At 38.7% G+C, this 62662-nt stretch overlaps 3 protein-coding genes and 1 long non-coding RNA gene across 4 annotated transcripts in view; all 4 read right to left on the bottom strand.

Annotated features, from left to right (window-relative positions):
• Nucleotides 1-6692: 6692 nt before the first annotated feature.
• LOC117301791 (adhesion G-protein coupled receptor D1-like) lies at nt 6693-14171 on the bottom strand. Its single transcript, XM_033785801.1, has 8 exons — nt 14081-14171; nt 12260-12326; nt 12054-12120; nt 10893-10978; nt 9437-9557; nt 8544-8585; nt 7537-7615; nt 6693-7078 (listed from the first exon to the last, which is right to left on the bottom strand). Exons 1-8 carry the CDS (start codon nt 14169-14171, stop codon nt 7056-7058), a joined length of 576 nt encoding a protein of 191 aa, XP_033641692.1. The 3' UTR covers nt 6693-7055.
• A 722-nt stretch (nt 14172-14893) lies between these two features.
• Nucleotides 14894-26744, bottom strand: LOC117301790. Its single transcript, XM_033785800.1, has 10 exons — nt 26735-26744; nt 22958-23710; nt 20845-21153; nt 19847-20026; nt 18958-19074; nt 18366-18541; nt 17064-17113; nt 16325-16436; nt 15400-15503; nt 14894-14999 (listed from the first exon to the last, which is right to left on the bottom strand). The coding sequence occupies exons 1-10, from the start codon at nt 26742-26744 to the stop codon at nt 14894-14896; spliced, it is 1917 nt and encodes a 638-aa protein (XP_033641691.1).
• A 4608-nt stretch (nt 26745-31352) lies between these two features.
• Nucleotides 31353-43005, bottom strand: LOC117301789 (putative adhesion G protein-coupled receptor E4P; the record flags this gene model as incomplete). The annotated part of the gene is made up of 13 exons (XM_033785799.1): nt 31353-31582; nt 32483-33068; nt 33663-33704; nt 34742-34859; nt 35709-35794; nt 36330-36399; nt 36524-36587; nt 37190-37340; nt 37939-38032; nt 38547-38656; nt 39832-39937; nt 42068-42120; nt 42910-43005. Coding segments are annotated over 13 exons (1698 nt in total), but the record flags the coding sequence as incomplete, so codon positions are not given.
• A 15092-nt stretch (nt 43006-58097) lies between these two features.
• LOC117301319 overlaps nt 58098-62662 on the bottom strand; it is an 11790-nt gene continuing 7225 nt past the window's right edge. Inside the window, exon 3 of the long non-coding RNA XR_004520289.1 lies at nt 58098-58179. This is a non-coding gene — a long non-coding RNA (uncharacterized LOC117301319). The remainder of the gene's footprint in view (nt 58180-62662) is intronic.

The following is a 62662-nucleotide window of genomic DNA, read 5'->3' as shown; positions in this document are numbered from 1 at the left end:
AGGCGGGGGGACACAACAGCAAATGCCTCACAAAAATGGGTGTATTACAGATGCAGAGAAACGGTTAGTGCAAGTTGAGACCAAATGCAAGACTCAATAATGTTTGAAGCAAAACAGTCCTCACATGACTGTGAGTAAACGGTCTGTGAAGTGCAGAAGTGAGCAGGGGAACACAGTAGCAAAAAAAATTCACACAAAATGAGTGCATATACAGATGCAGATGTCTAGTGCAAGTTGAGACCAAATGCAAGACCCGATAACGTTCGAAGCAAAATACACTAATGATTGAAGGACGGTCGTGTTGCTACTTTTATCGGCATCATAATTTTCCTAGTTGGCCTAACGGTTACCATGGGAACTAATTCCAAACAAACAAGGGATTAATCGATCGTGGATCATCACTCCTTTCTTCTTCTGCGAATTTGCCGACTGATGTACTTGTCATATACAGCTGGCATGGAAACTGGAAAGCAATAATTGACTGCCATAAATAACGGTGGATTGACATCAGCAAAACTCTGTCATGCGCACTGCTGACAAATTTATTACCTTGGCCCACTTTTATGATGCTGTTAATGCTACTCTCACACTAGGGAAATTATGCTAGCGAATGGGCTTACGAATGGAATTATTTGACAATCGCTCAAACTTCGCAACATTCGCCGTGTTTCGTAAGCGTTGGTGACAATTTCGGAACGTTCACTAGTCATTCTCCACCTCTTTTCGAAGATCACTCAATCAAAATGTGGCGAATATTCTTGCGATTATGATTAAATTCTTACGAATAAAAATGTTAACATTCACGGTGAATTCGCCAAACAATTGCGATTGGATGGTGAATATCACAGAAAAATGCAAATGCTTGGATGTTATATGAATATTCATTTTCATCTTGGTCACCCCGCGGTCGTCCCTCGACCTCTCCTTAACACTATATGACGAATGCTTACCAGCGCTTGACCATGCTAGCCAATGCCTTAGGAATGTTACGAATGTCTTACCATCGTTGCCAATGTCTTGCCATATATTTAAATAAAATGGGGATGTTTTAATGGTTTATGGTAAAAGGAGAAATACGCTATTTACGAGAAGTTCGTATGTGGTTGTTCCGTCCTTAAAGGCAGTGGACACTATTGGTAATTACTCAAAATAATTATTAGCTTAAAACCTTACTTGGTAATGAGTAATGGGGAGAGCTTTGACGGTATAAAACATTGTGAGAAACGGCTCCCTCTGAAGTGACTTAGTTTTCGAGAAAGAAGTAATTTTCTGCAAATTTGATTTCGAGACCTCAGATTTAGAATTTGGGGTCTTTATTATCTCGCAACTTCGACGACCAATATTGAGCTCAAATTTTCACAGGTTTGTTATTTTATGCATATGTTGAGATACACAAAGTGAGAAGACTGGTATTTGACAGTATTACTAATAGTGTCCAGTGTCTTTAGAGGTAGCCAGTCTGAAAAAAATTCTATCGACCTAATAAAAACACTTTTTTTTTTTTTTTTATCCTCACCTTTTCAACTATTGTTTTATTAATATTTACCAATTAACCTCATATGAGCTATACTGGATGTAGCGTAGTTCCCAAGTATTTCCATTCTTGTTTATACCGCGTCCTAATACCCGACCAAGAAAAACAAATCATTGATTCTGTCTGATTGAAATTGGACAGGGGGAATGATGGAGTGACAACTGACAAGGCCACTGCTAGAAAACAAAGGGAAATATTTGCATCCGCATGTCTGTTGGTGTGGACTGGTGTTATCTGCACCAGTCAAGTTATTAAAGGCAGTGGACACTATTGGTAATTACTCAAAACAATTATTAGCATAAAACCTTACTTGGTAATGAGTAATGGGGAGAGGTTGATAGATTAAAACATTGTGAGAAACGGCCGCCTCTGAAGTGACGTAGTTTTCGAGAAAGAAGTAATTTTCCACGAATTTGATTTCGAGACCTCAAGTTTAAAATTTGAGGCCTCGAAATCAAGCATCTGAAAGCACACAACTTTGTGTGATCAGGGTGATTTTTCTTTCATTATTATCTCACAACTTCGATGACCGATCGCGCTCAATTTTTCACAGGTTTGTGATTTTATGCATATGTTGAGATACACCAAGTGAGAAGACTGGTCTTCGACAATTACCAATAGTGTCTTCTGTCTATAAAGGCGCTGGACACCTTTGGATAGTAATTGTCATAGAGCTGCTTAAAGCCATTACACACTTTCGGTACAGAATTTATAGGGGTTTACAGAAGGTAATGGTGAAAGACTTCTCTTAAAATATTATTCCATGAAATGCTTTACTTTTTGAGAAAACATTAAAGTCACATGGAAATATAATTTTTTTTTTCTTTCAAACATAAGAGTATATGCTTACGAACAATAAAACAATTTTTTTAGTAATTGTTTGTCACGATTTACATGTTTAACAAATATATAAAGTTGTTTGGGGGGCTGACTCCGCCTACCCCTTTTCTGACGTCAATCGAGGCAGACTTTACCTGCAATGCGTATAGTAAACACACGTGCAAAGTACATGTACGGCCAAGTCGTGAGTTGGTACATTTCAAAAAGTGTTTTTTCTGCATTCAGCAGCAATACATCTGGTCGGCATTGCCGGGAAAAAAAAAACCTCACGATTTGGTCCGTACATGTACTTTGCAATTGTGTTTACTCTACGCATTACAGGCAAAGTCCTGCCTCGATTGACGTCACGAACAGCGCCCTCTCGGGTCGGGGTCTACTCTTAAATTTGTAAATAACATAAGAACTGATTTTGTAAAACCTTAGTTAACTGTTTATTCACATTCCACTCTTCAAAACACATATATTAGTGACAAAAGCTTTATTTTGAAAGATACCACTTCCAGGTGAATTTAAAGCAAAATCAATTCTCGATAGCGAGAATTACGGATTTATTTTAAACACATGTCATGACACGGCGAAACGTGCGGAAACAAGAGTGGGTTTTGCCATTATTTTCTCCCGACTCCGATGACCGGTTGAGCCTAAATTTTTACAGGTTTGTTATTTTATATATAAGTAGTGATACACGAAGTGTTGGACTTGGACAATACTGTTTACCGAAAATGTATAATGGCTTTAAGCACAAAAAATAGTTAAACGCGCTTAATGTATGCTTACCAGAGAGGACGAGGTTGCCAATCAAATCACCATGCCACGTGTTTTATTGTAACTGGTATTTTGCTTATTTTTGCTTAGCAGATAATTGTTTAAGCAATATGTTCTGCTTAAGCAGCTCTATGAAATTGGGCCCTTTGTTCTCACTTGGTGTATCCTAACATAATGTGCCTAAAAACAAAATCTGTGAAGATTTAGACTCAATTGGTCATCGAAGAGGATAGTAAAGGAAAGGAAAAAAAAACACTCGTTGCACAAAGTGTGCTTTCAGATGCATAAAAAGGCTTCAGTGCTGAAGTATTTTCAAATTTTGATGATAAATTATACTTTCTCAAAAATACGTTACTTCATAGGAAGCCGTTTCTCACAATGTTGTATAATATCAACAGCTCTCCATTGCTCGTTACCAAGTATGCTGACAATTACTCTCAGTAATTACCAATAGTGTCCAGTGCCTTTAATATTCTGTACTTGTTTTGGCCCCTCGAATATTAGAAGGACAAATATTGATTGCTTCGGGTCCTTTGATTAAAATGTCCACATCAGAGAGATAATCCTTGGAGTGTTCTATTTTCTCAAGGCGAAGCAGAGGGATCAGAGGTTCAACCACAGGACGAATACAATCTGGACCAACCATTGTTTTAAAGGCACTAGACACTATTGGTAATTACCCCCAAAATAGTTGTTAAAGGCAGTGGACACTATTGGTAATTACTCAAAATAATTATTGGCATAAAACCTTAATTTGTAACTAGTAGTAGGAAGAGGTTGATAATATAAAACCTTGTGATAAACAGCTCCCTCTGAAGTGACGTAGTTTTTGAGAAAGAAGTAATTTTCCACGAATTTGATTTCGAGACCTCAGAATTAGATTTTGAGGTCTCGAAATCAAGCATCTGAAAGCACACAACTTTGTGTGACAAGCGTGTTTTTCTTTCAAAGTTATCTCGCAACTTCAACGACCAATTGAGCTCAAATTTTCACAGGTTTGTTATTTTATCCATAATATGTTGAGATACACCAAGTGAGAAGACTGGTCTTTGACAATTACCAATAGTGTCCAGTGTCTTTAAAGGAACACGCACAATATCTTTATACGTCTATTGTCACAAAAATCTGCCGTTGTTGCTACATGTTTAAATATCCCTGGTCAGAAGTGATTCGAATTGATGATTCCAGGATGCTTGACCCACTTCTGGGTCAGGCTGACTAGGAACTATTCAAAAGATTGGGTTTTAGTTAACACTGTGAACAAATCCTGTAAAATGTACGGTCCTTTACCTGACAGCTAGGGTGCCTGTTAAATCACCGTAAACTTCACAGTGTTTGTAAATATTTGTGCTTTGAAGGGATAGTTTGCAAAACTTCCACGGTGAAATTTACTGCACTTTACCTGGCGCCCTAGCTACACACTTTTTTTTACATTGTAAATTATGCCTCAATTTCCCCCTTTTATGTGTTACTTTGTTAGAAATGCATGGTCAGTCGGTTAAACTTGACAAATTATATATTTTGCCTTTTATTGATAGGCATATAGTAGTACAATGGTTGATACGGGTATTGAAGACGAGCAGAGTATACTGTTCGAAACGTCGAGACCACACCGGCTCTTTTCAGAGACAACACTCCCACAAAAGAGATTAACTCATGGTTGTACCCGCAAGTTTACCATTTCATTTTAAAACCAACCTGACTGTTTGATCATGACGAAACAGTTCCTTTAACGATATAACTAAGTATTATACTTTTTATTTTGTGTACACCAAAATTAAGCAGCTTTTATATACAGCCTTTTTTTAATTGAGAAAAACGATTAGTTATTAAAAAAAAATATACAATCCGTACGCTTGTTATACTAAATCGCACGTGTCCTGCTTTAATATTTTTGTTTTATTATTTTTTTGCGTTTTAGTGCAAGAGTTTGAGAATTTTCAATAAAAAAACACTATAACGCTCACACCCACACATTCCAAGATATAATTGTAATAAAATATTCTGTGCATTTTCCAACATTTTTTACTTCTAAGTGGCTCTTCAACTTCAAAGACTCTTGGACCTGATCTCCCCTGTTAGATACGTGGAATGGTCCATTCTAGGATATAGGACACCAAATTATAACAATGCTGGTAAAAAGTAAAATTAGTACAGTCCATTGGACGATAATGAACCTTATTGTTATCGCGGCCTAATTATCACCACACATTCAAGAACTCATAACCATGAAATCCTTCTCTCAGTCTCAATCGACCTACCGTCTCAGGAGTTCTCAAGATCCCACATTGTTATCTCACCCATCTATAGGAAATCTATTATTATTATTATTATTATTATTATTATTATTATTATTATTATTACTCAAGTCTGACGTCATTACCACAATACGTAAACAACACATTTTTTTATATTTTTTTTTACTAAACTAGGGTATCAACCAACAAGGTATCCTTCAAACATGAATCGTTTTTTCACATGAATTTTTATTTTAATTTTACTGACTGTAAATGTAGATTCTAATGTTCTTAAAAGTGAACACTTCATTTCATTTAACATGACTTGTTATTTTAACTTATTATGACTGACAATAGTACGTTTCGTCACCATGATGGTAGCATCAGTCAGATATGGCGAGTAGTGAGTAAGTCACTCGGCAGACATTTGGGTTATTTAGTCAACGAGTCGGTCAGTGGCAGTAAGTCAGTCAGTCAGTCATGGTAGTGAGTCAATCAATCGTTTGGGCATTGAGTCAGTCAGTCAGTGAGTCGGTGAGTTAGTCAGCGACTGAGTTAGTCAATCCTCAAGGCAGTGAGTTAGTCAGTCAATGAGTGAGTCAGTCGAGGAGTTAGTCAGGCAGGGAGTAAGTCACGTCACTCAGAAAGTGAGTCATTCAATCATTAGGAAAATGAGTCAGTGAGTCAGTGAATTAGTCAGGCAGTGAGTTAGTGAGCGAGGCACTCAGTAAGTCGGTCAATTATTAAGGCAATGGGTGAGGGTGAGTAAACTACTCAATTATCAAGTCAGACAGTGAGTCAATCAAGGAAATGAGTCAACCAGTCATTCATAAGTCAGTCAGTGCATCAGTGGGTCACCAAGTTAGTAAGTCCATTATTTCGGCAGTGAGTAGTTCAGTCAGACATTGAGTCAATCAATCAATAAAATAACCTGTTGACTCCCCGTACTACAAGACCGGGTCTTAGATTCACCAGCAACATGCTCCTTGTTCCCCGGTCTCGTCTAGTCAGCTACGGGGACAGGGTTTTTCCATTACATCACCCAGGCTCTAGAATTCACTCCCTGAAAACCTCAGGGAAATACATTAAAGATGCTATGTCAGATTTATTGCCGATTTGACCCTAAAATTTAGGTATTTTGATGGGGGTCGAGAAAGTTACAAGCTTTCATTTGAGCCATTGCTCGAAAAAGTCCGCCAATTATTAGTAGCAGTGAAATAAAGTGCTCAAAATTGTGCATTGTGCTCACAATATATCACGTGACCAATTCTTTTGTGTTTTATAAGAAACGTTTTAAATTTTTGTCATGGTTCCTGACCATTAAAAGTAAAAGTTAAACTTCTTTTCGTTAGAGCGGGTGATACTCTTTCAAATACCATTCAATCAAACAAATCTATGTTTTAATGTTTGGGGCCAAACATCTGACATAGCATCTTTCAGCAGCAACTTAAGACACGCCTGTTCACTCTTGCTTTCCCTAACACTTGAGAATTTCCTCTTTTCCTTCTTGACTGGCGCCTTTGAATGGTTTTACACCAGATTTAGTGCGACTTTATAAATGCTGTGTAATTATTATTATTATGTTATCAACCAGATAGTCAATAAACTTAGACTCATCAATCTGTGTGAAGTTGATTGTGCTGATCAATACGTCCTAAGTGTGGTATCCACTGACTCGATCAAATCCCTGACACCTTGGCCACTAAACATGAAAAATAAAAGTGAATAAAGAGTAAATTTTTGAGACATTTCCTTGAGGTAGAATAATCTACTCCACTGTAGTAGATAAGACAAGTTCTCAAGTTTTAACCTACTCTTAATGCTTGCAATGTGTAATAATGTTTTGTATTTAGAGTTTAGACCTATTAACTGCTTTTTTAATACTTCTGGATTTCTATTTATTAAGTTTGTTTACTAACAGGTTGTATGTTTTAAAGAATTTTTACCCGTTGTTATAATTCCGTACTTCTTATATTTTAGTTTGTCTATTTTTCTATGTTAAGCGCCCAAGAACATGTTTACATGACTAGGGCGCCATATAAGTTTTGGTATTATTATTATTATTATTATTACAAAATATAATCTATCCAACAAGTAGATCATGCAATGCCTAAAATCCCGTTGAATACTTTTACAAAGACAATTCTAAAGTGAACTTACCTTCCGTGGCTTTAGTGGAGTCCTGGGTAAATGATATGTTTTGGACTTTGGATGATTTCTGATTAAACTTCTGTCTGACCTAAGTAAAGAAAGTCAAGAGCAGTTTGATTTTCGGCAATGTCTCAAAACGCTACCTTCTTTTGTTTTGAAATTGTCACAGGTTAGTTATTTTATTATAACAGGCGCGGTTCAACGGAGAGATTAATAAATAAATAAACAAATAAACAAATAAAACTAAATAAATTTATATAATTATAAATAAATAAAAAATACATACTTAAAAACAAACAATTCAATAATTAAATAAAGAAAATAATGATTTAAAAAATAAAAAATCTCGAAATCAACCATCTAAACGCACACAACTTCGTGTGACAAGGGTGGTTTTTTCTTTCATTATTATCTCGCAACTTCGACGACAAATTGAGCTCAAATTTTCACAGGTTTGTTATTTTATGCATATGTTGAGATACACCAACTGTGAAGGCTGGTCTTTGACAATTACCAATAGTGTCCACTTTACTAGAAGTAGATAGAGTGATTGATTCCATAGGGAAATTGTTCCAATTAATCATTGGCCCAGCCACACTGGAGCCTTTTGACTAGAACTTTGTCTGCTCCGGGACCATTATAAACGAGCTTTGGTTATTATTGGTTCTTCTGTATACATTAGTGTTAACGCGTTGTATTGTTGTACTGAAGTATGGAAATAAATGTGAGTTTAATTAAATTTAATAGTACTGCCAGTTATAGTCAGAAATGTAACACTTCTGCAGTTAATTAAGCAGCGATTTTTTCCTTCTACTTAATGATTTTATCTAATTCTGGCAAAGTTTGTATACACTTTGGAAGTTGCTGTCTTTACATCTTTGTCAGTCAAACTTTTGTATGCATGGAAAAAAAAATAAAAAAATGCCCATACTTGATCGATGTTTAAAGGTAGCAGTTCCTTTTTGTATGTAATTGTTTGCAGGCACTTTGTTTCTAATTATTAAAACAATACTCACCTCTTTATCAAACACACATTGTGAGAGGAACACAAAAAGTCCCTGTTGAAAAAGGGAGAGAGAAGTTTCATGAAATTAAAAACTTCCCATTTTGGAGTATTATTTGTGCAACATAATGCCAATTGTATTCATGTAAAGACAATGGAGCTTCAGGAAAGGCAAACTTATATCTTGCAAATCATCACACTGGAAACCTTTATGTCAAGTTGATCCTGATCATTTTTTTGTCCCTAGTCGTCTTATTGAAAACTACTATCAACTTGACTTGGTCATGTATCTTGCCAAGTCGTCTTACTGGAAACTATTATGTCGACTTGATCATGTATCTTGCCGAGTCGTCTTACTGAAAACTATCATGTCGACTTCACCTTATCAAACAGAAAATGGGAGACTTTTTGAAAGCTCTGCCACTAGAGGGAAGCAGACCTACCAGGTAAGGGTGCACAACTCCTATAGCAAACAATGGTAAATGCTAAAAATTCATTGTCATACAACTAAACTTCAGATTTCTTCTCAATTTTTGGTAGGTCAGCATTTTGGAATTTTTGCTAATTACCCTAGAAGAAACACTCCCAAAAACTCATGCACACCGGGGAACTCGTGTCAAGTACGTCCTGTTCCAGAACAGTTTGGTTTATGCTGGCAATGTGTTATGAAAAACAAAATACAGTTTGGCTATTAAATCTAAAATACAAAATCAAAAAACACGCAAAACACAAGGTATTTGCTGTCAGTGACCGTCACTCATGCTTCTCCTAAGTTGTTGACATTACCTGGTGAAGAGCGCCCTCTCTTGGTGATTGGCAGATAGTCTAAAGTTTCCCATTGTCTGGTCGTTGGGTCAGCTCAGGTATTCAAGTCAACTATTATCTTTGAAAATTTTAGTGTATTACCTGCAAGGAGTTGAATATCACAAAGAAGTAGGTGAAGACTATATTTCCGGCAAAAACGAAGCCAAAAATCCACGGCAGGCCGAGCAGGGGTTCCAGTATGATAATTAGTCGCAGTCCAGCTCTGTTGAGCAAAGTCATAACAGAGGTAAATTAGTCAAAACAACTGAGAAAAGGAATAGAGGAACACAAGTTTCTTGAGTAAATGCCGTTGTCAGTGCTCATGTGCAGTCCACTTAAAGACACTGAACACTATTGGTAATTGTCAAAGACCAGTCTTCTCACTTGGTGTATCTCAACATATGCATACAATAATAAACCTGTTAACATTTTGAGCTCGATTGGTCGTCGGAGTTGCGAGATAACTATGAAATTTAAAACACCCTTGTCACACGAAGTTGTGTGCTTTCAGATGCTTGATTTCGAGACCTCAAATTCTAAACTTGAGGTCTCGAAATCAAATTCGTGGCAAATTACTTCTTTCTCGAAAACTGGGTCACTTCAGAGGGAGCCGTTTCTCACAATGTTTTATACTATCAACCTCTCCCCATTACTCGTTACCAAGTCAGGTTTTATGCTAATAATTATTTTGAGTAATTATCAATAGTGTCCACTGCCTTTAACCCTAATCTGCTTCTCTTCATCTAGTTTTATAAGCCTGTGATATTTCAGTGGGACTGGGCTTGGATGAAGTTGCTATTAATTGAGCACAAAAACACATTCATTTTGCAAGCGTCCTTAAAACGCGCATGGTGTCTGGACCATAGCAGTGTATTATAGAAGTGTGGGAGTTCATTTTTCGGTCAAAACGCATGTGTGCATAAGGCACAAAAATAGACTAAATTTTGAGTAATTTTGACAGAAAAATAATGACTAATCTAATCTGGTCCCTCCGTCTCGCAACTCTCTTTACAAAAGTCTTTGATCTGAACAGTTATATGGCGCCCTCCTAGAATGACTACAAGACAGTTAAAGGAACACGTTGCCTTGGATCGGTCGAGTTGGTCTAAGAAAAGCGTTTGAAACCGTTTGTTATGAAATGCATATGGTTAGAAAGATGTTTTAAAAGTAGAATATAATGATCCACACAAGTATCACTCAAAATTGCACGGTTTTCATTTTACGTCCCGAACTAACACGGTCGGCCCTTTATGGGAGTAAAATTTTTGACTCGCATAAATGGCCGACCGTGTTTGTCGACGAGGCAAAACGAAAATCACGCAATTTCGAGGCACGTTTGTGTGTATCATTGTATTCCACTTTTACAACATCTTTCTAACCATACCGATTTTATAAAAAAAAAACGGTTACAGAACGCTTTTCAAAGACCAACTCGACCGACCCAAGGCAACGTTTCCTTTAAGGCAGAAAGACGGCTCTATACTCTTTATAATTTGGGAAGTTTGTCAAAATGTATACGCTCAAAAATAAAATCTACTTTTCGCCAACGTAAACTTACTTCATTTTCATCCTTTCTGTTTTATCCTGGTTAGTCTTGAGTGACATGAATACAACTAGGAGGCGTATCAACACAAGAGTATTCCCCTGTAAATTATAATAACACATGTTAACCAACAAACACATTTTTATCAACATCAATAAAAACATTTAAAAGTTTAAACCTTTTTATGCGTTGCGCTGCCAGTTAGCGACTGGCTAGTAAACGCTTTTAAAAATGGCTGTGCGTACGAAAATACGCTTGAAAAACATAACCTAAAGTTTGAGTGGCCAGGGCATGGTTGCCTATCCGCTGTTTTCTTTTACAACATAGACTGGTCCGCTGTCTCAAGGGAACTCTCGTTAAAGACAGTGGACACTATTGGTAATTGTCAAAGACCAGTCGTCTCACTTGGTGTATCTCAACTAATGCATAAAATAACAAACCTGTGAAAATTTGAGCTCAATTGGGCGTCGAAGTTGCGAGATATGAATGAAATAAAAAACACCCTTGTCACACGAAGTTGTGTGCTTTTAGATGATTGATTTCGAGACCTCAAACTCTAAACTTGAGGTCTCGAAATCAAATTCGTGGAAAATTACTTCTTTCTCGAAAACTACGTCACTTCAGAGGGAGCCGTTTCTCACAAGGTTTTTATACTATCAACCTCTCCCCATTACTCGTTACCAAGTGTGGTTTTTATGCTGATAATTATTTTGAGTAATTACCAATAGTGCCCACTGCCTTTAACTCGTACACACAAAGCCTTAATCCAAAATACCCGTGCATAATATAATTCATGAATCCGCCCCTGGAATTGTGATTTACAATCTGTAGATCACGTAGGAGACGGCGGGGTTGCAACATGACAATTGTAGTATATTTACCACTTTTAAAATTAGGTTGAATCTGATAGGCGGATACTAGGCCTACTGTTGGGAGTCACAAATTTCACTACAACTCTGAAAAAGATTTTTTTTTTTGCCAAGAGCATTCCCACGTTATTATATTTTTATCGTTGGCAGGGGTCTGGTTTTACACATCTTTTGATGACAGTTTGTATACTTTTGTTTTAGCCTTGACAGCCCCTGCACAACTTGTAACTATTGTGTATGTCTAAAGATTTAAAATAAGATTTAAAATAAAATAAAATCAAATTAATAAACGTTAACAGAACCTCACCGTGATTATTAAAAGAACTGGAGCTAGGAACGACCAAATGAAACCATCTTCAAAAGACAACCAGCAACTGCAGTATAAGGAGTCAAGGACAAATAAAACAAAATTAGTGAGCAGAGAAAGTAGCTATAAGAACATCATAAGTATGCTTACCATTACAAGCTTACCAGCCGACAAAATAGCGTTCCACGTGTGAATGATTGCTTTACCTGGTGTGTCTGGTGTAGTTATGCATACGAGCTGCTACTGACATTCCCACTATAACCAACGGGCAGCCTGTCGAAATCAAAACAAAGATAAGACGTTTTATTTATTAGCCATTTTATAAATACCCCCAGACAGTTTCGCTACTCCTATTGGTGGAGAGCGCGTCACGTGGGTGTGCATACACCTCGTTAATGACCGGTAAAAAGTGTTAATTCATAAGCGTGACACGCGACCTTGCACATGTTCTTATAAGACAGTTTCTTCATTCCTATTGGTCGAGAGCAACGGCTGAAACAGTTGTGTCACAACACGCGATACGCGCGACGCGCACAGCATTCCCTTATAAGGGGTTGTTTACCCGAGGGCGGCGGAGGGCTTTACCATTTCATGGCTGAAGGGGTGTTGTGTTGAAAGAAATCATTTAACAATAATTTTTGCATTTATTTAACTTTTTGACCAAAAAGTGATGATGTTTTTGACCGAAAAGGTATTTATGAATGGGAATCAAAGTGTGTTTAATCAGTTTTCAACTAGTGGTTTAAACCCGCCGAGGCCTGGTTCTTTATAATTTACCTCGACTGCGCCTCGGGATTAAACCACTAGTTGAAAACCTCTTCACCACACATTGATTCCCTTATTTATTACTAAGTAAGAAGTACAAAATTAATGGCTCATGACAAGGGGATACTTTACTCGCACATGGCATTGTTTCAGACGTTTAATTGTATAATTTACTATCAGAAAATCTGGATATAAAAATCTTCAGCCGAAAGAGAGTTATTCACAAGAAAAAATATTTGCGTTTTATTGTTGGATATGACAAAATTTTATTTCCGTTTCAGAGTGGCCCAACTTGTCCACACTTATGTCTCATTATAAACATGTTAATGGGAAATCGCCTAACATCACACAAGACCGGACGGCCACTTCGAATTGGGTTGTAAATCAACTGTCACCAAAGGTATTAACTGTCACCTTTGCAGTATGCTTGAGGTAGGCATGGATTGGTCTTCTAAGAACCGGGCTAGATGAGTAGAACGCAATATCTTCCAATGAAGCAAATTGTGTTTAAAGACAGTGGACACTATTGGGAATGGTCAAAGACCAGTCTTCTCACTTGGTGTATCTCAACATATGCGTAAAATAACAAACCTGTGAAAATTTGAGCTCAATCGGCCATCGAACCTGCGAGATAATAATGAAAGAAAAAACCACCCTTGTCACACAAAGTTGTGTTCGTTGAGATGGTTGATTTCGAGACCTCAAGTTCTAAATCTGAGGTCTCGAAATCAAGTTCGTGGAAAATTACTTCTTTCTCGAAAACTATGGCACTTCAGAGGGAGCCGTTTTCACAATGTTTTATACCATCAACCTCTCCCCATTACTCGTCACCAAGAAAGGTTTTATGCTAATAATTATTTTGAGTAATTACCAATAGTGTCCACTGCCTTTAAGTGCCTTAAAGTGTCATGAACGGGATTCAAAACCCACACTCTGCTGCTGACAACAAAAGGGCCCAACTTTATAGAGCTGCTCAAGTACAACAAGTAGGCATAAAGCTTATCACAACAACATGATACCATATTAACAGGGTTACCAGACAAAATACCATTCCACATGTACTTTCGTGACTGGCATCCTGCTCATTTCTGCTAAGCAGAGCAGAGCATTGTTAAGCAACTTCTTTCTGTTTCTGCAGCTCTATGCAATTTGGCCCAGAGCATAGGTTCGGTGAACTTAGACACTCATCTACGACACACCATGCTCTGTTTTGCCCTTTTTTCTGTTCTTGTAATGTTATTAATAATATCTTTACACGTTACCCCAGCCAATGAGGAGCCAAACAGGTAGTCGTATCTTCCACCGGAATGTCGGTGATGCTTTGATGTACAGGAAAGCGCCCTCAAGAGCCATCCAAGTGAAAGCCGCCAACAAGAAGAAGTGAAGCAAGATGGCGACTGCCGTACATCCATTCTGGAATTATTATGCATTGAAACCTTTATTACTTCCCATAAAAGTGATGCTATAAAAAATGTCAAAAACCCTGCTTGGTATTTTCTGGAAGGACAGATCTGTCCTTCCAGTAGACCGCAAGGCACTGGACAAGTTTGGTAATATTGTCAAAGACCAGTATTATCACTTTGTGTCTCCCATGCATAAAGTAACAAATCGGTGAAAATTTTAGCTCAATATATTGGTCGTCGAATTTACACGAAAAAACACCCTCGTTACATTACTTTATGGGCTTTCAGATGCATGATAAAAAGCTTTTATAGCTGCAGTTTTTTATAGACCTTATGCACATGACGTCATTTCAGTAGGGCGCCCTCACCTACAGGTCAAAAGGAGGTTGTTCATTGGCCAATACAGTGCACCGCGCGTACAAATTTCGTGGTCTCGATTGTTTCGTCACCGTTTTTCCTCTAAGATGGCGGCTGGATGACGTCAATGCATAAGGTCTATTATTAACTTGAATGAGAAACCCCTTTCCCAACTACCACGTTGCTGCAGTCGTTTCTCACAATGTTTTATTCCACCAACAGCTCTCCAATGCTCGTTACCAAGTAATTTGTTATGGTAACATATATTTTGAGTAAGTACCAATAGTGTCCAGTGCCTTTAAAGGATTCTGTAGACTAAGGTCTCACCTTTTCTTTTGTGTCGATGAAGAAGAAGATGATGTGTGACGTCATCAAAGAAAAGGCCAGGTTTGCGTGTGTAATAAAGCGCGTGTTGTTCATTCTGGAATAACAAGCATGAAGTAAGATATCAAACGATTTTAAATTGTGTTATTTGACAAAAGAATAAGACAAAATCGTAAAGAAGTACCCTGGTGTGATAGGGGATGCTCCACCCCCCCGGAGATTATGTGCCACTCCCCCGATCTATGTACAAACTACTTCGGAATTGTTGCCCAGGTTGTATCGTAATTTGGTTGTGATTCCTGGCTACACGGGACAGCAGTTAAATGGCTTCTGACTCGCACCCCGAATTAGATAGCTCAGTTGGTAGAGCGCCGGCACGTTAATCCGGAGATCGTTAGTTCGAGTCCCACGCTAGTCAATTCTTTGTTCAACCCCAAAATCATTTACAAATTTACCTAGTCAGTTTCCCTTGTAAAAAGTTATGGATTACAAATTACCTATAAAATGCGTAGACGAACAAAGTAATGGCCAAACAAACAATCGAGATGGACAGTCCAACTTTCGTGAGCAAATCAAGTAAGACATCACTGCTACTCCCATCCTGGCTCAAGAAAAGAAGATCATCACACAAAATTACAAAAGGGTAGTGCAGTCCTTAAAACAAAAGAGAGAAACCGCAATGTCAGACGACCACTCCAAGGTGAGAGCCACACTTAATTGTTTGGGACTGCCGATCCAAATCAACTGCCACTATGAGCACTTTGCCACCTATACGTTGGCCTGATGGAATATGATTATCCCCGTCACATGAGTATCTAGGAGCATGTATGGTTGAGCATAACGCACTAGCAGAGGGCTACTGCCAGGGGACATGTTGCCACCTATACCCCCGGTGCTGAAACAGGGTTGACCCCCTTCAAAGTTCGTATGGATGTAGGCATGGGTTTCACAAAGCCTGGCTGGTAGAGCAGAGTGCACTACCTTCCCAACATTGTATAAAGCAGTTATGGTTAAGTGTCTTGCTCAAGGGCACTAGTGTCTTGCTCAAGGGCACTAGTGTCTTGCTCAAGGGCACTAGTGTCATGGACTGGGTTTCGAACCCTCACTCTGCTGTCAATAACACCCGAGTTTGGTTCCGTTGAAAGACACGTCTTCTTGCAATAAGAGTTTGTATCAACTATAAGATGTATTATTTTGCGGTATTAATAATTCGCTCAGCCCCACCGGTCTCATCCAAGATGGCGGGACGGACTGATTTGTACAAACTCTTGTACCGGATATAGTGGTGCATGACGGGAACCAATGTCGGAAATGCGCACAATTATAGTTTATTTGAAACCAATTTTACAGCAATTTGTGTGAACTCTATTTTTTTTCTTTTCTTTTTTCTTTGCTTCATGGTGATGTTGTCTACCAAATTACCTCGTGCAGCTGCATAAGGACTGCAAAACTGGTCAGGTGATCACAAACACATATGACGTCACTTCCGGATGATTCTGGGGTATTGACCATACATCCGTCCGTATACCAAGATCTAGATATTGGTTAAAAAAAAAAAAATGGTCATGGTCAGTCCTGTCTGCTTGCTCTTCCATTAACAAATAAAGCAAATTTGTGTATATCAATGCAATAATAATATGTGGACAGGAATGGCAAAACTATTAATATTATTTAAAAAAATAAGTTGAATTTAAAAAGATACTCTGTGTGCGTCTGGGTACGTGTGCATTGCCATCAAATGCACCCCGTTACAAAGTCGTAGTTCCCAAAATGCGTTACAATCGTTTTCATGATGATAACCTCAAGTTAAAAACGCCTTGCATGACGTCACTTTACCAACAGCGCCCTCACTGCGGTCAAAATCAAAACCTGTTATTGGCTGAGACACTAGCTTAACGTCGTACTTCGAGGCTCACGGATTAGGCCAGAGTTCTGCCGTTGAACCCACGCCCGTAATCACCTTTAACCTCGCATCATTTCACATGGCTTTCATGGTTCTAGAGTTTCGCAGTTAAATCTGACGTACATGTCTAAACAACGCCAACACGTGTCCTTTTCATTGCGAATGAGGACAGAACGGTGACCTGTCTACGCCAGTTGATTGGGTCAACAGGTCGTGTTTGAAAGTTGAGTTTTGAGAAGCGGTTTTTGAAAGACTTACGGGCCATCTGATGACTGGTAGGAACACACGTGGAATTCTCTTTCCCGGACCTACGGAGAAGGAAATAAATACCACACCCAGTGAACTTTTGCTCTTAAACGCATAGTTAAACTCTAAAAACTTCCCGTGTTTTATTACCCGGACTTCATTTCCCCTGGGGCCTGACCAATTCTAAGCCCCAGTATAACCTGGAACCTCTGTCAGAATGGAACAGAAATGGGACAAACTAAACGCAGAATCCGAAATAAAAACCATTTAAAGGGAAGGTAAACGTTTGAACGAGCATTGGAGAGCTGTTGATAGTATAAAACATTATGAGCAACGGCTCCCTCTGAAGTAACATAGATTTTGAGAAAGAGGTAATTTCTCACTAAAATAATAAAATGCTTCTAGCCAGAAGTCTTTTATTTTTATCTGAAAGCATACATAGTGGTCCAACAAGGGTGTTTTTTCTCTCATCATTTTCTCGCAACTTCGATTACCTATTTAGCTCAAATTTTCACAGGCTTGTTATTTTATGCATATGTTGAGATACAAAAGTGAGAAGACTGGTCTTTGACAATTACCAAACGTGTACCTTCCCTTTAACAACCGGTTCCGGGATCAACATGGCCCATAATGGGTATGCCGTCGTTTTCACCAAACTCTCCCTAACTTAGGATTAATCTTAGGACGAGTTGAATTCCGTATCCGAAGACGCTAGGATGCATTTAAAAACCCATCCTTTAGTTAGGATGGGTTACTCGTCTTAACTCGATTAATCCTAGCGTTTCGTAAAATCGGCTGCAGGCCCCCTGTGACCTTAGAGTTTACAATTAGATCATTACACAATAGTTACATACATGGGAAATTCTTTGGCTTTGTATACACTTTTTGATAGTGTAGGTTCCCTCGTTTCCGCCCACTTAATCTCATCCGTCCTTTTAAACAGTGTTTCATAGAGGCAGTGTGAGAGTGCGTCACCAGGGACCAATTTCATGGCTCTGCTTACCATAAACAAATAATCGGGGCTTACCGAAGCAGGAAATTTGCACTTACGTCGAGCGTATTTCACGGGTAAGCAGAGAATTTCGGCTTTTATGCATACATGCGTACTCCACTTTACTGGGCATTTTACGCTTACACAGCTAGCGCAGAAATTCGCCGCTTGCTAAGTAGGCGGATAAAGGTGATCGTAAGCACATAATTCAGCGGTGAGCAGAGCCATGAAATTTGGCTCAGTCCGAGAAGTTTTGAATTTCAAACAGACACCCAATCAAGAAATAAATAATGAAAAGAAACAACAGCAAACAACAATCATACCTCCGGAGGGGGAAAGGCAAGTTTAATCGGAGAAGAAGAGAAGTTTGTCAGCTTTTCTCCATCTTCAGTTACCACCTCGATGTCGAGTATTGGACTGCCAAACCGAACTTGTTTGCCGTTGGACTTTGGTGTCGGTGAGTTAGCGTCTGGCGTGTACACACTCACTACGGCAATGACTGTAACATACAAGTGTTTTAGGCATGTTTGCTAAGCATCTACAATAAATAATCAACTGAGACAATATTAAGGGACTTTAAAACGCTAGGTGGCAGCAGACTTACCAGGTAAATTTCCATTGTTTACGTAGCTCAGAACATGCGCACATTACCTAACACAATGAATTTACCTGGTAGTCAGCCATGAATAGTCTTGGACTTTTGTCAATGTCGACTAGGGTTCAGGGCTCCGGCTCTGGCTCCGGGACTTTGGCTCTGAGCTCCGGGTTTCTGGTTCCAGGTCCTCACTCCGTTCACTATTATTGTCGTTCTAAATATACAACAGACTCATTATACGAATGTTTGTCAAAGTCCCTTGCCCCATAAATATGTAAAACATGATTAATTATGAAATGGTTTTGGAAAATAAAACTTACCAGACATATTTGATGACCCAAAGCCAGGGATCTGAACTGAGAACGCCATACCGTCTAGCTCCGTGCCAACCTTATTGTATTCACCTTCAGCCGCAGTTAACTTCGCGACTTTTATCACTGAAACCAAAAATAATTAATACAATAGTTAACAATAACATACATCTCTAATCTTGTTTCTGCTATAATTATTATTTTGCGTTCAAGCTAAATGGCCATGTTTGAAAGTAAAATAACATTTATAGCCGAAACCAGATTTAATTCAAAATGTATTATAAACACAAAAATCAAGAATGCCTCAATGGATTTTTATAATTCGTTAAGTATGGCCTTTTAACACTCAACTAACAATACACAGAATGTGACCCCATTTGACCCCGACTTCCGGTTCAAACCGGATGTTATATATCTTAATGTCATTTACTTCAGACTATCGTTTAATGTTTTTTACAGTTCAATTTTTCGATCATAATAAAATATTCAAGTAAACTTGGCTTTTTTTTGTTTTTAATCGATGTCTTTTCAGAATTTACAAGTTTCAAGAACTTGTTTACACGACGAAATGTATCATTGGAGAGCCAAAGAAACAATTATCTTGACGACGACATTCTACTTTCAAGCTGTCGTCAATTTGCTGCAATGTCATCTTCAGAATGATGGTATTGTACATTGATGACGTCATCATCTAGCAGTAAATTATCTCAAGACCTTAACAAATAAAGCATTCAAAACAATAATAACAGTATTTATAAAGCGCCAAATTGCCAAAGGATATACAAGGCGCTGAGAAAGAAGGGGGGGAGACAGAACAAAGATAAAGACGAATAGCTATACGAAGAGGGAAAAAGTTGGGTTTTTAGAGAACGTTTGAAGGCTTGGACACGAAACATACCTTTATTGTCTTTTTCAATTACTCGTTTTCCACCGCACATTATATCATTATCATCATCAATAGAAATACTATCGAAAAACGAGAAGGGCGAGTCATCCTCCTCTCCTAGGTCGAGATGTCCTTCGTCAGGAAAGGTTCTTGACATTGGAGTCGTAGTTTCCGCAGATGTCTTTTTTTTACCTGCAAACAATGGATGGACAAAATAAGCTCGTTAAAAATACCAATATAGACGGTGGATTAAAGACACTGGACACGTACCTTTGGTAATATTGTCAAAGATAAGTCTTCTCACTTTTTGTATCTCAACATAAAAACAAACCTGTGAAAGTTTGAGCTCAATTGGTTATCAAAATTGCGAGAGAATAATGGCAGAAAAAAACGCCATTGACGCAAAAGTTGTGTGCATTCTGATGCTTGATTTCGAGACCTCAAGATATAATAATGAGAAATAACTTCTTTCTCAAAAACTACCTTACTTCAGAAGGAGCCGTTTCTCATAATGATTTATATTATCGACAGCTCTCCGTTAACAAGTAAGTTTTTATGCCAACCAATATTTTTGAGTGATCGACAAAGGGAATAGACGTGGATTAAGCTGAGTACGTAATGGTTCTGTTAAAAGCAACAAAACGCAATTATAATAATTATATTTTGGGAGCCTAATCATTCTTAAACGCAGCTAAAGACTTTTTTAAAGACTTACTGCTACTGTGTGCCAAATTTCATATACATTTTGCAACCTGTTTGCCGTGTCCAGGAATAATTGGGTTGTGTGATGGGGAGCATTAAGGGCGCACAAGAACGGCTTGACTCAAGTCTAGTGAAAATTGACAACAAAGGGACTAAAAAAACGCATTGGTAAACAAGACCATTAATTGTGCCCTCTTGAATGTATGGAATGTGCACATGTACCACAGCTTGCAATAAGGTGTGGCTATAATGTGGTTCTGTTAATCAACTGTGCTACTTTTTAATAGCTTAAGTATCCATTGACTTACCTTTAATTGTTACGTTTGCTGATGAATTTGAAGCTGCACAAACGATGACGGCTCCTTCAAACCCGAGCCCCTCAAAGTCAGAAATCACCACAGTAGACGTCAGGACACAAGACGATATATTCGTCTGATTAACACGTACACCAGACCCCGTTCCATCCTTCAAATCTTTCCACGCCCTGCATTTTGATTGGTACACGCGCCACGTGACTGACGGCCCGTTGACGTCACTGGCCGTGCATCTCAGCTCGATATCTGATTGGTTAACTCCCGTAGTTTTGTGAACCAAGCTGCGGACCCTCGGATTCCAATCTAAAGTTCGGAAACGAGAGGGTAATCCTAAAATAACGTAAAGGCACTGATTCAACACCTGTTGTTAATATTGTCAAAGACCAGTATACTCACTTGGTGTATCCCAGCATAAAAATAAATAATCGGTGGAAGTTTAGGCTCAATAGGATACTTTTGGGACGCTTGGTGGCAGCAGACTTACCAGGTAAATTCCATTGTTCTCGGTAATGAGCGCATGCTCAAAGCTACGTAAACAATGGACCTTTACCTGGTAAGTCTGCTGCCACCTATCGTTCCAAAGTCTCCCATTGGTCATCGAAGTTGCAAAAGAAAAAACCCTCTTGTTGCACAAAGTGTGTGCTCTCAGACAGCTAAAAAAAGCTTCTAAATTAATTGCGAAAATACCTCTTTCTCAAAAACTACGTTACTTCAGAGAGAGTTGTTTAAACTATCAACAGCTCTCCATTGCTTGCTACCAAGTGAGTTGTTATGCTATTTATCATTTTCAATAATTACCAAACGTGTTCAGTGCCTTTAAACCATAAAAAGACGAACATTCACGAACAACTTTATTGGGTCATGAGCTGATGAGATTGGAAACTTGTCCCGTAAATATGCCATTGTGAGGGCAGCTATAGACGATAAGACCTGTGATATCACATGTTTACAAAAGAGCCACCAAGCCTGGACTTCCTGCAGGCACGATTTGTACACAGTCGAATGGGAGTAAAACATAAAATCGTATATTTTATGGAGATTGCACTGTCTAATTCTTGTCAACTTTTGATATGATGAAGGGGGCACATCTCAAAACTTGTCCAGCTTTTACTTTCATAACTCTTGGATTTATGTGGAAATTATGACAACTTTCCCAATTGACCAGTGCAGTATCTTGCCTGCCAGACTAGTTAAAGAATGTACAAGGTCACACTTATTGTAAATAAAGTTCCAAATACATGCAGTGTAGCAGTATTTTGTTAACCATTTAGCCACTGTACCGCCCAGCCGCATATAGCGATACACTGTATGCGGTACGAGGAAACCTCGCTAGCTTGTGTTTGTAGAAAAAAAGGAACATCTTAAGAAAACTCGATAGTCATTAGTAGGTCTACGCATTTGTTAATATACCTTATTAATTCTCCCTTCACAGTTGACTTGTCGAAGCTAATGATGATGAAATAATTTAGCTCTTACGAAAAATAAAACGCTCATTAGTAAACAGGAAACTGTTCATCATTTATGATGATATGGTCGAAAATTAACGCCTTCGCATTTAATCAGTATGAGCATTGAGCCAGACAAAAGCCTTGAAAAGCTACTGTGTTCATTTTATCCGTGCACAAAAATATTCGCCATAAAAATTACCGTAGCCGTTTAACGATTGGCATTTATTGTTCCCATGCGAACTTGTACTTTTAGACAAATATTACCGAAAGGGTAAAAAATTGTGCATACACATTAAGCCATGGCTATCTTTTAAAATTTGAACTACGATTCCAGTAATTTACTGCAAGAATCTTGAGAAATTGGATTTCAGCAAACTCGGGCGGTGCAGGGACTAAAGGGTTAAAGGAGGAAGGGGAACGCGGGCCGGACAGGGGCTTTTTATTGTTTCGTGGAGGCACCCGCCGGGTACCTGTGGCATCCGATCTAATGACGTGTGTTCCTACGCTGTCACGGGCCTACACTGTATAATATTAATAAGTTCCTCTTGGATATGAGTGAGTCAAACTTCCTATATGAAATTCCGGTTTAAAAATTACTAGTTTTTAAACTCAATAACAAGTATTAATTTCATTTTGTGTTCAAAATAAGCGGGACTTACCTATAGATCCACAAGCGTACAGATTGAAGATTTCCCCATCGCTTAAGATGCCATCTACTGCTAGCAGATTACTGAATCCGAAGGCGTATTTTATATAATATGTATAATCATTATCTTGACCGAGAGTAACGTTAATATTGTTAGCAAGGTATGGAACACCAAGATCAACTCTACCGAGGTGTTCTTCCTGCACCCTTACTCCATCGATGAAGGCGTCGGCAACCACACCCTCCCCAGAAATCTCAAAAGTGCAAGTGATTTGAAACCAACGACGGGAGTACACGAGCCCTTCTTGCTTTATACTAAGTGAAACCAATGTGTTGTTGTAGAAAGCAGAGCACACCAAATTATCCGCATAGATCCACAGCAAGAAACCTGACATGTGTTCGTTGTTGTTCCCTGCGTTGATGAGCACGCGCCTGTGAAAATGTAGTGGGTAAAAACTCATTGGGTATAAACTGAGCCACAGTGACCAAGTAAAGCCACCTGCCTTGCAGACTTCGAGATCCGAAACGCATGTGCCTGTGTAATTACCAAGATCGATTGCGCAATAGCCTTTGAGTGAGATTGAACAGGCGTCATCTACATTGTCCGGAGCGGTTGACATGAAGCTGCACTCCTCCCGGGCGGTTGACATGGAGCTGCACTCTCCACAGTTTCGCAGAATTTTCCCGTCAATAAGCACACCATCAGGACAGTTGTCGTAGTTGTTACCTGCTCCAGACCAACCGAGAGACCAGTGGTAAAAATTACCTGCGACAAAGCAAAAAGAATGAACAATTAAAATAATGGTGCTTGAGCTCACAATTGAATTAATTTCAACTTGAATTAATTTCAACTCGACTCGACTCGACTCGACTCGACTCGACTCGACTCGACTCGACTCGACTCGACTCGACTCGACTCGACTCGACTCGACTCGACTCGACTCGACTCGACTCGACTCGACTCGACTCGACTCGACTCGACTCGACTCGACTCGACTCGACTCGACTCGATAAATATTTACTTTGGTATTGCCCTCACATGATCTTCAATCTTCAATCTTCAATGGTAAGATCCTTATTTAGCTTTATATATCTATACTTGGATGGTGCAGATGAAGATGACAAAATACATCAATAAGCAACTATATAGTTTTTCTTTTAATTGTATGCGTTTTAAAGGCAGTGGACACTATTGGTAATTACTCAAAGTAATTATTGGCATAAAACCTTACTTGGTAACAAGTAATGGGGAGAGGTTGATGGTATAAAACATTGTGAGAAACAGCTCCCTCTGAAGTGACCTGGTTTTGGAGAAAGAAGTAATTTTCCACGAATTTGATTTCAAGACCTCAAGTTTAGAACTTGAGGTCTCGAAATCAAGCATCTGAAAGCACACAAATTCGTGTGACAAGGGTATTTTGTTCTTTCATGGTTATCTCGCAACTCCGACGACCGATCGATCTCAAATTTTAACAGGTTTGTTATTTTATGCATATGTTGAGATACACCAAATGAGAAAACTGGTCTTTGACAATTACCAATAGTGTACACTGTCTTTAAAGGAACACGTTGCTTTGGATCGGACGAGTTGGTCTATAAAAACATTTGTAACCGTTTGTTATAAAATGCATATGGTTAGAAATTATGCTTTAAAAGTAGAATACAATGATCCACACAAATTTGCCTCGAAATTGCGTGGTTTTCCTTTTACTTTGCGAACTAACACGGTCGGCATTTAATGGGAGTCAAAATGTTGACTCCCATAATTAATGGCCGACCGTGTTAGTTAACGAGAAAAGGACAACCGTGCAATATCAAGGCAAATTTGTGTGGATCATTGTATTCTACTACTCATAATGCATTTTATAACAAACGGTTACAAACGCTTTTCAAAAAACAACTCGACTGATCCAAGGCAACGTGTTCCTTTAACTAGTTTTATTCACTTTTGCTTCATGACTTCTAAGACAAAACGCTTGAAAACATTGTTATACGTTTGAGTGGTCAGAGTAAGGTCGTTTATCCGCTGGATTTTTTTACGACATAGACCTGTCTGCTGTCTCAAGGGAATTCCTCATTGACACGTACGCAAGCTATAGCTTTAGTCTGCCGGTGTCAGATGCAATTGTGTCCGCCATGCAATACTGTCCGCTCCGGACACTTTTGCATGTGCAATCGTGTCCGGGCTATGCAAAAACCGTCCGGCGGACATGTACATCACTATACATGTATGTACGCACGTATAAAGCGAGCGTGCATGCACTGAACCTACATGTACATGCAGCATGAACACACATAATATTTTATGATTGCAGCGAATACCCAACGGCCGAACATTTCTCATGTCATTCATGACATGCACCATAGCTTGTAAAAATTGGCGAACGTGTTTCGTCGACCAAGGGCGTTTAATTTACTGCAAGGACGGTTTTGCACGGGCGGACACAAATGCATATGCAAATGTGTCCGGGCGGGCACAATTGCATTATGCAGCAGCGTCCGGGCGGACACGATTGCATATGCAAAACCGTCCGGCGGACATTTTTGCATATGCAATAATGTCCTCCGGATAGTATTGCATAGATGACATAGTTGCATGCGACACCGGCGTGTTGGAACTACTTTTTTTGACACACCTGACCCCATCCCTGCGAATATACTTGGAATGGTGACATACAATCGATAGACCCTCTGGAAGACTGTGGGAGTGCTACCAGTTAGCTAATCTCTCAGTACATGACTATTGAGTGTAAATAAACATTTCCAATTGTCAAAATGGCAGGGTTTTATTATAACGTTCCAAATAAACTTTAACGCATCAGGTTAAGGGAAGGTATAAGTTTGGTAATCACTATTAAAATGTTAAAAATGTTAACTAATTAGCTAATTAATATTAGCTTTCGATAGTATGAAAGTTGGATTAACTTTCACTATATTTGTGAAGACAACATTTTAATACAAATTGATTGGTATACTTATTGGTAAGTTGTTGACCAGTTTTAGTCAAGAGATTTGGTAGGGAAAGTCAATTAATTTTGTTGGGTATCATAATGGGTGCGTTCGATTAGCTTCCCTGAGTCTACCCCGCGGTGTTCACTCGGGTGAGCCCCTGACAAGAGCTAAACGAACGACCACTCACCGCTCTCGTAGCGACGTCATTCACCTTGGAATGACGTCAAAGCTATTCGAACGCACCGGGGAAAGACCGGGGTCGACCCAGGGAAGCTAAACGAATGCACCCAACGATATGAAAGTGATGTGAACTTTGGGGGAAAACGCTTTTATTTGTGTACAAAGGTACTAAAACGTTCGATAGATTCATATTTTCAAACTGTATCAAAATGTTTACGAAAACATGTTATTTTCAAAGTGGTTTATTGGCTAGTACAGTGGTTAAGTTCGCTTTTTGGGAGTCTTTGACTTCCATGAACATAATTAGTGAAACATCACTTAAGTTCGCATAGAGTCTACTGTGTGGTTTCCTATCACTATACTTGTTAATGTCCATGAAAGTCCAGTCTCTTTTGTTTGCCTGGGCATGCCTTTCAAAAGCTTTGGCTTTTCTGGTATGCCCCCACTTCAAACTCCTCAATGCTGTCCATTGTTACTGTTATTTTGATTATCTGTTGGAATGGAAATAAATGTCTTGCAAATGAAATTAAATGAAAATGAAACGATAAATATTTACCTCTTTCCATTGCGGTACTTGGCCGAGCCTCTTTGAAAAGAGCCATTGTAAACAAATTCGCAACAACAACAACCACTGCAAGGGCCACGCCATGAAACATACCTTCAAACATCGTTGAAATACTTTATCAAAAACCACCGACAGTCGATAAAAATAGTAACAACAGATAACCAAGGTTCCTCGACACTCTTAAAAAAGGTGAACCCAGAATTTGAGTTTCTTACAATAAAACCAGTTACCGAACCCGTTGTCAACGATGCCACCATAGAGACTGAGCTGTAATGAACTCCATAAAAGAACCTCGTTGAGCAGAGACAAAATAAAGCAATCAAATTGATGAGGTTATTTTCATCATTGGTGTTCAGTGGAGCGGAAAGAAGAAGAATTGTGTATTGTCTGCTCTCGTGTGCACTGAGGCAGAACACATAATTATTTCCTGAGCGACCTTTGTAAATATTTTAAAAATAAAACGCAGACAATGGTGGTTCTAAATTGAAGCTTTTGGCGCTTAAACTAGCTGTCGGGAATTCGCATGAATTATAGCCCATTATAGTTCATTATGCGTAAAATCGTTGGCAGCGCATGCAATTATCGTTAATGGGAAATATCGTTAATGGGAAATATTATATATATATTTTTTTTTCGGCAATGCCGACCAGGTGTATTGCTGCTGAATGCAGAAAAACACTTTTTGAAATGTACCAACTCACGACTTGGACGTACATTTACTTTGCACGTGTGTTTACTATACGCATTGCAGGCAAAGTCTGCCTCGATTGACGTCACAAAAGGGGTAGGCGGAGTCAGCCCCCCAAACAACTTTATATATTTTTTAAACATATTAATCGTGACAAACAATTATTATAAAAATGTTTGAAAGAAAAACAATTCTATTTCCAGGTGACTTTAAGCATGGTTTTGCCGAGTCTTGGAACGGGGAATTTCGATGAACAAAGGCTAGAAAACTTGTCGGTTAAACATTATTCATTTAAATAAAAGACATGCGAAACACTCCACGACACAAATTGGCGTAACGCAGCAACGTATTCAACATAATATTTGAATTTATGTTTCAAGTGTTAAGCAACAAAATGTTAATAATTAAAAACAACATGTCCCACTTCTTAGTCTTTGGGAAAGTTACATTGAAAAAACGGGGGTGTTAAAATTTACACCCTGTGTGTTGTTGTGTACCAAAATGGGTCAACATTTACACGAAATGGTGTCAAAATAACATTAAGTTCTGCCAAACAATTACCGTTGTGTGTTTTAACAACTTAAAATGTTAATTGCGTCAACACTCATGGAGTCAATTTTAACAGTTTTTTTACAGAGGGCGTTAAAGACCACAATATGTCCACAGGTTTGTTAGTTTATGCAGAAGTTGGGATACACCAAGTGAGAATAATGGTCTTTGACAATTACCAAACATATCCAGTGGTTTTAATAATTGCATACTATGAAATTAGGGAACTTTTGGTAGTAAGCAGTTTGCACCAAACAGCTCATGCTATTTTCTTACCAAACAGCCCATAATAAACTGGTTTGACCTTACCTCTTATTTTAATAAGAGGTAAGGTCAAACCAGTTTATAAAAGTACTAATTGTTATGCCAATGAGTTTACAAATTAAAGGCAGTGGACACTATTGGTAATTGTCAAAGACTAGCCTTCACAGTTGGTGTATCTCAACATATGCATATAAAATAACAAACCTGTGAAAATTTGAGCTCAATCAGTCATCGAACTTGCGAGATAATAATGAAAGAAAAAACACCCTTGTCACACAACGTTGTGTGCGTTTAGATGGTTGATTTCGAGACCTCAAGTTCTAAATCTGAGGTCTCGAAATCAAATTCGTAGAAAATTACTTCTTTCTCGAAAACTATGGCTTTTCAGAGGGAGCCGTTACTCAAAATGTTTTATACTACCAACCTTTTTCCCATTACTCATTACCAAGTGAGGTTTTATGCCAATAATTATTTTGAGTAATTACCAATAGTGTCCACTGCCTGTAACACCTTAAATGTTAATTGTGATTCTCACTTCGGTATCTAAATGCGTCAACACTCATGGAGTCAATTTTAACACCCCAGTTTTTGCAGTTTTTACAGAGGTCATTAAAGACCACAATAAATGTCCACAGGTTTGTTTTATGCACAAGTTGGGATACACCAAGTGAGAATAATGGTCTTTGACAATTACCAAACATATCCAGTGCTTTTAATAATTGCATACTATGCAATTAGGGAACTTTTGGTAAGCAGTTTGCAACAAACAGCTATTTTCTTACCAAACAGCCCGTAAGACTACCAACTGGTTTGACCTCTTATTAAGTACTAGTTGTTATGCAAATGAGTTTAAAAATTACGTCGCCATGAACAAAAATGAGTTTAAATTATTTCCTACCACAATATGCTCTACAAATATTTTGCATAACTTGTCAGTTCTATTGTGAAGCCTGAAATTAGAAATATGAAAAACAAGAACACATGAAAAAAGAATAAACATTGAGAATATTAATTGCTCTTTCGGGGAGCATAGAGAACTTTTTTCTTATCATGGTCAAACATCAGAAATGATTGTAAAAAAAAAACTTTCCATAAAACTTTACTTGCTTAGGTGCTGTAGTTATTGAGAAAGGAGTGAACCAATGTTACGAAAATTACTTAAGAACTGGTAAAAACTAAACTAATGCCGTTTTACGCGACTCTCCTGACAACATCGCTATGTGGTTTTCACATTTTTAACAAAAACTTGACGACTAATAAAGCTGAAACTTCAACAGGTAAATTATATTACAAACATCTTCATTCACAGTGTATAGATTAAAGATGCTATGTCAGTTTTTTGGCCGATTTGACCCATAAATTTTGATTTAAAATTCAATAGTTATTTTGATGGGGGTCGAAAAAGTTACAAGCTTTCATTTGAGCCATTGCTCAAAAAAGTCCGCCAATTATTAGTAGCAGTGAAATAAAGTGCTCAATTTTTTTTTTCGGTATCCCGACAATATATCACGTGACCAATATTATATGTTTTATAAGAAACGTTTCAAATTGTTGTCATGGTTCCTGACCATTAAAAGTAAAAGTTAAACTTTTTTCGTTAGAGCGGGTAACATACTCTTTGAAATACCATTCACGCAAAAACTCTATTTTTTAATGTTTGGGGCAAAAAATCTGACATAGCATCTTTAACGCATGTCAAAAACAAAAGGTAGCAAAACCCTTTTTAAAGGGCCTATGTGCTTATTGTAGGAGAAAAATATAATGTCCACAGATTTACACAAAACTTACACTGTTTGAAGATAATTATAGTAAAAAGGTTCCCGGAAAATTTAACTTGCTGAGGTGCTGTGGTTTTTGAAATATGAGTCCGTTGACATTGTGTTTTGTGTTACAAAAAGTACCCTAATCCTTTAACGCATGAGCACTATGCCGTACTCCAGCATTGAGGCACAGTCTTTAATTCCCTAACTATAATCTACTTCAATGCACAACATCAATCGTTTTTAAATAACGTGTTGAATATACCACTAATTATGAAAAAAAAAGAGTTGTTGAAATTCTGAGTACAATAAAAAAAAAACTAAGTATGGGTTCATTGGACCCAACTCACCTGACTTCATCATCACAAAAATCTTCGTTGGGCCCTTGTGAGTCAATGCCGATCTTAAAGGTGAAGTATACTTGGTTTTTAGAACCGTTCGATTACTTAAAGGAACGTTGCAGAATTCGTAAGAACCAAAAATCGTGAAGATCACATATTTACATAAAACTTACACTTTCTAATGATAATGATAATAGAAAACATCCCTTGAAATATTTCTGTCTAAAATTTCATATTTGATGAGAAATAAATAATATAATTTCGCGTTTGGAGTGTATCGCTCAGTGAGCGTTTTATTCGTATTTTGTTTTGGCATCGATGCAGCGCAAAATTTGTAATCGGTTTTTCACTATTCTCTCGTGACCCAGAAGGCCGATCGATCTCAAACTTCTTCAGGTTTGTCAGTGTGGATTACATAAAATTGCTTACACTGCCAGAAACTTTTTTGCTAGCAAAACCAATTTTATAATGTTCCTTAAAGCGAAAAGTGCTTTTATGCAACAATGCGTTTCGATGCTAAACATAACCTTCAGCTTGACTCAAAAAAATCACGAACAAGGCAGCAGAGAGAAACAGCACGTGACGTCACTGACGCGTCAGTGTTAGGGTTCAATAGCCTAAAATGCCGACTTAATTACGTTAATTGAAGTCTCATGAACAAATTTTTAGTCCACATCACACAGTAACGCAATTTTGAGGAAATCAACTGCACTGCATGCACAAGGAAAGCTTAAGCATACAAAATGCATTCTCCGAGTGTCTGTGATAATTTTCACAGGACTCGGGGAAAGTACCGTGTAGGCCTACACACTGCTTATATAAACATCGGTGGATGGGTAAAAACAAAATAATATTATTTGTTATTCCCGATGCAAATTTGACAATATTCTTCTAGCTATAACTTACTATCACAAAAAATATCAACTGAAATGTGAATTATTGTTTTTCATGGAGCTGCAGTTAGACCTTTATCACGGTGTGGCCATCTTGATTTGACTCCATTCCAACTCATTGTAACCAAACTGAGGCTGGATGAAATAATAGTCTGGTGCCATGTTTGCGCAATGAATGAATAGCATTCATTACTGTTATTGGAAACAGGGAACATGACCAAGATGGTGACAGCGTGGTAAAGGTCTATTTTCTCATGTGACATGACCTTTATGCAAAAGCATTTTTCTACGTGATCATCCTGCTGGCTCATGTTTTTCTCATTTTTAAGGGCGCCAGATTTTCACCAATGCAGATCTGTCTTTCGACCATGCTGTTTTGCGCCGGTTTTTCGACTCACTGGCAGAGGAACTCGTGCCCTCTTTGAAAACTTTCCAGTCGGTTCGATCTGCAAAGAAACAAAATAATAACCAGTCTTCTTACTTGGTGTATCTCAAAATATGCATAAAATAACAAACCTGTGAAAGTTTGAGCTCAGTTGGTTGTCGGTTGCTAGATAATAATGAAAGAAAAAAACACCCTTGTCACACGAAGTTGTGTGCTTTCAAATGCTTGATTTCGAGACCTAAAAATCTAATTCTGAGGTCTCGTAATCAAATTCGTGGACAATTATTTCTTTCTCTACGTTACTTCAGAGGGAGAGCCGTTTCTGACAATGTTTTATACTATCAACAGCTCCCCACTACTCGTTACCAAGTGAGGTTTTATGCCAATAATTATTTTGAGTAATTACCAATTATGCTAATGCCTTTGTCAGTGCAGAGTGATTACCAATTGATGACATCTTAGTTAATTGCTTGGTGTATATAAATACTCCACAAGCATGGCACTGGGGGCTGACCCGGGTGAGCCCCTGGAATGACGTCAAAAGCTATTCGAACGAACCGGGGCATACCGGGGTCGACACAGGGAAGCTGTTTAAAACGAACGCACCCAAAAACGACTCCCCAAAATGGCGCTTACAAGAATGTTAGTGGTGTTGACTTGCTTTCGGCAATTGGGTTTTACTGTAAAACATCGATTGTTCGTCGCTGTAGTATTCCAACCACCCTCCTTTTGCATGCAACATAAGAATCGACAATACGTAGAAGTAATAGTCAAGTGGTGGCACATTATATTGCCCTATGAGATAATACACGAGTTAACCAACTTGGGGGACAATTGATATAGTGGGCCCCACCCTGAAAACAAGTGGAAAGGGCTTGCCCCCCCCCTCCCCAAGATTAACGCCCATGTAAACAAAGTGTGGTCCTGCTTTGCTTAGTTTTCTATAGTTTATCATAACTACCTTGATTTTTATTCAAGATGGCTGCTGTATCACTTCCCGGAAACTCTGGTTCTTCCTCCGTTCCTTCCAACGTTGAGACTCTGCTCGGGGAACTAGAACTAGATGAGTTCTCTGGATCTGGTTCCTCATCATCGGTTCCAGGAGTGCTGTCAACGCTCAATGAGATTGGTTGAACGGGTTCCTGTTCCGGTTCGTCACTCGTTCCTTCGTCTCCATACGTTCCGGATGACATGCTGAGTGACATGAAACTAGTCGACCTCTCTGGTTGTACTTTCAAATCGTCATCGATGTCTTCCATCTTCCCCTGGCTGGAGGCTGAGGTCACTGAACCCTCTTGCTTCTCTGTTTCCAGTTGCTCCTGATCCGGCGCTACAAGCTCCGGGTCCGGCTTTTCATCCGGAACTTCCTCCTCTTTTTGTATTTTGTTGGTGATGACGAAAAGTCGCGAGGGGGCTCCCGATTGTGACGTCATTATGGAGCTAGTCACTCCTGTGTTCTTGCCCGCTTGCCCACTTGTTGATGACGTCAGAGACATGACTTTCGTTGCTGTCTTGTCGGGATTAAATTTCATGATTTTACGACGCACCTAAAACAAGAATATTTGATAACTTTGTAAAGACAAAGCAGTAGCTTACGTTGACTTCTGGGTACTTTTTTAGACGCAGTTTGTGACTTCTCTCTAGCCCATAACTGCTAAAAAGGGATTTCAAGCAGCATTTTCTGCGAGCCAGTCAAGATGATTATATCACGCCGTAAGAGGGCGCACTGTAATGATTTATAATCGAGCGAAGTATATTATCCACTCTAGATCACCGCTGCGTGGGCCAAGACTACCCCAACATTAAAGATAAAGCAGCACCGGCTCACAACGTGATTCAAAAGAGGACGCTATAAGACTAAATGACTGCAGATTTTGCTTTTTGGGCGGAAGACAGACCGGAGTTAGGATGGGAAGGGGGGGGGCATAATCGTCTGCAGCATCAGGTTAATTTGAATTTGAACCTTTTTAATATTCTGAATAATGTTCCCTTTTCTTTTCTACGGGAGTCTGTATAATTGTTTTCAATAATTATTGTAACTGGTTTGTGAGTTCTTATAAGACAAAGTTCTTGAAATGAATTAAGACAAGTAACCCCCCCCCCCCCCACTTCAATGCCCCAAACCGCATGTTAATAGTTACCTCATGGTCCAGGAGACATTGAGCAACGAAAAGGAACACGCCCTGTAAGAATCGTGAAGAAAAAAAGCGAATCTAAGTACAGTGAAACAGAATAAAAATCAGATTTTGTTTCATCATGATATTTTGATGCAATGAGGGTTTGTACAAAAGAGTCACAGAGAATGGACTTCCTGCAGGCACAGCGTGTACAAAAACTCACCAGAGAACAATTATGACATCTGACAAAGTATTACAAATTTTATGTCCTATATTTCTATCATTTGTGCGATGGATGCCATATTATATCAAGCTATTCCTTTGGCAATCTCGTATCCATGGTAATAAAGTAACATTCCTCAAATGGCCAGTGTCTTCTCTTGCCTGCCTTGAAATGCTCTTGAATATACACCTGCGATATGGTAAAGCACTGTGACATGCTATGGGAAAGCTCCATAGAAAGAGGCCAGAATAATAAAACATCATTTCGTCTTTACCAACTCACACCTGATATCTCCATGTGATTCCCCTGTCTAAACAATGGACTTTAAAGGGAAGGTACACGTTTGGTAATTACTAAAAACCAGTATTAACTTAAAAACTGACTTTGGTAACGAGCATTTGAGAGCTGTTGATAGTGTAAAACATTGTGGGAAACGATTCCCTCTGAAGTAGCATATATTTTGAGAAAGAGTTCTCACTTAAATAATGAATGATTTAAACATAAGTACTTTAGTCCTATCTGAAAGCACACAAATTCGTCCAACAAGGGTGTTTTTCTTCCATCATTTTTTCGCATTTTCGATGACCAATTGAGCTCAAATTTTCACACAGGCTTGTTATTTTACGCTTATGTTGTGATACACCAAGTCAGAAGACTAGTATTTGACGATTACTAAACGTGTTCTGTTCCTATAAGCTTGTAATTGCTGCTGACTGCCCTGACAGTTACTACTCACCATCGATCCATTTTAGTTTAATGACCCAAGTATTGACAATGTAAACACTCTCACTTAAAATTATGTTTATAGTTTAACAGTTTTGTTGACCAAACTCAAACTTTAATGTAGCGTTCCCGGAGCAGTGTAACTTGCTTTACTCACCTGTAGTGTATTCAAGATGACGAAGATGTAGCTGAATACGGCAGATTGGTAAAACAAGCCGAAGAGCCAGGGGATACCAAGCATGGGCTCCAGGATAAGAACCAGCCGAAGACCAGCCCTGAGAGGGAAGAGTAAAAGTTCATTAATTACATTTGAATACACATTCATTAAAATGGCCTTGCAAAACTTTTGTAATTGTCAACTCGGTGTATCCCAAAATAATAACAAACCTGTGAAAATTTTAACTCAATTGGTCGTCGAAATTGCGAGAGAAAAATGGAGGAAAATAAACACAAGTTGTGTGCTTTCAGACGCTTGAATTTGATACATCAGCTTAGGTCTCAAAATCAGTTCAAATATTTTAGTGAGAATTTTTTTATTTCTCAAAAACTACGTTACTTCAGAGGAAGCCGTTTATCACAACTATCAACATCTCTTCATTGCTCGTTACCAAGTAAGATTTATGCAAACAGTTTTGAGTAACTGCTAATAGTGTCCAGTGCATTTAAGGTGAGTGATTTCTTTTGAACAGTTAAAGGAACACGTTGCCTTGGATCGGACGAGTTGGTCTATAAAAAGGCGTTTGCAACCGGTTGTCATAAAATGCATATTGTTGGAAAGATACTTTAACAGTAGAATACAATGATCCACACAAGTTTGCCTCGAAGTTGCGTGGTTTTCCTTTTACTGTGCGAACTAACACGGTCGGTCATTTATGGGAGTCAAAAATTTGACTCCCATAAATGGCCGACCGGGTTAGTCGACGAGGTAGAAAGAAAACCGTGCAATTTCGAGGCATGTTTGTGTGGATCATTGTATTCTACTTTTACAGCATCTTTCTACCCATATGCATATTATAACATACGCTTTTCAAAGACCAACTCGACCGATCCAAGGCAACGTGTTCCTTTAACTCAAAACAGACAGGAAAACTCGTCCACCCAGAAGTCTCTTTTAAGGAACTCACTTCATTTTCTGAGCTTCATCTTTCTTTTTGTTGGTCTGAAGGGACATAAATATGAAAATCAGCTTCACCAGTAACGCTGTATTCGCCTGAAAAGTAAGCAAGAAGAAATAAGCGTAAGGACAACAGGAGGAAAACCAAATACTTATAGGGCACCACCAAAAGTCGAATTAACTATGCGGGCTAAAAACGTTCCCTTTGCACTAAGGCATAGGCCCTTTTCGAAACCACGGCTTCGGCGTTGGATACGGCTACAGGCTTCGTTCTCTCGTCTGAAGCCCTGAGCACGTACGCAAAGCATGCGCAAATTGTCAAAACAACCGCGGGGCCAAGCTAGCCTGAGCCAAATCCAAAGTCGTAGTCGCGGTTTCGAAAGGGGCCAAAAGACTATGTGGAAAATTATCCCTATATAGGACTCTTCCTCTGTGCTGTAGGCTATAATACAAAAGTGTATCAGGCGGGGTTATGTGGAAAGCCATCTTCACGCATAAAGTATGCCTTGATTACTAACTCTGAGCAATGACCACGGGAATGACCCGTGAAGTCTGCTGCCACCTAGGGTCCGGAAACCTCCAAGAACCGTAAAAATGCGCTTTTGTGAATAATATTTGAGTGTTAACTAACCATGATAATCACCACGACAGGTGCTAGAAACGCCCAGCGGAAATTAAAATCAGTTGACAGCCAGCAAGCCCTGCAAAAAGAAATATAAAAAATATTTGAAAAATGTGTCAATGAGTTGCCTTAAGACAAGAAAACTATACGTGCCCTACGTGAGTCCAATATTTATTATTGTAGTACGATTCTACAAGACTTACTGATCATTTTTGTATCCGTCAAAGTTGAATCCCATTGAGATAAGAACGATAACTGCTGGGCAACCTGAGACAATCAAAACGAAAAATAAAAAATAAGGTGACTTTGTATTTCGAAGGCCCTTCTCGAAACCATGGATTTGACTTCGGCTTCGTAGCTAAGGCTAAGTCTGCCTGTTTGAAGCATTGTATCCAAAGTGCATCTTTTCAAAATAACCGACGGAGCCTGTATGAACAGAAGACGTGGTTTCGAAAAGGCCTATGCTCTTGTCTTTTAAAATAAGTCTGCTGCCACCTAGCGTTCGCAAATGCTTCTTTTCAGAAGAAGTTTAATGACATTTTGAACTAAATTTATTTTCAATTTCAACTATATCTCTATATCTCTGTTGTCCCTATCCAGGGCACTGTAAGTTTTCTGACACCTAGCGTCCGAAAATGTTTTTTTGAACTCTCATTGATTTTTAATTGAAGTCTTTGATGTACTTTCAGGGCCACCTTACATACGCAAATACTTGATGCGCATGTTAGGCATGGAATGAGTTGCATGCTGGTCTAGCTAGCGATCAATTTTGATCGCTAGCTAGACCAGCGCGAAACTCATTAAACAGTTGGCGCTTGCGCAAAGGGTATTTTGTGAAAAGGTCTATACAAAGCTATGATCTCACTTACCCCATCCAACAGAAAGCCAAACTGGCATCTTTACTTTCCATCGGAAAGTGGGCGTGGCCTTGATCAGCAGGAAAGCGCCCTCTAGGAACATCCAAACAAAGGCAGCCAATAAGAAGAAATGCAGACTGATGGCGATACATCTGCACGCAACCTGCACAAAGAAAGACAATTGGCCCTTCCCATGTAAATCATTATGGCAATATAAACAACTTATCTAATCTTATTGGGGTTTTTTGTGTGAAATCGTGCACAGTAGTTCATTTGTGACGTTCAAGCCCTGCCATTTTGACGACTGGCAATGTTTATCTCAATAAACAACAGAGTAGTTATACACCGCGGGATTTAAACTAATTAATAGCAACCCCACAGTCTTACCTACATATAGTCTAGATATTTCATTACATCATTCCATTGGAGGGACCAGATATATTATTTGCGCGGGCTTGTTTGTTTACGAGTCAATGGAGAACTCCCTTGAGACAGCGGACCAGCCCATGTTATAAAAAGCCTAGCACGTGAACAACCTTGCCCTGGTCACAGTTGTTAACTGGCAGTGTAAGACCCTTTAGGCAGTATGACTCATTGACTCCGAATCTCCAGTTAGAAAACACTTCTTATAATAAATTATAACGACCTGTTTGTAAACAAGTCAACGGAGATTCCCTTGTGACAGCGGACCAATCCATGTTGTAAAAAGCCCAGCGGGTAAACAACCTTGCCCTGGCCACAGTGCAACGCACTAGACTTACCTCATCTTTTGTATCCAGGAATAAGAACAAGATGTGAGCAGCTAGAAGTGCGAATGCGAGATCAGCATGAATCACAATCCTTAAACTTCTCATTCTGTAAAAAGTTGTTTTGGAATTAAAACCGAAAAAGGAAAGTCTAGTAAGCTTTTTGAAAAGAATGAACCACAAGAAACTGTTTAACTTCGTTAAATTATGTTTAATGTCTAACGGAGTGGGGTGCCTGTTGGATTGTTTCTGCGCTAAACATTATTTTGAATAATTACCATTGTAACAAACCTCTGCTTTTTCTGTATTATGGTTGGCTGAAACACAGTCACGTGGGGTGACCTAATATAGTCTAGTGTTTTGAGGGAACCAGTTCCGAGCGGGCACTAGTCTTTGAAAATAGTGCCCGTTATGGCGGCCTTGTTTGACTTGAACCGTGAACAGCATCTACAAAACTTCTGTTCTTATTTCACATTATTTTGAGACCGAGCTGTGTTATAAAACACATAACCAGTCAATATGTGTATAATAGTGCCCAGTGCCTTTAAAATAGTTGAAATATGTGTTAACGGCTCTCTTTGCAGTTCCTTAAACTAATTGTTCCATCATTTCCCTCAACTCACCTGCACATAGCGTATACTAACAGTGTAGCGGTAAGGCATGTGATTGACAAGGCTAGGCCTATCTTAGTCAGTATCTCAAGGATTCGTTCATCTCCTGGACTCAGTTCAAACTGTGGGATATAAAAGGTAAATATATGATTTTGTATAGGCATTGCATGGTGAGGTATCAATTTGGTTTGCTGTAACACCGTGTATCTACTTGCCAGGTAGAGTTTAAAGGGAAGGTACACGTTTGGGAATTGTCAAAGATCAGTCTTCTGACTTGGTGTACCTCATCATTAGCATAACATAACAAGGCTGTGAAAATTTGGGCTCAATCGGTCATCGAAGTTGCGAGAAAATGATAAAAGAAAAACACCCTTGTTGGACGAATTTCAGATAGGAATAAAAGACTTCTAGCTAGAAGTCTTTTATTATTTAAGTGAGACTTACCTCCTTCTCAAAAACTATACGTTACTTCAGAGGGAGTTGTTTCCCACAAAGTTTTATACCACCAAGAGCTCTCCAATGCTCGTTACCAAGTCAGTTTTTAAATTTAATATTTGTTTTGAGTAAAACTACCAAACGTGTACCTTCCCTTTAACTTGCTTTTTAACTACTACCTGGGCAGAAGGTATAGCAACTGGGCTGGGACTATAGGATCGTAATTAACTGCACTACCGCGGAGTGAGTTCTTAAATTGGTTTTAACGTTTCCACTAGCTTGCTCAAGTCATCGTCAGGAGACTGAAGAAATATTTGAGAAAATAACACCTAATTGAAAAGTTTTTGCAAAAGTTTGTGTTATAACGCAATTTACCGGCTTAATCTAATGATTAAATATTTTGATTGTAAATTTGTAACGCTCGGATGAAAGGCAGTGGACACCTTTGGTAATTACTCAAAATAGTTATTATCATAAAACCTTACTTATTAACGAGTAATGGGGAGAGGTTGATAGTATAAAAAATTGTGAGAAACAGGTCCCTCTAAAGTTTTCGAGAAAGTAATTTTCCACAAATTTGATTTCGAGACCTCAGATTTAGAATTTGAGGTCTCGAAATCAAGCATCTTAAAAGCATACAACTTCGTATGCCATGGTGCGCGACAAGGGTGGGTTTTTTCTTTCATTTATATCTCGCAACTTCGACCACCGATTGAGCTCAAAATTTCACAGATTTGTTATTTTGTGCACATGTTGAGATACACCAAGCTGTGGAGACTAGTCTTTGACAATTACCAATAGTGTCCATTGTCTTTAACAGTAACCAAGTGGAATATAATATTTAAAATAGTTATCAATTTACCTCAACTGGTCTCATCAGTATGGCGAAGCTTGTTAGATGAGTACAGCTGCACTGCACGAAGGTCGAGTTCTTGTAACTCACACTGCAGCCTTCATCTGACCAAGTACTGCAACAAAAATAATGGTAAAATTCAATCATTATTGATAACGTATTGTGTTAGTTTCACTTCATTTTATTGCATTGTCTACTTCATTTTCTTTGTTCGATTTCACAAAGAGTCCTAACTTTTGGAGATATTACAAACTGGTCCTAGGTTAGGATTAAACCTGTCCTATCTCGAGAAAAGACGAGTCTTAACTCTTAAGTGAAATTCACCCTTGGTTAATATGCAGCCAAGGACCCGCATAAAAGAGGGCTATATCGATCACTTTAATAACCAAGAACCCTTTCTTGAGAGAAGACAATAAAGAAAGTTTCAACTCTTGACGTGTCATGAAAACCCAAGAAAACAATTTCAGAGAAAACCCACAGTCAGGTCACATAGGGACTGAAAATAATAGTAGGCATTGTAGTTGTAGATCAGGCGCGATAAGTATAATCAAGCGCATTACAATAATTATCTCTTCTTTTCTTGGATTTAAAGTTTATGTTTATAAGCAGGAAATAATGTCCCCCTGCGAGACTCCCCCCCCCCCCCCCCTCCCCCACCTCACACTGGGTGCGTTCGTTTAGCTCCCCTGGGTCGACCCCGGTGTGTGGCGGTTTTTTGTCTAGGACGAACGTGGGTAATTATCTGCACTTGTTCGTCCTGGGGGAAAAAAACGCCACACACCGGGGTCGACCCAGGGACGCTAAACGAACGCACCCAATATAGACCTTTTCGCAAATACCGGGGCGCGCGCGTAAAGCTTGGAATTAGGTGCATTATGGTCTTGCTGGTATCCAAATTTGATCCATATATATCCCACAATGCACCTCATTCAACAGTCTGCGCGTGCGCATTGGTATTTGCGATAAGGTCTATGGTGTACATCCTCCTTCTGATAGCGCCCTCTTTTGACTAATCTCCTTTAGCCAACATTAATTTCCCCTGAGGCCATTATCTCCAAGCAGTGATTTCCCTTGGACACTAAACTCCATGCTGTGGTCAACCTACCATCAAACAACTGCAGGAGCACCGACCGAGCTAGGTTACTATCTCCCAAACTTTGCGCCCCTTTCTTAAAATTCTTTATCCGCCCGTACAAACCAAACCTCACAGAAATACGACGGCGCATGATTTGTCCCTTAAAGACACCGGGCACTATTGGTAATTGTCAAAGGCCAGTCTTCTCACTTGGTGTATCTCGACATAGGCCTATGCATAGCGTAACAAACCTGTGAAAATTTGAGCTTAACTAGTCGCGAGATAAAAATGAAATAAGTGACACCCTTGTCACACGAAGTTGTGTGCTTGCAGATGCTTGATATCAATACCTAAAAATCTAAATCGGAGGTCTCAAAATCAAATCTACTTTACTTCACAGGGGGGGGGGGGCGTTTCTCACAGTATTTTGTATACTATCAACCCTTCCCCAATACTCGTTACCAAGCAAGTTTTTATGCTAACAATTATTTTGAGTAATTACCAATAGTGTCCAGCGCCTTTAAATAAGAAGCCACATACGAAAAAGACATTGCATGCCAAGCAGTACCAGTTGCCAAACTAGTGCCCATTAGGAAACCAATAACAATAGCAATCCCTATCTTCCTGGGTGATGAGAAGCAAATATGGTTAAGTATCTCAATTATGGACAAAATGGACATTACGGGCTTGGAGTGAGTGGAGTGGAATTAAAGGGACACGTTGCCTGGGATCGGGTGAGTTGGTCTATGAAAAGCGTTTGAAACCGTTTGATTTAAAGGCAGTGGACACTATTGGTAATTACTCAAAATAATTATCACCCTAAAACCTTTCTTGATTACGAGTAATGGGGAGAGGTTGATGGTATAAAGCATTGTGAGAAAAAGCTCCGTCTGAAGTGACGTAGATTTCGAGAAAGAAGTAATTTTCCACGAATTTGATTTCAAGACCTCAGATTAGAATTTGAGGTCTCGAAATCAGGCATCTGAATGCACACAACTTCGTGTGACAAGGGTGTTTTTTCTTTCATTATTATCTCGCAACTTCGACGACCAATTGAGCTCAAATTTTCACAGGTTTGTTATTTTATGCATATGTTGAGATACACCAAGTGAGAAGACTAGTCTTTGACAATTACCAATAGTTTCCAGTGTATTTAACAGATTGTCTTACCTGTCCGTTTCTTGGAAATAACAGCACGAAGCTTCCTCTATACTAGCGTCATACTGAAACAAGATTATAAAATAAGAATATTATAATATAGGTTTTCTTGGTCAGTTTCGGTACAAGTACAGCCAGTTTAATTTCCATGCGTTCGAATTAAAGCGATTTTGCCAGACCAGTTGTTCCTGTTTTTCAAATTGAAAATGTGTGCATTAAGTTTCTTTTGGTGTCATTCGAGTTTCTATAGCAATAATGTTCAATTGCATATTATTCAATTTAGCAAAACTTGTTAGACTACAAAAGCCCTGTGAATTTGAATGCTGTTTTGTTGAATGTGAAGTTGAAAGTTTGTTTGTTAAGTTAAATGACGCAACATTACTTTTGCATAGGTCCAAACGGAATTTAATGACCAATTTAAGCGGCATTTAATTTCGTGCGAAATAGAATGGTTTGGTGGTTAAATTGTGTTTTTATTTGCCGAGAAAACATTATACGTGAAATGCAAAAAAAAGGCCTCCACCTGTGAAACAAAAAATTCATTGGACATTCACCTTTAAGTTTGAACAGCAAAAGACTAGTCCCTACCATTGTATTTTAAGGGAAAAAGTCATTGGACATTCGCTTGACAGACATTTTATTTGAATGACCAATGTCCAATATTAAAATAGCAAGGGTGTCATTCAGTTAGGGTTGTACAGTGAGTGTCACATTGGACAAATAGCCACGTAGATACTCACTGTACAAACCTATACGAATGTTCAATGTCCAATATCGAAACAGCCAGGTAGACATTCACTGTACAAACCTATATGAATGTTCGATGTCCAATATCAAACTGTCATTTTATTTACCGGGTAAATAGGAAATCCAAGCACCACGGGATCCTGATGGAAATCTTTCAATTCTGTCTCGGCCTGATCAAGAACCTTGACCGCCAATACATCACTGCAAAACCGAACTTCAATCTCAGCATCCTTATAGATTGGTGAATCGTATTGTTGCTTGGGTATAACTTCGGTCTCAGCGGAAACTTCAAAAGGAAGAAATAAATTGTATTTAAAATGAGTCCACTGTGAAAACACAAACCACTAGAGGGCCCACAGGAAACCTCAATTGAAGGCACTGGACACTATAATTGGTAATTACTCAAAATAATTGTTAGCATCAAAACTTACTTTGTAACAAGTAATGGGGAGCTAACATCGGAGAAGCGGCTCCCTCTGAAGTAACGTGGTTTTCGAGAAAGAAGTTATTTTCCACGAATATGATTTCGAGACCTCAGAATAAGATTCGGAGGTCCCGAAATTAAGCATCTGAAAGCAAACAACTTCGTGTGACAAGGATGTTTTTTGATCCATTATTCTCTCGATTTTCACAGGTTTGTTTTTGTATACATATTATGTTGAGATACACCGAGTGGGAAGACTGGTCTTTAACTTTTACCAATAGTGTCCAGTGTCTTTAAAGATTTTCCTAGGTTCACCACAAACAAATCTGAAACTATACATCCTTTTCAACAATAGGAGTGTTTTAATACATTGAATTACTTTGGGCCTTTCAGCTTATTGGATGGGGAGTTCTGGGGCAGTCAGCCCTACTGGTTTGTGCATGAAGTCCACTTTTTTGAAAAGGAATTACATGGAGATAACAGGTGTTAGTTGCCAGACGAAAAGAGATGTGTTATTCTAACCTCTTTCGTAGATGGAGTTTACATGCACTCTGAACACCTCAGTGTCAGATACGTGTCACGCGGGGCCGTTTCTGTGTCATTGACCAATAATTGATGCGTTCGATTAGCTTCCCTGGGTCGACCCCGGTCTGCCCCCGGTCTGCCCCGGTACGTTCGAGCGGCTTTGACGTCATTCCAGGGGCTTACCCGGGTCAGCCCATAGTGCCCTGCTTGTTGTGGAGTGGGTCACTTGGGGTTAGCCCCGAGATGTATGACGTCACCACGAGAGGGTGAGTGATCGTTCGATTAGCTCTTGGAAGGGGCTCATCCGAATGAGCACCGCGGGGTCGACACAGGGAAGCTATAAGAGATGTTAAATTTGCATCGGGGATAAACTATAGGGAAGCGAATCGAACGCACCCAATCTGAAATATCTTCTCTGGGATTTTCCTCCCACACCTAAAACTGAAACTTACCTGAAACACCTAGAGGGGGCGGTATGCTTATCGAGTAGTAATGTCCAGTTCCTGATCCATAATCAATCGTTTTCTCAACCTTTTCGCAAGGATCTGCGGTTTTGTTCATAAAAACACAGAAACAGGAATGTTAATATCGGTTTTCCCGGCCAACTTCAGCAAAAATCAATTCATTTTTACACCCGGCTTATTCAATTTCGTTTGATTCAGCATTCGGCAATCAAGGAGTAATTAAATTTCACCAGTTTAGCGTTCACTGGTCAAAATAAGATCAATTTTCATTATGCCACTAAGGCCTCATTTAATTTTGTGTAAAAGCCAACAGCAAGAGCTGGTCGCTCCTGTCATGGCATCACGCCGAACCACCCATCTGCTACCCACACTTGGTGATAGAGCCTTCACTACTGCCGCTCCCAAACGGTGGAATAAACTCCCAATATCTCTTCGTAATCAAAAATCTGTCAATAATGTTCAAAACACTGCTCAAAACTCACCTGATCTGGCCCAATTTCATAGAGCTGCTAAGCACCACAATTTGCTTAGCACGACATTTTTTTGCCTCGATACAAACATGATTACCAACCAAATTTCCACGTGATTTTCAGGATAAGGAAACAACAGCTGAATATCAGTAACAAGCAATATGCAACAAATGAAAATTTGGTTGGTAATCCTGTTTTTATCAAGGAAGAAATTTCATGCTAGGCAAATTTTATTAATAAATATGTAGATTGAGTGATTTATTGTTGATGATGAATAAAATATTTGAAACTGTATATTGCCCGTTGACCACTTAAGGAATGTGCTGGTGAGTTCCGGTTGGTTTTAGGCACCCCGTGTCGTCTATCATTTATGTGTTTTGCGTCTAATAACCATTTCTAACATTTACTACTAACTACTAATCAATACATACAAATACACACACAAATAAAAGCACACAAACACAGAGTGATTCATTTTAAAAACATTTTATTCTAATTCATTTCACCAAAATGTAAACACATTACTTTCTTATCATTTAGAATCATCAAATTACAAATGAAAACTAATGATAATATTAATGAAAAACACTACAAACCACCACCACAATAAGTATTTAAGAAAGTTCAATCAAGCATCCAATTGTTGGATAGTACTGTCAATGAGCTCAGTTAAATTGTTGAAGAACGTAGAGTAGAACGAACGGGCAATATCATCGGGATCCTCAATCCACCCGTCCATGATTTCCTTGATTATCGCGTGTTTATCAATGTTCTGTCCATCTTCGCTTGATTCAGTTACATTGAGGCTGATGTTTACTGCATCGAAAATGTCAATAACCTTGTTCGGTTTTACACACGGTGCTGCATCTGAATACCACTCGTCTACGTAGTAAAGATTGGATGCTGGACTTATACCAAAGAAAAGACACTGATGTTCGTCTTGGGTCCCCCAGTTCTCCTCACATCCTTCGCATCCTAAGGCCTCCTGAGCGGCGTACACGAACCTCAGTATCTCGTCCGTGACGATCTTGGTCAGGATTCGTTTGATGACCATTTTGACGGGGAATGGACCCTCAGTGAGATCAGTGGTGATGGGTAGGGTAGATACTGAATCATCTTCTGGAACAAGGAATTATGATAACAAAAAAACAAAATGTCATTAGTTTGAAGTAAGAGATTTAAACCATTCCCAGAGCTTTGGTTATGGCACTACTCTGACCGGCCAACATCATCCATTCTTCGGGAGTAAGATTCAATCCCTTCTTTCCAGCGAGTAATCGGGTCTTGTGATGGTTCCAATAATACTCTCTGATGTTAACGTAGGGGCTACCCTTGAACCGTTTAACATAAGCATAACGCTCACCTCCAATCTTGAATCTTTTGGCGTTCTTCTCGTTCTCCGCCTCGTTGCGGTCCGCGGCGTAGACTCGTTTGACGGTGTCTTTTCCTTTCACACCGGAGACGGATGCTGCTTGGTCGGCTGGTTTGGGTTGAGACGATTCGGTCAACTCATTAACTGCTGCAGCCAGAATATCAACATTGGTCGAGTTCACCACTCTTCTCTGCTCACGCTGCACCGGTATATTGGGTAGGGTCCATACACTTTCTCTGGTGAAGACGTTGAAGTAGTAAGCTCTCTCCGCAGTCGCACTGAAACCTTCACGCCACCCATTTTTAACGTGATCGTGTGTAAGGTGCTTTACACAGTCAAATGGTCCAGCATCTACCAGAGACGTTGGGGCGGTAGGTGGTTCTTGTGAGGAAGATGAATCCTCAAAGAAAGGTAGTGTAATGTTAGACTGTCCAGCCATCGTGCACTAATACAGCAGAAGTTAAGTTGTGGGAGCTCAGATGTCTTCTTTCTATCACCAGCAATATGGAATGGTGATTGAACATCAAAACATACATTTTATTCCCCCCGCCAGTCCAAGCAATAACAACATGATTGACCAATCAGCGGACAGAGTCAATCTTACGCAATGTCTTGTCGAAACTTGTCCGTGACGTCACACGGGCGACTTCATTCACCACGTTGTAAAGTAAACATGTCTTTTGTTTGTCCCCGACCGGCCCGGACCTGCCCGGTGGGGTTGAAGTGTGGGTACAGTGACCGACCGGGGCCTACCGGGTGAGGTTGAAGTGTGGGTACGGTGTAAATTGATGATACTAACTTTTGATTTGATAGGTGGCTCCTAAAGGAGCCCGCTTCTACGAAAAGTAGAAACGTTTAGTTTATGATATTCAACAGAACCATCAGACGGGTCACGGGATCCATGGTATGTACCACCGTGGCCAACATCACCATACCTTGCTTCGTTTCCAAGTCTGCTTCGGTGCTTTCTTTCAGCATATTTGAGCATATTCCATTTAATTCAACTTTACTCAGCTTCCCAGCTAACACACAAAACGTTGCCAGAAATTTGTCTACTTCCGATCCGGCGGCCGCAAACGCTTTTTTAGCATAATGAGGGATGCGCCGTTTTGCAATTCGATGGCTTCTGCGTGCACAACAACAATCACCAGAGCTTTTCTGAGCGTAACTCTCACCCCTGATGATGGAAGGATGTGTCCTTAAATACCCCATCGTTTCGTTAGATCTTTACTTTAGAGAACTAGTGGCTGTAAAATCAGTTGAGTATAGTATGAGCGAAGGTGTAAATTCAAACTCAAAATCGTACTTCTTGATACCCAAACTTAGTTCACCATTCACGACTCGGTGACCCAGGACCACACAATGAACCAATCAACACACAGAACGTACGTGACGTCACGGACTGTCTGGCTGTGTCCGTGACATAGCCAGGATGACTTCGTCCGTCACGTTGTAAACACTTCTTTGTTACATAACGACTTGTCACGACTTGTCCGTGACGTCACACGGGTGACTTTATCAACAGACGAATCTTGTTGACTCCTATCTTTTACTATTTCGTTAACCATTTAGCCACTGGACCGCCCAGCCACCTAAAGCGATACACTGTATTATGCGGTAGGAGGAAACCTCGCTATAGCTTTTGTTTGTAGAAAATAAGAAACATCAAAATAAAACTAGGTAGTTAATAGTATGCCTACGCATTGGTGAATCCATCTAGTTATTTATAGATCATTATTCATTTGTCTCTTCACAATTGACTTGACGAAGCTAATGATGATGAAATAATTTAGCACAACAAAACGCGTATTAGTAAACACAAAGGAAACTGTTTTTATCATTCATGGTGATATTGTCGAAAACTTATGCCTTCGCAAATAATCAGCATTGAGCCAGATAAAAGCCTTGAAAAGCTATTGTATCCATTTTATCATTATACAAGAATAATCGCCATAAATATTACCGTAGGTTTTTTTTTATTGTTCCTCAATGAGGACTTGTACAAATATTACCGAAAGGGTCAAAAATTGTGCGTTTAATTATAAATAATAAGCCTTGGCTATCTTTTGAACTACGATTTCAGTAAAGTTACTGCAAGAATCTTGAAAAGAAAAACAAAATTTTTTCGGCAAACTCGGGCGGTGCAGGGACTAGAGGGTTAACTGTTCCTTGAATTTATTTGTTTGTCACTTGACCCGTTGCGTGGTCATGACATTCCCTCACTTCGTGGTGACTTTATACAGGGCAGGTCACCTTACGTTCCTTCCAAAAAGGATCCTCAGCACCCTTTTGTTCCTCGTTTCCATTCATCATACGCTGTCCCGTACACACTCGTACGTGTGTGATCACTCAACCGAAAACACCTATTATACTACGCGCTATAACCACACTACACAAGAGGGTCTTGGAAGAGGAGGGAAAAGAGGAAATTGCATCAAGGGAGGATGGAGAGGGAGGCCGAGGGTCTTGGAGGGGAGGGTCAGATGGGAGGGAGGCAGAGAGGAAGAGGGATTTGGGAGGTTATGGGGTACGAAACGCCCCTCCCATACTACTGAGGTTGATGGTATAAAACATTGTGAGAAATGGCTCCCTCTGAAGTGACGTAGTTTTCGAGAAAGAAGTAATTTTCCACGAATTTGATTTTTTCTTTCATTATTATCTCGCGACTTCTACGTCCGATTGAGCTCAAATTTTCACAGGTTGGTTTTTTTGTACATATGTTGAGATACAACAAGTGAGAAGACTGGTCTTTGACATGTTCCATTAGTGTCCACTGTCTTTAACCAAATAATGGTCAAAGTGTAGTCAGGAATGCCTTTAAATGAAATAGAATGACCCAAACGAATCTGAATAAGAAACAAGAAATCATGTGTACACGAAAACGAAATAGAAAGCATTAAGAGCTGAACAGAAACCCTAAATTAAAGGCAGTGGACACTATTGGTAATTACTCAAAAAAATAATGAGCATAAAAAAATGTCTATAGGTAACAAGTAACAAGCAATGGAGAGCTGTTGATAGTATAAAACATTGTGAGAAACGGCTCTCTCTCTGAAGTAACGTAGTTTTTAGGAAAGAGGTAATTTCTCACTCAAAGAATAAACAATTTCAAGCATGAGCCTGTTTCTATATGCATCTGAAAGAACACAATTTGTGCAACAAGGGTGTTTTTTTTTTTTACATTTCATTATTCTCTTGCAACATTGATGACCAATTTGAGTCCAAATTTTATTCAGATTTAGTATATGCATATGTTGGGATACACCAAGTGAGAATACTGGTCTTCAACAATGGGAGACTTTCTGGGACGATAGAGGGCAGCAGACTTACCGGGTAAATCCATTGTTCTCATAATTATGCGCATGCTCAGAACTACGTAAACAATGGAAATTTACCCGGTATGTCTGCTGCCACCTAGTGTTGGAAAGTCTCCTATTACAAAAGGTGAAACTATTTTCGACCTCAAATCGGGGTCTAGTAAATTGGAACTATTAAATGGGAATAAACTCACCGCTGATGCATGTGTGGTGTTCAATCTGGAAACAGAAAAACAAAATACAGGTGAATGAAAAGTAGGTTTGCTTGTAAAGGGAAGGTACACGTCGGTAATTACTCAAAACAAATTAATATTAAACTTAAAAACTGACTTGGTAACGAGCATTGGAGAGCTGTTGGTCGTATAAAACATTGTGGGAAACGACTCCCTCTGCAGTAACGTAGTTTTGAGAGGGGTAATTTCTCACTAAAAGTCTTTTATTCCTATCTGAAAGCACACAAATTCGTCCAACAAGGGTGTTTTTATTTTCCGCTCATCATTTTCTCGCAACTCCGACGACCAATTGAGCCCAAACTCTCACAGGTTTGTTATTTTATACATATTAATGTTGGGATACACCAAGTGAGAACACTGGTCTTTGACAATTATCAAACATGTACAGTGCCTTTAAAGGAACACGTTGCCTTGGATCGGACGAGTTGGTCTATAAAAAGAATTTTGTTACCATTTTTTATAAAATGCATATGGTTAGACAGATGTGTTCAAAGTAGAATACTATGATCGACACAAATTTGCCTCAAAATTGCGCGGTTTTCCTTTTTACTTTGCAAACTAACACGGTCAGCCATTTATGGGAGTCAACAATTTGACTCCCATAAATGGCCGACCGTTTTTGTCGACGATGTAAAATGAAAACCGTGCAATTTCGAGGCATGTTTGTGTGGAGTATTGTATTCTACTTTTACAACATATGCATTTTATAACAAACGGTTGCAAATGCTAGACCAACTCGACCGATCAAATGCAACGTGTTCCTTTAAAAGTTTACGTATAGACGGTGTGACATGTGACATCACATGTTAATATAAAAGCCTGGACTTCCTGCAGGCACGATTTGTACACAGCTCAATCGAAGAAAAACATAAAATCTATTATTTTGTGGAGATTGCACTGTCCAATTCTTATCAACTTGTGATATGATGAAAGGGGGCACATCTCAAAACTTGTCCAGCTTTTAGTTTACTTTCATAACTCCTGGATTTATGTGGAAATTATAACACAAAATGTCAACTTTCTCATAATTATGACCAGTGCAGTATCTTGCCTGCCAGAAAAGCCAAAGAATGTACACTACAGTGTGAATGTCACACGTATTGTAAACAAAGGTCACTTGGTCTCTATTTTCTTGAGAATAAAAATGAAAATTTATGATGATAATTACCAGCAACACTGTAATTTGAGAGCCACGTGTACAATTACACCGTACACTACCATTCTGTATCTCAGTTTTGCAGTGTCTTGTTTTCCATTTCCTCCTGTAAGACAATAGTAATTACATTAATTAAAAATCATCAGTAATAATGTTAGACATTTTGTTATAATTTGCTCTACGGCTTACAGACACTGGACACTGTTGGCAATTGTCAAAGACAGTCTTCTCACTTGGTGTATCTAAACATATGCATAAAATAGCAAACCTGTGGAAATTTTAACTCAATTGGTCGTCGAAGTTGAGAGATAATAATGGAAGAAAAAACGCCCAACACGAGGTTGTGTGATTTTAGATGCTTGATTTCGGGACCTCAAAATTTAATTCTGAGGTCTCGAAATCAAATTCAAATATTTCAGTGAGAAATTACTTCTTTCAAGAAAACTACCACTTCAGGGCGAACCGTTTTATACTTTCAACAGCTCTCCATTGTTAAGTTTCGTATGCTAACAATTATTCGGAGTAATTACCAATAGTGTCCAGTTACCATTATCTGGCAACTTCGACGACCGATTGAGCTCTAATTTCCACAGGCTTGTTATTTTATGCGTATTATTGAGATACAGCAAGTGAGAAGACTGTCTTTGACATTTACCAATAGTGTCTAGTGTCTTTAAGACTATAGTAATTTATAATGAGGCAAATGTTGAGTTCAATACTGATTCGTTGGTCCTTGAAGCAAATCCCTTATGCATATAGAATCCCTTGTATTAAGTTTAAACCAATCGAGCGGTCTCACGGAAATGATTTTGAAGTGCAAATTTAAAAAAAAAAATGATACAAATTTGACAAATTAGTGAGGCGAGAGAAGTGTGTGCATCAAAGCGAAAATCACATCTATAGAATTGTAGTGTGTTTAGCAGAGTTCTATTGATCTACAGGTCGTAGTTGATGCATGAGGCACTGATGAGGCACTAAAGCAAACAGGTGAACTTACACTTGGAGTTATTATTTATAAGGAGCAATTTGTGTCAGGCTTCTCAGCGGAAGATTTTTGCACTTGGGTGTCGCATTGCCTTTGCTCTTGTTTTCGTTCGTAATATTGTCATGTCTGCCCTTCAAGCCCCCCTCCCCCCTTTTATTTTTGATTTATTTTGTGGGTTTTTTTTATCAGAGGGATGTGTGGTTTTTAACTGTGGGGTGGGTAGAAGGGGGCATCCTTTGTGGCAGGACGGCTTTGTAGAGGTGCTGGTCACCTGTTCCTCCTCGCCACTCACTGGCTTGGTATTTTTTAGCTATTTTGCTTCTTCGTATCTTAATTTATAAATTAATTTATCTATTTGTATATTTGTATGCCTAGTGAAGCGTTATAAAACTCAATTAGATTGCCTGTGATCTAGTAATACATTTGATCATACAGGACAAAACAAATGAAATTTAAATTTAAACATAATGAAAACATTAATTTAAGCAAATTTCTTTGAAATCAGGTTTTACATTTATTTGTTATTTTATGTGGATATTTTCATCGGGGATAAAGAATATTAATTTTGGTTTTTACCCATACACACCGATGGGTGTAGCACTGTATACTCGGTACTTTCCAGAGCTCTTTAAAACAAATTAGAGGCATATAAACTGACTAGGGCTGGATTTGAACCCGCGACCTTCGAACCCACGTTATTTGCAGGTATATGTAATACTCACCCAGAAGAGAAAACGGCACATTTAGGCTTTTGGCTTTCTGCATCAAACTGAAAGCAAAAAAAAACGCACAACGAAACAGTTAAAGCAATCGTACAACATCGGTAAACAGTGTTGTCCAAAGGCCCACACTTCGTGTATCACAACTTATATATAAAATAACAAACCTGTGAAAATTTAGGGTTAATCGGTCTTCGGAGTCGGGAGAAAATTACGGGAAAAACCACCCTTGTTTCCGCACGTTTCGCCGTGTCATAACATGTGTTTAAAATAAATCCGTTATTCTCGATATCGAGAATTGATAACTTGTTGTAATGTTTTCTCAAAAAGTTAAGCATTTACTGGAATAATATTTCAAGGTAAGTCTTTCATTATTACCTTCTGTAAACCCTGTAAGTTATTTGTTAATCTGTGAACTTTTAATTTTTGTTCTGTTCAGAAAGTGTCAAATGGCTTAAAGTTGCATAGTTAAATATTCCACTTTTGTCTAAAATGTAGTATTTCACATGCGGCTTTTGGCATTAAATGGAGTTAATAAGGTATTAAAATTGAAATAATGTCTCCACAAGTCGACCATGTACGTGGTAGTGACGTCATTCAATGCAAGCCACGCCCACTTCATGCATCATTTCAGGTCAAGGGTCATAAGCATGTCAGCGGAAAATTTCAACGGAACAGTTTTTGTTTATGAACACCGCTATTGAAACGTAAGCAAAGTGAACGACGCGATAGCTTTGCCAGGGATTTTGTGAACGGGTGAGTGACGTCACTGTGGTCGCTCACAACTTATCGAGGCCTTCTCACAAAATATGTTTTTCTTTCACAGAATTCCCTTTAAAGACATTGGACACTATTGGTAATTGTTCAAGACCAGTCTTCAAACTTGGCGTATCTGAACATTACATCCAATAACAAACCTGTGAAAATTTGAGCTCAACTGGTTGTCGAAGTTGCGAGATAATAATGAAAAAAAAAACACCTTGTCACACGATGTTGTGTACTTTAAGATGTTTGATTTCGAGACCTCAAATTCTAAATCTGAGGTCTCGAAATCAATTTCGCGGAAAATTACTTCTTTCTCGAAAACTACGTCACTTCAGAGGGAGCCGTTTCTCACAATGTCTTATACTATGAACCTCTCCCCATTATCCGTTAAGGTTGTATGCAAACAATTCTTTTGAGTAATTACCAGTGCCTTTCAGTTACGAATGAGTAATTTTTGATAATTAATATGTGTCAGCTTTGAATTCAGAATCAAACAAATCCAGATACGAGCAATGAGTAATAACTCTCCGTCCAAAAAGAAAATATAATTAGATGTTACAAACTACTTACCAACCAACATGACGTATGGTATAAATGCAGAAGATTGTTAATGGCCTTACGTTTCTACACACAACAGAAGCCTTTTGTCAAGATATATAGTTAGTAATGTTACTTATTACTACTTATATAACTAGTTACATTACTAGTTATAATTATAACTGGTATTATACAGCCAATTACAACTAATAGCATAACTATATTGACAAATAAAACAACTAGTTACATAATAAGGTATTAGTTAAATAAGTAAGCTACATAACTAGTTATATACTAGTTAAATAACTAGTTACATAACTAGTTAAACAGATTGAAGGCGTAGCACCTCCTCCTTCGTACCTAAAATTAACTAGTTAATTAACTAGCTACATAACTAGTTAACCAAATAAACCTACCTGCTCAATAGGAAATGTTATCTCGAACGGAACATCAGGGGCTCGCACCATCTCCATGATGACGTCACTGCCAGGCTGTTGGTTACTTTTGAGGGTTTCATTCCACCTGAAGGAATCCATCCATACCTTGACTATCACTGTTGAATCCGGTAAAAGGATGGGAAAGAAAATCAGAGTTATATTCAATAATCCACTCAGTGAGTGGTTTTGAAGGATAGATTCGCTATGTCGGCCCGCAGTATGAGTTCATGTAAATGCATGTACATGATCACATTAAAATATTCAACATCATCTACAGTGGTTCTGAATGACAGATATAGGTGCGTTATGTCAGCCTGCAGTATGGGTTCATGTGATGATTGCATCTACACATAAAGTCAACCCTCCTACTATCTGACCATTAAATATCGTCCACTGTGATGGTTTGAATGATAGATGCACTATGTCAGCCTACTACTGTTTGACTTTTTAGTATCACCACAGCGGTTTTGAATAGTATACTCACTTTTTCAGCAAACAATTTCAATGTAATACTGGATCTAGTGCGCAACAGTCAACCCTCCTACTGTCAGACCATTCATATTGGGTTTTGGGATGATAGATGAACTATGACAGCCTGCAATATGATATCATGTGAAAGACATGTACACAACACAGCCCTATATACACAACCCGTTATGTTCACATACAACAACAAAATATGTCCAGAGCCCAGTTTCAAAGCCAGTAAGCACAAAAAACCTGCTTAGTACAGAACAGTATTGCTAAGCAGAAACAGGTTACCAGCTAAAATTACTTAAGTTCGTATTGTTGTGGTTGGTGCCCGACTCAACTCTAGCTCAGCAAAGAAATTTGTAAAGCAGTATGTTCTGCTTATTACAGCTTTACGAAATTGGGCCCTGGGGCCAATTTCATAAAAGCCAAATGTCATGCATTGCATATTGCTTGTGACTGGTTATTTGGCTGTTGTTTACTTGGCATGACAATTGGGTTGAGTCTTGGCCGATACTCTGATTTTAATAAGCAAGGATGTTTCTGCTTAAGCAATTTTTTTTTTCGCGTAAGCAGCTCTTTGAAATTGAGCCCAGGTCATACTGACCCTGACCCTACGGAACTCGGACTTAAGCATATACTAAAGCACTATAGTAGCATAATACTTACCATCTGCTGAAGTAGCAGAAATACGGACTGAGTATTCTTTGTCATGGTAAGTACGTGTCAGATTCCGGGACTCTCCTTGTTTCACCATCACATACGAGTCTAAAATAAATGCGTTGAAACAAAATAATAACGAACTTATGAGTTTGTAAGACAGTTTTAAGGGCACTGGAAACTATTGGTAATTTACTCAAAATAATTGTTAGCATACAAATTTACTTAACGAGCAATGGAGAGTTGTTTATAATATAACATATTGTGAGAAACGGCTCCCTCTAAAGTAACGTGGTTTTCGAGAAAGAAAGAATGCTTGTTAACGAGTAAGTTTTTATGCTAACAATTATTTTGAGTAATTACCAAAAGTCGTCCAGTGCCTTTAAAACAATCGAACGGTTAAAAAAAAGGGGCACACTTTCCCTTTAAAGTGATTTTTGCTCTTCAAATATGTCTGCTAATATTAATTTGGACTTTTCAATGTACAGTCTTTTTAAATGACATGCCACCAACTGAGCTAATCAGCCTTTTGTCAAAATTTAATGACTTAATTATGCATCATTTATTGGTAATTTTTTTGAATAATATGAATAAACATTGTATGCATATTATGTGTTCAGGGTTACAAGAACAAAGCGAATGCACTTACCTATGTCGCATGAAGTAATGTCATGGGCGCCGTTCTGTCGATAAAGACAATGGATTTATGAGTTAAAGCCATTGGACCGTTTCGGTTCAGAAATGCTTTACTTTTTGAGAAAACAGCAAAACAATATAAATTCTCGTTAACGAGAATTACGGATTTATTTTAAACACATGTCATGACACGGCGAGACGCGCGGAAACAAGGGTGGGTTTTTCCGTTGTTTTCTCCCGTCTCCGATGACCGATTGAGCCTAAATTTTCACAGGTTTGTTATTTGATATAGAAGTTGTGGTACACAAAGTGTGGGCCTTGGACAACACTGTTTTCCTGAAAGGGTCCAATGGCTTTAAACACAAACATTAATTTTCAAATGACAAGTTAAAATGTAAGATAGATTCATTGGTTGTTTGCTTGGTTGGTTGGTTAATTGATAAATTGATTGGCTGTCCGACTGAGAGATCAGCGATGAGCTTAATCCGTTTTGCTTAATCCGTTTTGGGGATAAAGTATACCATTGTTCATTAAAAACGTGATTTGATCAAGAATCCGGATTAAGTTGACCCCCATAAAGGTTCAGTCAGACCATGGGTTGGGTCTGAACCCCCTTTGACCAAGATCTAAATATTTTCTAATTATGAATATGTTTGATAACAATGGGTAGAGAATTGGTGAGAGTATATGCCTACCGTTTGATTCATCCCGACTTGTGCTTTGATAGAACAATTGTCCGAGAGATCAGCCACTGCATGAGGGGAAACAAACAAAGCAAAAGGCCATAAGCTTTTTCGGTAATACTGTATTTTTAAATACTTTATGATTTTTGAAAGGTTCTGAAAACAAACTGTTGTGTTATTTTTTTTTTAAATACTTTGTGGTGTGCAAAGGTTCTGAAAACAAGCTATTGTGTGGCAACTCGACGCTTCGATAAGAGTGCTCTAAGGTCTTCATTATGAAAAGCTGTGGAGTTTGTTTTCATCTCGATCAGAGAAAAGTGGTCCTAATACACTTTTATCATGCTGTGTCCATCTTGGTAATGTTCCCCTATCGAATAACAATATTGAATGCTAATTATCATTTTGAAAATAGGAACCAGACAGTTCTTCCAGCCTCGGTTTGATGTCATTGATATCAATAGGAGAAATTCAAGATGGCTGCACCGTGATAGTCTATCGCTTTGTGCTATAGTACTATCCATTACTGTGGATTTTGTAGGTTTGATGGGTCCTCTTCTGCCCATTCAGCGTCGTCTTGTTTTTCTCAAAAAATTCTGAGAATCGTTCGTGGCAGTAACGCTTCTCAGCTTCATATTGTTCAGGCATAAAAACCTGATGATACCTTTTGACATAGTTTTTGGGGTTGAACAAAGAATTGACTAGAGTGGGATTCGAACCAACGACCTACGGTCAGTTACCAAGTCAGTTTTCCTTGTGGTATTGATATCTGAAACAAAAAGTCGCATCCCCTTAAGGTGATCCCCTGGCTGCCGCTTCCCAGGTTGTATCGTAATTTGGGTGTGATCCCTGGCTACACGGCAGTTAACGGTTGTATGGCTTCTGACTGGCACCCCTTAACAAAGATTTTGACAAAATAGCGACACCGCCAATAAATAGGGCTAGATAGCTCAGTTGGTAGAGTGCCGGCACGTTAATCCGGAGGTCGTTGGTTCGAATCCCACTCTAGTCAATTCTTTGTTCGTCCCCAAAAAATCATTTCAAAATTTACCCAGTCAGTTTCCCTTGTGGTTTGAACACATTATCTCGAAGGGAATTGTTTCTCAAAATGCTTTATACCGTCATAAGCTGGGGTAGGCTTCTAAACCAAAAGTGATCATCAAACGTACACTTTCCCTTTTAAAACGTAACCCATTACGTTTGGTAAAAAAATGTGTAATTACCATGGTCTATAGTGACGTTATGAACCAGGCAGTAAAGCGTCACATTACAGAATCCGAATAACCGATAATGATTAATCGATACTGATGACATTGATGGTGATGACGTCACATTCAGCAATCCCCATACAGGCTTGAGCGTTTTGCAGCCTGTATCAGTCGCACACAATGGCCGGATAGCCTTCCATGTGAAAGTTGGGTTAGTGGTAGAGTTGCCGTTGATCGTGCAGTTGGCCTCAAGTCGGTCCCCATGGGTGTTCGTCACAACCTCCAACGAAAGTACACTGTCGTTGCCGTGGAAACATTCTAGAAAATTAATTAAACACAAACATAAGGGAATCAATGTGTGGTGAAGAGGTTTTCAACTAGCGGTTTAATCCCAACGAGGCCTGGTTCTTGATCATTTTACTGAGACAAAGTCGAGGTAAATTATCAAGAACCAGGCCTCGGCGGGTTTAAACCACTAGTTGAAAACCAATTCAACACACGTTGATTCCCATTCATAAATACCTTTTCGGTCAAAAACATCATAACTTTTTGGTCAAAAATAAAAATAAATGCAAACATTATGATTGTTAAAATGATTTCTTTCAACACAACACCCCTCCAGCTATAAAATGGTAAAGCCCTCGGGTAAACAACTCCTTATAAGGGAATGCTGTGCGCGTCGTGCGTATCGCGTTATGTACTGGCACAATTGTTTCAGCCGTTGCTCTCAACCAATAGGAATGAAGAAACTGTCTTATAAGAACATGTGCAAGGTCGCGTGTCACGCCCGTGAATTAACACTTTTTACCGGCCATAAACAAAGGTTTATACACACCCAGGTGACGAGCTCTCCACCAATAGGAATAGCGAAACTGTCTGATGTGTTTTGAACAGTTTACTCAAAATATAAATATTCAAAAACTGAGTTTTGTTTTTTATTTGACTGAGAAAGACTGGTCTTTGACAACTACCAATAGTGTCCAGTGTCTTTAAAAGCCACTCTTGGTAATGTGCTACAAGAAGACCTTATAATTAAATCAATTAACTCAGGGGAGCTGACGGTACGAATTGATATTCCTCTTAAAACAGTCCAGATTGTAGGATGGAAGGAAACATCCACCTCGCAAGGAGTTTCAAAGAGATGCAGTTTGTGGAATAAAGCTGTTGGAATGACTCCTTGTTCTACATTCTCAAATCAAGAGTGTATGGATGAGAAGAAGCAGAAAGTCTGGTTTCACGATTAAACACCCTTAATAGGAGGTACTAGGTCAGGCACACTGATGGCACATTTTTACTTTGAAAATATGTGTAGAAAAAACAGAGGCTAGCAACAGACTTACGGTGGGAAAGAGGTTGTAACGTTGACCCCAACACTTCAATTAATTGACGATTTGTAAATTGTTCCAAATGCTTTTACAACCAACGGAAGTTACCGTTTTGCTTTTATAGCGCATAATAACGTCATATCTATAAACATCCCAGCGATGTTAGGTCATGAATTAAACAAAAACAATTTCACTACCGGACATGGGAGAGTGCTATTAAGGCAAACATAAACTGTTTTTTTGCGTGTAATGACTGACAATTTTATGGCACTATTTATAAATAATTAAAATTAAAAAAGCTATTGCAAACATGTTTATTGAATATACTGTTTTTGTCATAGACCAGTCTTCTCAGTTGGTAAATCTCAACATATGAACATAATAACGAACCTGTGAAAATTTGAACTCAACTGGTCGCCGAAGTTGCGAGATATTTATGGAAAAAAAAAACACCCTTGTCACACGAAGTTGTGTGCTTTCAGATGCTTGATTTCGGGACATAAACGATTCTAAATCTGAGGTCTCGAATTAAGATTCGTGGAAAATTACTTCTTTCTCGAAAACTACTCCACTTCAGAGGGAGCCGTTTCCCACTATGTTTTATACTATCATCCTCTCCCCATTACTCGTACCAAGTAAGGATTTATGCTAATAAGTATTTTGAGTAATTACCAATAGTGTCCACCTTTGAGACAAACATAAAATGTATTTTTTTTTTGCGTGTAATGCCTGCCAATTTTATGGCACTTTTTTTATAAATAATTTAAAGTAAAAGGCTGCTGTAAACATGAATATTGTTTTAAGTGAACCGCCAGTGTATGTGGGTGGAATAAGCCATTATGTGAAAATGTATAAACAACAAAGCGCTTTGTTAAAGCCATTATACGCTTTCGGAAGAGAAACAAAAAAAAAAGAGTTCACAGATTTACAAATAACTTACAGGGTTTACAGAAGGTAACGGTAAAAGACTGCTCTTGAAATATTATTCCATGAAATGCTTTACTTTTTGAGAAAACATAGAAACAGTTATCAATTCTCGACAACGAGAATTACGGATTTATAGTAGGCACATGTAATGACACGGCGAAACGTGCGGATACAAGGGTGGATTTTCCCGTTATTTTCTCCCGACTCCGATGACCGATTAAGCCTAAATTTTCACAGGTTTGTTATTTTATATAAAAGTTGTGATACACGAAGTGTGGGCCTTTGGACAATACTGTTTACCGAAAGTGTCCAATGGCTTTAAAAGGGGGGGGGGTCTCAAAGCGATTCCTCTGTTCAAAACAAAGACCAGTAATCTCACATTGTGTATCCCGACATGCATAAAATAGCAAACCTGTGAAAATTTGGACTCAATTAGTCACCAAAGTTGCAAAATAACAAAAGAATTAAAAGAAAAAACACACAGTGTTGCACGAATTTGTGTGTTTTCAGATGCTTAATAAAAAGCCTCGGACCTGGAGTCTTTAAATATTTGAGTGAGAAATTACCTCTTTAAAAAAAATAATATATATAATATGTTACTTTGGCCAAATTATTTGTGGCGTGTGTGTCACGAAAAAGAATGACACTACGCTAAATTGAACAGAGTGCTATAAAGGAATTTGACTCGACCCAAAACGAAATTGAATGGCCGAATTCTGAATTTGAAACGCAGTAACAACTGGAGAGGCAAAACAGCTTTAATTCGAACGCATGAAAATGAAATTGAATGCTCATTTGCCGAATTTGACCGAGAAAACCTATATTTGAGTGAGAAATTACCTCTTTAAAAAAAAATATATATATATGTTACTTTGGACAAATTATTTATGTGCTTTCAGAAAAGGCCTTGGGGCCTGAAGTCTGTTAATATTTGAGTGAGAAATTACCTCTTTTCTGAAAAACTATGTTTCTTTGTTACAGAGGGAGCCGTTTCTCACCATGTTTTATAATATGGTACCATAGCATAAGAATGGCATTGGTATTTTTAGAATTATAATTAATTTGTCGCTTGTTTGTGTTCTGAGAATTAATACAAAAGTCAACACTGTTAAGATTTACATGAATGAAATGATTAATTTTGACATAAAAGCTTGCCCATAGAATTGAGTTGACTCAACTGGTTTGCTAATTACGTTGACGTTTTTCTGCATTTTTTTACTTTGTTGTCATGCTGCACATTTTTATTGCCAATTAAGGTCCTCAATAATAATTTCCAATTCCGCAACAATTACTCAGATCTGAGAGCTTGTGGGAAGACGGCTTATTGGGTAGAAATGGTTTTGTATTGTGTAAGTGGGAAGGGGGGTGCAGTGGCATACTGTACAATTATGTAGAAGTAGCCTTCTGTCAAGGCCATCGTGGCTTGGACAGCTTCGTAGAGCCGCGAACCCGAGCGACTGGAAGTAGAGACTACGGGCGCGAGTCGATGTGGGAATCGAACCGGGTTCAACATAAGTAAAAGACCGGGAAAGAAACCAGTAAGCCAACCTGATCCTCCCTAAGTAATTGTTTTTCTATTTTTCTTGGTTATTTTGGCCACCAATTACGGGTCACTATTATCGACCAATGAGATTGGTCAGTCCCCGGACCGGGTATATTTGACCCAAAAGTTTCAGAGTTTACGGGTTGGGAGTTTCTGGGGGTATTCTCGATGAGGTCCAAATGCTTGATGGCTTATTTAGGTTTGCCATTACATTTTCATTTATTCATATTTATTGTTTGTTATAGTTATGCATCACAGCCAAAAGCTGAATTGCACGTGATTTACAGTGAATAGTTATTTATAAATTATACACATTAAAGGCAGTGTACACTATTGGTAATTGTCAAAGACCAGTCTTCTCACTTGGTGTATCTCAACATATGCACAAAAGAACAAACCTGTGAAAATTTGAGCTCAATCGGTCATCGAAGATGCGAGATATGAATGGAATAAAAAACACCCTTGTCACACGAAGTTGTGTGCTTTCAGATGCTTGATTTCGAGACCTCAAATTCTAAACTTGAGGTCTCGAAATCAAATTCGTGGAAAATTACTTCTTTCTCGAAAACTACGTCACTTCAGAGGGAGCCGTTTCTCACAGTGTATTATACCATCAACCTCTTCCCATTACTCGTTACCAAGTAAGGTTTTATGCTAATAATTATTTTGAGTAATTACCAATAGTGTCCACTGCCTTAACAAAAAAAAAGGAAAAAACACTGTCAATGCGGACATACAATACATAGAATAACCACATACATAAAACAAAATTAAATTGAATAGAAAAAAAAACCTGAAAATGGCCTAATACCAGTTGGGGCATGAATACAAAAACCAGGAAATAAACAGTTGGATGAAGGAAAAGGCTGGATTAAAAGTTTACTCAAAAAGCAAGAAGGGTAAATCTTTTTTGATGACAGTGTTTTTTATACTTTTGCCTTTCCCTGGACGGTCTCTGCTTGTTATAATAATTATTGTATTGTCCAAAGAATTACAAAAGATAAAT

The sequence above is a fragment of the Asterias rubens genome, chromosome 17 (assembly GCF_902459465.1).
Source record: "Asterias rubens chromosome 17, eAstRub1.3, whole genome shotgun sequence".
Classification (NCBI taxonomy): domain Eukaryota; kingdom Metazoa; phylum Echinodermata; class Asteroidea; order Forcipulatida; family Asteriidae; genus Asterias; species Asterias rubens.
This window is presented reverse-complemented; position numbering and strand designations above follow the sequence as displayed.

Excerpts from the sequence above, each read along its gene's own strand:
- LOC117301790 (XM_033785800.1), bottom strand. Across the intron at positions 19,075-19,846 it reads AATTGAAAAAGACAATAAAG|TGATAAAAGTCGCGAAGTTA; the intron begins GTATGTTTCGTG and ends TTTTGGTTTCAG. Across the intron at positions 17,114-18,365 it reads TTGCCTTTCCCCCTCCGGAG|GTCCGGGAAAGAGAATTCCA; the intron begins GTATGATTGTTG and ends CCTTCTCCGTAG.
- LOC117301791 (XM_033785801.1), bottom strand. The coding sequence starts at position 14,171 with ATGGCTCTTGAGGGCGCTTTCCTGTACATCAAAGCATCACCGACATTC. Across the intron at positions 12,327-14,080 it reads TTGGCTCCTCATTGGCTGGG|GCTGCCCGTTGGTTATAGTG; the intron begins GTAACGTGTAAA and ends TGATTTCGACAG. Across the intron at positions 8,586-9,436 it reads TGATATTCAACTCCTTGCAG|GGACTTTTTGTGTTCCTCTC; the intron begins GTAATACACTAA and ends CTTTTTCAACAG.